This window comes from Anopheles arabiensis, chromosome 2, assembly GCF_016920715.1.
Source record: "Anopheles arabiensis isolate DONGOLA chromosome 2, AaraD3, whole genome shotgun sequence".
NCBI classification, from domain to species: domain Eukaryota; kingdom Metazoa; phylum Arthropoda; class Insecta; order Diptera; family Culicidae; genus Anopheles; species Anopheles arabiensis.
In genome coordinates, this window is record NC_053517.1 from 43,585,376 (window position 1) to 43,657,464 (window position 72,089).

Below are 72,089 nucleotides of genomic sequence, written 5' to 3' on the forward strand. Positions count from 1 at the left end.
AGTCATTGTATGCCATACTCACCAGTAGCACTGGCAGGACTTGACCGACAACGGTTGTTGAGCCAAAGGAATAAGAAGAAGAAAAAAGCAGCTATAGTTATTGATAAACTTTTCATAAATAAAAAAGGTTCCTAAAACACATGATTTGCAGTAATATTCCCAATCAATACTATTCCTCTATTTGAACCCACACCTCACATTTACCTCTTTGCCAAACCGTCACAGAAGCACCACTTCTAGACATCACAAAAACCTTTCGTTTGTGATGTCTAACTAAAAGAGATTTTTGTCACGGATGCCACCAGAGCCGTCCATACGCTTACAACGATACCGCAAACCTTCCCGCACCTATGTGCCAGTGACAAGCGCACAACAAATCAGACCTGTTCCTTCCCCGGTGTGCCACTGCCCGAACCACGATAGTGGGATAGCTGCAGCACCGTACCGACCGACGGCCCACGATGAACGGTGTAGCAAAATAAAGAAATTCAATTAGCATACGACAAGGCATGAACGGACGGCCAAGCACACACAGACGTCAATTCATCGCTGGAAATTAACACTTCAAAGAGGCGTCGATGAGCACCTTCAGTTGCTTCGTTTCCCTGTCCGTTATCCGGGCAGCTTTAGAAACTGTGGCAATGGGACCTAAACGTCCTCCAGTACATCTGCGCACCCGTTTACATCCATCAAGCGATGGCGATAGAATCGAGTGGCATCGTAACTGCCGTAACAAGACAAAAAAATACATGGGAAAGAAACTAGGAGAAGCTTAAGCAAGCGGTAACTGGTTGAATCAGAGACTATGATAAATCAAATGAAGAATGTAGAAACGATTGACGCGATACGACGCGATCCATGCTGGACAAATATGTAGCGGAAGCAAGTGATCAGTTCAACGGTCGGCGAAGATTTTCAAGCGTCATTTTGAACTAACTTAGCTTCAGTTATTATGCTCTGTCAAAAAATAGTACGGCAAGCAAAGCAAGCTATGAAAATGGCAAATGATTTGCCTTTAGTTTTTCAACACAATGTTTATCTAAGTCAAAGAGAGGTACAATTGATCTTTGTGTTTAATAGTTACTTAAAATGTATTAAATGTTTTGAAATAATCAAAAATAAAATCAAATTCGTTTGACAATTGATTTAACAACTGAAAGATAAGTAAGCTACAACGTGAAAAAAATGTTTTATTTTTCTAACGATCGCAAGATTGTAGTTATAGCAGGCAAGCAATATGCAACACGGGAAATAAATCTCAAATGGAAATCAACCAGGTACTTCTAGATTAACGATTGTTAAAGATTGATGCGGACATAACATTCAGATCAGAAGCATGACCACACTTTGTTGCATTTATTGTCCATACACGATATCGTTACGACAATTAATTAGCTTCATGTTTATCAAACTCGATAGCCGTTTAAACTGTTTCTAATTATTTCACACCCTCAAGCATGCTCGTGCCGCCACGGGTTTTGCTAAACACAATCTTCATCCCCGGTGCCAATTAGTATTGCGCTCATGTCGAGATTGGTACGCATCCGAGGGTTCTGTAAAAACTTCAACCACGCAAAGGAAAACGATATTGTTGATGAAATACGACCACTCTGGTGTGTCGCATCGGGGTGGAGTCGTAACCAGCTGATGGAATCGGCGTTGGTGAATGGAGTGCATCGTGTCTAGTAGTTTTATTTCATCCAGGTCCATAAAACAGTAGCTTAATCAGAGCTTCCTTCACCTTCACACAGCTTATCTAAAGCTAACTAGTCACCATCGCCTTTATAAACTATGTGTTTAGTGAAAAAATGTGTCCCATCTCTTAAATTCCCTGGAGGCGACTTTTTCCGCCATACTGCTACTATTTACTATTGGACCTATGGTGGTAGTGCTTTCTATAGAAACCGGGCTGGTGCAATGTTTGCAAACTCCTTGCTCACTTTGCCACGCAACGCCCGCTCCCTGGAGACTCGCTCGGCCAAACTGGAGCAAAACAACAAAACGGGGCAGTCCACCGATCGCTTTTAATTGAATATTTTATTGCAACGCTATAATTAGAGTTTTCAATTTACCTCTCTCTCCAGCGCTCCAAACGATTCCGGACTACCCGCTCATTGGTTGATGAATAAACAATCGTATTTTACTACCTGCCTGCCGCCGTTGCTGTTGCTTTTCGCCGATACCCAGCAGCATTTACGGTTTTGGGACAAGCTTGCGACGGCTCGCGCAGTGCAACCAGACGCGCACACTCCCAGGCCCCCCGAGGGAGCACAACTATATTTCGTGGTCTGTGGAGGCCGATGCGTGCCTGGACACCGGGACACTCCCAGGGGGCATTGCAAGATCCCGCCTAGTGCTGCCACGACTGTTCGAACTCCATGAGTAATTACGGAAGTTTCAACGGGTGGCCCCACAAATGGACACGATGTCTACCCTTTCCAACGGTACCAGCGATGCAGCCGGGCAGTTGGAGGAAAATTGTTTCAAAAGCGGGAGCTTTAATTGAATTTAAATCACCGCAAACCAGTGCAAAGTCTCAGCCGCTCGGATGAAAAAACGGACTCGATTCACCCGTCGGTATGTGCGTCACATACGATTGCGTTTTGAACGATTTAGTGCCAACTGCAGAATGCGACGGATTGGGTGACAAATATTGCAAATGCTTTGCAAAAGATAGCTAGAAAAAGCAAACAACAACAAAATTTACCACAAACATTTTAACCCAAATTGTTGGCAACTCAAATAAAATCCACATTCACTCGGTATTTGACGCCGACTATAAAACAGCTCCCCGAAAACAGTTTATGATGTCTGTAAAGACGAACACGTTTTCGGACTAATCTCACACGTTTGGCGACATTTACATAAACTTGGTGGCCGTGCAGCCGCCAGATGATCAGCGCAGCGAGTTCGTTTCTACTAATTAGCCATTTATGTGCCAACGGCTTGTGCTGACAGATAACATGACATTTGACTGAAGCCGTTAGTTGTCACGTTTCGGGAGGAAAGATATGCTTAGATGATACGTCTTGTTTTTCGGCTGGTCACCCGCTGCAACTATCAACTGTCGAAAGTGATACTTTGAAAGATTCGTCTTCGGTTCATTACAGCGTTTAATTTGATTGCTATCAGACAGCACGAGCAAACAGTGAAAGGCAACCGGCAATGTAGTGTGTATTTTAATGAGTAGGGCATTACTGCATCGGATGATGTTTTTAAGTTCCAGAAATTCGTATTGTTGCCACCCAAACCCCTACTTGAGGTGCTTTCGAAAATCGTTCATTGTTAAACTATCATTAAGCTTGGATTGTTTTATCATCAATTTAGGAACAAAATTGCCAAGCTTCTGTTTGCTCGGTGGCGTAGTAATAATTATATCAACAGTCGGGTAATTTATGTTCACAGGTATCATTGAATTGCTACCAACTTACACAACGAGTAAAGGGTGCAAATTGTGCAATCATATGGTGATTCGAAATCGAAATCGAAACACATAATAAAACCTCACTATCAGAACTAGGTAAACCACTACAGAAACACCACTGCAAGTCAGATGAATAATCGTTTCGATGCACAGCACGCTGGTGCATCTGCATTAAAGTACACCCTGCATGGATGCAAATGACATGTGTCAATTGGACCTTCGATTGTCTACACTGCCTTCACTTTTCTCCTGACGTCTAATTACGGATAGACTTTGCAGTTCGATATCGTGCACTTTCTACAAAAAAAAAAAGAAACGGACCACGTAACCACCCGGACACGGCTCATTGTTCAGATCGTACCGCTGCACCATTCGCGCCATCAATTTTGCAAAATTTGTTTGAACAGTGGCCGAAGCGTTGAGATGCAAATTACTGTCTTCAACGGTGCAATGGCTGGCGGCCACCGTGAGGCCAAGGAAGTTAGCAAGGAGAGCGCTTGAAGATGAGCTTTATTATACGCTTGCTTATTGCCTCGCGGGCAGGTCGCTAAATGGTTTCGAGGCAGGGAAGAAGGGATCTGAAGATTCGCCGTAGGAAGAATGCAATGTCGCTGCTGGGCATGACACGACTGCAGCAATGCACCCTCGTATGTTTTGCTTATCCCTCATACAAAGCACACGCCTTTAACCTCACATTATGACTGTCGAATGTCGAATGGAACTATTGTCCCACATAAAAATGAAAAAGGAAGATTATTTTCCTTTTTGCATACACATTATTGTTGATTCGGCTAACCGTGGGAATTAGCGATGGGTTGCAGCAGAGTGAGTGGCTGTCAAAGGATGTGATGAATGAAACAACTTACCATAGAAGAATAATCTATCTAAATGGACTGGCTGAACAACGTTTGATTGGTCTTTGGCAGCGGGAAGTTCAAAGTAGAAGAATGATAATAAATTAATCGTACCGTAACTGGTCAAATAGGTTTGCAGGGAGCTACGCAATGTTTCCAAATGCACCCTGGAAAAATGGCAGAAATAATGTAATTCTCTAAGCAGATGGGCGGTCCGGAGATCTATCTGACGGATGCGCGATTTGGTGAGATTTCCCTGCAGTGAGGATATCTCTAAAGCATGCATGATCGCATAGGTCGCTACGCCAAAGAAGAAATTGTGAGTGCATTGAAAACATACACGGAGTAAAAGTGGGATTTTATGGTTCGATAAATTAGTACAGTAAAATCGAATCGAACCAATGGTACCTAACATTGGTTAAGATAACACAACTCATCGATCATCTTTACCATCATGTTTTGGAAGGTTTTACATTTAAAATATTTTGGATATTTTAACAATATTTTGTTTTTATCCTCCACCTCAAAGCACAGTTTCAATATGTGTAAAATACACCTTAGAGAATGTTTATCTTTTACACCAGCAAGATTTAATTTCTTAATTACCTACAATATCGTTGACGGTGTAATCTTTAAACAGTTTTAATAGCCACTCTCAGGATGCGATCACTGCCAGTCAGTGCCGCTTCATGTCTTAATATTCAAAAGCAGCTCTATCCCGTCGACATCGTTCCATATCCTATAATGTATTATTTACTTCATTCCATATACGTCACCGAATGCGTGCCCTTTCGTGACAAGAGTCAACTCATGCGATCGTGATAGCCTGAACACAAAATCGCTTCTGACCCTTGCCGGGACTGCAATTTTGCAGTTGCAAGGTCGTCGATCGTATCCTTCTTCTTAGGCCCCTGCTTAATGCTTTAACCAATATTTGTTTTTTTAAGCGCTTTCCTACGGAGAAGATTCTGATAACGTGCTGGAAGAAATGGAACAGTACACTCCCCTTCGTAACTTAAGCAAATGATAGTGAACCATGCACCTGTTTTATAAATACCATTTTACACGAAGTACCACCAGCAAGTAGAAGTATGGCAAGGCAACAATGTTTTGATTTTTCATCTTCTTTCTCATGACACAAGCAGACAGAAACTTGAAATGAACATGCAGTAAAGGTGAGTGTCCATGATACATTACATATGGAGTTTATAGAAGCGATTTTTTTACAAGGCTTTAATTGTGCCTAAACATGAAACCACAATTAACAGTCATTAGGCTACCATTAAATGTTGCTTACCGGATTTCACGCTCCTTTTTTGCAACTTTTCCGTTTTCTGTCAATTCCACGATGAGTGACGTAAAACTTTCGTACATTGCTTCTAAATCTCTTCCTATTAGTTGTATGGGAATCACTTTCATTTGTTTTTGACTAACACTCACTTTTATTGCTGTTTTTTTTGGGTCAGTTCGACTAGCGGTTGCACAAATGGTGTTAATTTAATGACAATTTTATGACCTTGCAAAAACGCAAAAAAAAACTTTGCACCTAGTTCACTGTGACTAGCAAAAGTTCGATGAAAACTTACGAAAAAGGCGATAATTGCGAATAAATGGAGCTTTAGGATAAATTTTCCTTGAAATTGAGTATCGAATAGTTTTAACATTTAATATTTATAAGTCCACCCCGAAGTATTGTAAACAAACAAATTGAATGTGAACTTTGAAAAATCTCATTAATCTGTTTCTGAAACTTTTTTTCACTATCTTTTCATTCGATATCATATTAACAAAAAAGGGGAACAAAATGTTGCGATTGATCATCTATTTTAGCCGAAACTCTTGCTATAGTTACATACACACCCATGTAATTGCTTATACAAATGCAAAACTCAAAGAACTCCTCTACAAACTCTAATGTTTGGTGAATATACATAAAATGCCGACCGCACGGTACGACATCATTCATGATGAATAATGCTCGCGCACAATCAAATAGATTCACGAAGAAACACCCGAATCCCATCACGAAAGCCATGATGTATGATGGTTTGAATCATATTTCGCCGCTCAGAGGAACACGCGCTGTTTGCATGTGGTGTGCCTAATAATGGGTGGGAACCACTAGAATGGAGAAAATAAATCACTGCTTTTCTTTGCTCGAACAATGCACACATATTTTCTGGAATTCTCATAGATAATGAATGGCTTTTCGTTTGCATTGTAGAAATGTGGAAAACAAATCACTCCGTTAATTATTGAATAGTTTTGATTGAATGTTACTAACGATACATCAAATCAATACTTCCAACAAAATATTTTGAGTATAGAGTAACCACAACACATCAAAATAGTTTCGCTATACAAGAACAAAGTTTCATGAGGTTTTTAACATCATTTGTGTACCTTGAAGTTTCTGTTTTTTACTGTTGTTTATCTGCCATAATATCTGTTCCATCTACCATGGTCGACATTGGGATAAACCTGTTCAATCTCAAGAGTTCCTCAATGTAAAGCTGTTAATCGGCGTAGATTTCAGTTAGACCAAATAGATGCTTAACCATATGCATGAAAAATCAACCGCAACCCTTTGTGTTAATACATTGGGAATCGAGTGAAGCGCCACACTTTTGATCCGATTTGACCTTTATTTCCTCGTTCATCATCAATTACTCTTCACTAACAGCGAGGTCTATGATCAATAGATCGTGAACGATATCGCATAGTATAACTCAACCCGAAGACACTTAACGTAGCGAAGAAAAATACATTCCAAACGAAATTGAGCATTGCTAACCTAAAGTGATATGACCCTTTCAGCTGAGAAGGATCGCTGCTCAAGCTGGTGCCGTCAATTGTATTGGCAGAGCTCTCAGGTAAAGAGCAATTGAAACTAATTCACAGTCACGACTTCTATTGGGAAATTTTATAACAAGCATCTGTCCTAACTGAAAGGAAAGAAAGATATCATCGAGGTTCCACTTGCGTCGTTTAGTTAGCAAATTAAGCAAACATTGTTTCAGTACCGGACGTTTTACCTGTTCATTTAAACAAGAGAATTAGGTTTGAAGTAAAGTATTTGATTATTTATTACACAAAATGTTTTTTATACCTGTATTCTATATTGATGCCACCCTGCAACCTAATGTCAAAGAACATCAATTAGTGTTTGTTAATCTCTGTCAAAGACATACGTTTAAACATGATCAGTGTCACACTTGTCGTAAATTACCCTCGGGTTTCCACCCGTGGCGCACAATCTTCAGCTAATGTGAAAAGAGAATGAAAAACGTACCACTGCATTCGGTACACTACCGCATGCATGGTGATCATGTCTAGTAACACGATTGCTAGAAGCAATCACGATTAACAGAACTCATTTACATACACGCAGTACTAACGTTGTTTATGATTTGCTTGTTGTTATAACTTCTTTAGTGGTTGTATCAATAAAATACAAAGCTCTTGACGGTAAGTGGTAAGCGAAGGTTTCCGCAACAAGTTGGGTATGCGTGAGTAATTGAACAAAATATACACATACACACACACACACACACACACACACACACACACACACACACACAAAACAGAAGCCATACCTGTCTAAAAGATTATAACAAGTGTTTCGATCCGTTTGGTTTGTTCTTGCTTAATGTAACGTGTTTTGCAGATAATGAAATAATTGTTAGAATTTAAAATAATTTGCTACAAAATTAGATACCAATGCTAAAAAAGTGCATAAAAATCACTTTGAGTATGTTCAATTACCGAAATGAAATTTGCAAAGAAACGCTCAACGTGTTGTTGCAAACGAAGACTGCTTGACCATGCCACCACTTTTATTTATCTCATTATTGAACATTGAGTTTATTGCTGTTTCGTCGTACCTTGCTATGATGGGATGCAAACGACTCGACCACCCAATTTGTTAAATTAACAATAATTTTACAGATAATTACAACACTTTGGAGAGAAAATTACAAACTGCTTGATTACTTCTGTCCCATGTCTCGGTTACAGTGTTGCAGATTAAAACTCGACTTGAATTATACCCGTTCATCTAATTAAACTTATGTCTACACGGTCCCCTGAGTCTACTTTACTTTCAAAGCCCACGGCAGCGTCGGTGCAGTTGATAGCGTCTTCATTGCATTCCAACCAGCAGGACCGAAAAGTTCACTCTAAATTCATGGGCTTGGAGCACGCACGCTCTGCACCACCGCCCGTGGCCATTTGGCGATTCAAAAAGGCAGGAATGAAAACGGATATCGTATGACGCACACTCTCACATGAACAGATTTGGGCACATTTTAGGTCGCCTCCCACGAGAAGAAAGCTACACAAAGTGGTCGACATCTTCAAGCTGCCCTGTCGATGGGCACGCAATCGTAAAGCGCAAGATTATCTCAATGACTGAAACACGTTTGCTTTCGGAAGGCACAGGGCCACAATAACGTTCGGAGTGCAGTGTTCGAAGGTGAGTAGTATAAAAGGCACGCGTCTAACGGAAATTATAACAAGAATACGCCACCAAAACACCAATGACGAAGAAAAATATCCGATGGCATTCAATTGATCCGATCAATCGGCTGCTCGACCCGCTTAACGGTCCAGCGGGGTGAGTTGATTCCTTTCGGTAGATCATGGGCGGTCACGCCTCAATCTAAATCAAAACCATCGAGCATAATCGTTCGGAAGCTGGACACGGAACGGGTGAGCCGATGGTGATCGATGAATCATTTGCCACCAGGCAAAGTCTATGGCATACACCAAACGCGAGGGTTGTATTCGATTCGTTTGTCATAAACGGTCGCTGCTAAACTGCAATTACACACCAAAACGCTTCCACCAATTTCGGAGTCGTGTTTAAATAGTAAATTGATTTTAACCTTTTGCTTCTACTTTATTTCTTTTAACAGCGAACAATTTTTTCGAAATTCGTGCTCGTTTCATCTACAGTAGACAAAAAGGTTTATTGCTTGACGTCTTTGCTTCACAATGAAGTCTTTCATACCGGTAGGTCGTTCATACGTCGTCCGTGGCTTCGCTGGTGGCTCGTGTTTGCCACCCATAGCACACGTTGGTGGCTACAGGAAATTTGTCATTTATTTATGACCGAAGACACGCGCTGAACCACAAACGTGTCGCGGCTTACGCTCACAAGCCGGTGCCTGCTCGGTATTGATTAGAAAAGTATGAAACACGATTTAAGATGGGGAGTTCGCCGTTCTACTGCACTTTAAACTATTCCAACGGTTTTGATAAATGTTTTCTCACTCACGCATCTGCTCGCCGAAGCCCATAAGCAAATGTTAAATTGGAAAAGACCAGCTGGGAGGACTTAATTCAGGCATTCCGTGTGGTCCGAATGAATCTATTTCAGAATGATTTATTACTGTCTCTATGCTATGTTTTAGCTAAAACTTGGTTAAATATGTTTTGCATGTTAAGTATAATAGTACGACATCTGATTCATCTAGTTTTTGTTAATATATAAAAGATTTCTTAATTTGTTACAAATTTTAAAAAGTTGAATAAATTCTAACAATTTTGATATTTTTGATTATTTCATGATGAAATATTCCATTCGTTTTTCATTCTTTTTCATCCTTTGCGGCATTCGATGTATTTTTTTTATTCGTATGCGTGGTCATAAATTTTGTGCAGCATCAAATTTCTTTTTCATGTCTGGCGCACGCGACCCAAATGATGTCTTAAATATTAGCAATAAAATATGGTCTTATGAAACCTAATCGGACTTCCATCCGAAAAACTATCACAAGCCTTTTTTATGGCTTATTAAAATCCTATAATATTGAATTGTTTATGATTGACTATCCGTGATATTTAAGATGCCATTATATTTGTATTGTCGTATAGGTTGCAAATTTAAGATTAGGAGGAGAATGACCAAATATTTTAAATTAATATTTTTAACTGCTGAATTTTCAAAAAATTTTATTTTGCCTCTCTTTTTCTGTTTCAGATTGAGGATTATTTTATCCTGTTTCGTAACTGGAACATTGTTTTGCCTTCAGCCATCAATTAACTTTTTTTGTAGAAATATCTCATACTAAATAAAACCTCATAAAGATTACACACTAATCTCATTGCTCAAACAGTGCAGCGTCGAGTCATAGCCACTCAAAAATCATACACTATCTTCTGAAGCGGATCATACCTAAGATCCTTTCCATAACAGCGATCTGCTCGAAACATTCGATAACATAAGGAGTGAGGGGCAGAAGAAAAGTGAACGGGCTCGCGTGACAGGTGGATCAACGCCGGAAACTCGATTGGGACGCGTTCAAACCCACATTCCAGTCTCAGAAACGTACCCAGCCATTTGACGCCAGCGACTGACAGCGCGATGAATTATGGCTGCTCTTATTGGGCTTTGCACTGGGTGGCTGAGAAATGAGTCGCCAGAGTCTTCGCTCCAGTTTAATGATGATGATGATCGCTTTTACAGCCATGACGGCCGTGGTCAAAGCAGTGGTCAATACTGTTTGGCTTGTATGAGGACCGCGCGATACGATACCGGCAGTACTTTTCTGATTGGATTTCCGGTTTGGGCTTTGGTTCATGATTGAGTTGTGCGATCCCGATGCGAGGTGATCAAGAACTGGGTTTTATGGTTATGGTGGCGACAGGATCATAAAAATCCTTTTAAAAGATAAACTAATACCACCGGCTCCATTATCGCCCGCCGCTCTAGGATGCTCTAGCTAGGCCAAAGTGTTGAAATACTTGTCATTTGGCCAACAGCCGGTTGGCTTTTATTGCGGCATTGCAAAAAAACAGAACTGAAACTAAAATAGTTTTCTCCACGCAGCATAAAAGCTTATTATCATTCACAGACGCGTTTGGTAAGAAATCAATAGGAGGGAAATCAAAATATTGATCGATCCCTGGTTGATGTTATGCTACATACATGTGTTGATGAAAATCGATGGCTTAAACGAGATGTTTTGCAACACCGTTGTAGTATCTAAAAAAGGTTATGTCTAGGAAACCTCCACAACCTGTCCAACTGGATCTTGTTGTAGATCAAGCATTTATTTTCAAATGCTTGAATATTATCTTGAGCGACAATAAGGTTTAAAATAAATCTCAATTGGTGATGTTCAATTGATTATGTTTTCACCATAATCAGTTACTTGAATCAAGACATTGGTGCGTAGAGTACCACCATTAATGGACCGAGCGTTTTTTTCATCTACACTCAAACTAAAGTAAGCAATACACCCAGCAGTGCAACTAGCACAATCAATCAGTCAATCATAACAGGAAAAAATAACAATCACTTAGCAGCATACGTGACCGCTCTTTAATCAGTCCGAACCGTTTCAATCGCCGATTGGATCAGCGAGCGCCGGCGACTGGAGCATTCGTTTGGCCACAGGATCGGCCTCATCAATTACTCGCGTCAGCGAACGCAGCTGCCGTCCGTAATTATTAGGATAATCATACATTTCCGCCCACCCACGCGTGTCCCTGCTCGAGACCCCCAGGCCAACATGTGTCCCTGCCAAACACATACATACAGATAGACGAGGCCGGTGACTTCGACGGGCAACAAAGTCACAAAACCACTGCATCATCGCACCAGCGTTGGCGTGACGCTCCTACTCATTCTCATAACAAGCCAACAAGCTTAACCGGTGCGTGGTCTAGAGCTGCGTGTAGACTTAATCTAGCCGCAACTCAACGCAACTCAAGCTTCGAAAAAACGATCGATTGAGTAAAAAAAGCTGCGTAAAAGCTGCGGCAGTACCGTAGCAATTTGTATCGATTTCACTGCTGCTGGTTGTTGTTTCATTTCGATTTTCCTTTCCCTCCATATCTCTTTCACTCTCCTCGTCTTCAGCCGATAAGAATCGGTTTACTTAGTGGAAGGCGTTGGAATGCATATCGTCTATCGTAAGTGTTTGGGCGCCAGGCGCCTTGGTAAATGGTGTAGCGCCGATAAGGCGAGCGCATGTCCAACAACGAGTTTGCCGTGATGATTGCATTTGATTGGATCAAAACGAGACCAATGGTGGAAAAAATTAATCACGTGGTGAGTGCACAGTGTGTTCTTGTAGTTTTGAGCATAAACATGCAATTCATTATTGTTCGAATTACATTTTTTTAACTACAATATATGCTCTATGTAGCCACAAACAAGACAAAATGTTGTTGGCAAACTAATACATTTTATTTGTATCGCTTACTACTTTTAAGCGATACGATACCTATCAACCAATCGATTATATGACTATACACGTCTTTTATTGGTCGCTTCACTGAGCAACACCGATGCTTCTATGAAATAGCACGCAAGCACCCGTTTACTGCTCCCTGCAAAATAACGGCATGGCACACATGCAAATCGAGAGCTAGAACGATAATTATTTTAATTGATGTAAAGATCAAAAGCCAAAACGCTCTCATACTCCTGTCCTGCCCGGTAAGCCTTTATATGAGCTGACTCACCCGAACTCGAACGATCGCGAATGATTTGAATTTTAGCTTTGTCAGCACATTGATCCACAGCGTACCACAGTAAAACTCACAGCAATCTACACAGCCTTATGTTAATGGACATTACACCATCGGTCGGCGACTGTAGACGATGGAGTGGAAAAATGGAGGAATCATGTCGCCGGCGCTAAGAACGTCGCTACCACCGCTAAACGAGCCACCCCGCGTGACAGGTTACAGAATCTCGACAGCGCACTGTCAACCGAGAACTCGACGCAAAACTCGAAACACAACCGCGGTGGCGGTCTCTTATCAAACGACCCGACAAAAACCTGGTACAGTTCCACCGGAGCACCACGGTGAGTAATTTTTCAATTACCAGTATGCACTTAGCACATTGTAGTACCTCGTTGCTGCAGGTTGCAGGATTGTCAGTGAACATGATCTCTAATGCAACTGATCAAGCGATTGGAAATCACCATTCAATTCAAGCTCACATACACGCTGCTGTAAGAAGGAACGAGACACAATTGAGGAAGCGAAGCATGATACTATGGCTCGCAATTAGCGAAATAGGTACAAAAACTGTATTCTTGCCCCTTAGCTTGGATGACCTTTTGAGTGCGGCGGTAAAGATAAAAAGCGTTCAGACGACAGTGTACGGAACCCGGAATTTGACCTTTGGCTGCTAAAATGCAACACGATTAAGTATGGGCCGTGCAATATGATTCACTCTCGATTATGCGTTGCTTGATACTAGTTTTTGTATAAATGAAACCCACAATAAAACTCATGCCGTTTTTTCAACTTTGTCCTCAATATTTTGCTGATATTTTCTTTCTTGTGCTTAAAATACCTTCCAAAACCTTCCAAAGCAATCCAACTTACCCATGTCAATTGTTATTATTTGATTTCATTTGTTTTATTTTTCCAATATAGAAAGGTAAATTGTAAAAAAAATCAGAAATCACATTTAAAACTAAAACCACTAAATACACACTTTTCCAGCTACAGAATTGAAAATGACACACACAGCTGAATTACACACAGATTAAATTGCAGCTTATTACACAGCTGAAAATTACACACACGGCTCAAATTACACAGCTGAATGGAAAATAATGTGTGGAAACTAGAACCATTATAATAACCCCAAACCCACCTACTAAAATAAATTTCCCACGTTCATTAGTAGTGCAAAGCGTTGACATAGGTGCATCGATGCTGATGTCGATAAAATTGAACACAATTTCTCAGTGTTGGTGCCAAACTGCTACACCAAATGGGAGGGACATAAACGGACATTTTATTGATCGTATATATTCATTTTCATACAGACGCAAAACATGCGTTCCTGACACCCGCCAGAATCGTCAACCGACTCGTCCTGTCCCTGAACCTTAACAAAACACACAACACCGTCAGTATTTGAGGTTTGCTTTTACCACGTAGTACTAAAATCCAATTTGGACCGTGCTTGTAGCTCATGAATTAAAATGTGAAACATTTTAAATTAACGCTTTACTTCCATTACCGATAACCTTGTCGCTGATCGATTGCATGACCTGGCCGTTTGCTGTCATGTAAATTGGTTTTGTGTGTATTCGTACTTGATTGGCAAAGGGGAAGATTATATGCTGATACCTTCCACGGTTGTCTGTATTTCAGTTATTTGCACTTCATCGCCAACAAAGCTTTTATGTAAGTAATTTGTATGTAAATTCCCATCAAAAACATCGATCTACGTAATCTGCATTCGCTAGTGCAAAACAAAATAAACTTTTTTCCAGAAACCAGTGCCGTTTTGAACAATTGTGCGTTTCACAATAATTAATCATGTGTGCTCGTAGCTTAAAAAGGAAACATTCAAAATTGAATTACATCGAACGGAATCGTGTCCACCATCGTAAGGTTGATTAAAATATTTGCATGCAAAAACAGTCTGTCACATTTCCGCACCCCGAAAGCAGACACACACTCTCTCACACATAAAAGCGCGCGCGTGCACTCGGGACCTAGATCACATTCCGATGCCGAGGCGGCTGATTAGTGTGTGCCATTCCGATCATTGGCATCATGCTGGGCTAACAACGGTTCGGTTCTCACCTCACGCCAGCAGCCTCCTCCCGAAGAAAAGAAAATAAGATGCAAAGACAAAGCAAAAGCCAAAAAAGCGAAAAAAAAATCTAACAGTTAAACATCACGTTGCGTGTCGTGTTGAACAGCGTCTAAATACTTTTATATGCGCATAATTTATGATTTAATGCTTGCTCCAACCACTAGTTGGCTTGTTTTCGTATGGCTGAACATTTGGTCAGCATGCAGGCATGTTCCAGGTCAGGAGGCACGCTCGAGTCTCTCGCTCGCTGCGATATTTCCGCCAGCAAATGCAGTGAGCCCAGTCTGGCAGTTCAGAACGGGCAATGAGCAACCATTCACTGGCGAGAGCCGTGATCGTGATTTACCTATTACAATATCACTTATTTCCCTCTCATGCAGCTCGTCGCCAAAAACAACTTCTAACGCGCTACCCCGTGAACATTGCTCAAACACATCATTTGACCGCTGTTTTTCCATACCGTTTCTACCGGCTAACGATACAAAACAACCCGCATCCCTTCGGTAGTTTTCCTCCAACCTGCCTAGGTCCCATCCACCCGGGAGGCAGTCTCGAGTATAGTTCGTTTATCGGCGAGCGCCTCCGTTGTACACCACTCGAAAAGCGTCGACGCCTGTCGACGCACAGCGCTAAAGCTCGCCATCATGACAGACAAATGGCGCCATTACGTTCCACCGTACCACCCCCGGGCCGCTCACCCTGTGAAAGGACGAGCTGCAAAAGACCTCCGAGCGGGTTCGGGCTTTTGCAGCATTATTAAAGTTGAATTAAATTAAGTGCGCGTCTTGTGCGAATTGTGTTCACGGGGCGCTTGGTACTGGAACTCCGGCATTCATTATGCAGAAGGCCAGCGAGCAAAGAAGTCTTACGGTGAAGATGGCTTCACCTTAAGCGTCCTACGATCCGGGCCATAAAATGCCACACAGTTTGCAAATCAAAAGAGCGCAGATGCAGTAAACAATAAACAAAAACGAATAGAGTTATTACGGAGCGTGATTGAGATTTCGGTGGTCCGGGATTGGTGATGCAACGGTTTTGCCGATCGGGCGGGCCGGATCCCAAAATGTCCTCGGGTGACGCTGGTGAGCGATGTATGCAACCAATCTCTTGGACTCGACGGTCCGGTCGGGTCGTAATTAGTGTCTTTCAATTGCACGCAACCGCGAACGTAGCTTCCGGAGGAGGATGAATGTTTAATTACTGAGGCTTATACCCTTCGGGGGTAGTCGTATTTTTTGTGTCCAATATTTGAAACGGTTCCAGGTTGATCGAAACGCAACGAGGCAATCGCAAACAAGCAAAGCAGTGCGTTGTTGTTGAGTTTGTTGTTAAGTTGTTGAGTGGGCTGAAACGAATAATGAAGAGATACTGATTCAATTAAATACGGATCACGCTTCGAGGGATCATTCTGCGTGTTTATAGCAGTACTACTAAATCAAAGATCAATTAATGTCGAAGGAGAGTGTACTAACATATCAATGCAAATGGTTCGATAGAGCAAAGCAAATAAGTTCAATGTTTTATTTTTATCAATCAAGCATCTAGAAATGTGATTCTTCCGCCGATCAGATGATTGCAAAGTAAATTTGCACTCCAGTGCCATAATTAATGCATCCACTGCATTAATTATGTATCTGTTTAAGCTCACGTTCTTTCACTGGTTCGGATCACGACCTCTCTTTGAAAACCAAAAATTGCAACGACAAAAAAAAACAGTCGATCGTGGAATATTTCCCACAGAACTTACTGTCAGAACTTACTGAGCAGCCCTTTATGCTTCGACGTTCAGATCAGGCGCCCTACAGCATTATCGTTTTGGCGTCTTGCTAAAACCCCTTTGACCTGGCAAGACCTCTTAGCTGGTGGGCACGGTTCGTGCTTGCCCGCAGGATAGTAAATCTAACGGAACATTGCTTTAAAGCTTTGACACTCGTTACCACCGACAGTCTCACAAGGAAGGAAGTGGTTGGTGTAGCTGTACCATTTGCTTCCAGCAGACCCTTGCCTATTCGTTCTGTTAGGTTCGACAATGAATATACAATCGATCGGTTATCAACGACACGGGTACAAAGGTTCAGTAGCGTCTTTTTCGCTACCATCTTGTAAGTCGTATGAGATGGTAATCGTTATGATGATGATTTTATGTTTGCTTTGTGTGATTTTACGGATCTTGTGTATTAAAGCTCTCATGTAAATTAAAGCTTTTTTTAACTTGTTAATTCAGAGGTTACAAGTCATATAACATTTTATGTTTGAATACACAAAAATCATACTTTGTTGCTGTTTCTACCAAGGTAATTTGTACATTTGCTCCGTCTCATTTGCTTCAGAAGCCAAGGTGGCTAGATATAATACACGTGGGTTCTTAGCCCTAATTTTGGTAAGGATGATAGATGGTGATTTCTATAGAGATTGGCAGATAGGTAATTAGGGTTGCTAAGGACTTTGTATGAGTTTGCTAAGTAACTTTGGACTCCCTTTGGAATTGTCAAATAATGATTTGTCAAAGTACACTGGACGAACCGATCTGTAGTAATCGACCTTGATTAAAACCTTACTCCAAGTCTTCAACAATAGAACATAGAGTACCAGGCTTGGTTATGTTTCTATGTAGTATGCTGGCAGCAATCAAAAGCCTTGTTAGTATCCCGTCTTAGTTACGTCATCTTAGTTAAAAAAATAGTTGTAATAAACATAAAAACTTTTAATAATAATATTGAGTAAACATTATTCTACTATTTGAGTACAATTTAGTTACTTTGAAAGTTTATCATTATGTGTCATCAACTCTCACTCAGTAACACCTAATCAAGAGCACATATGAAATTTTGAATTGTATTGTCACTCAGCCGCGTAATTCTCAGTTGAATCAATGATATGTACTCTCCCAGATTCCTATCGAATGTAAATTCATGCCAGTATCCATACAAAAAAGCTCCCTAGGTCTTTTTTAGCACCGACATGTTAGCAGAAATAAAAACTTACCACCAGCATAACCAGTGCCACTTGAAAATCGATCAGGAAAAAGATAAATTTTACCGTCAAAGCACCTTCCCATTTGATACATCCGCCCCACCACCAGCACACAATTGCGTGGCCCATAATTATGCTCTCGTGACTATTTAAGAGCCTCACGTATCAACGAATGAGCAAACAACTGGGCAAATCGCGGTCGCTTGCAATTGTACGCCGTGTGCAGACAGAAGAGAAAAAGGAAAGGACTCATTTTTATGATAATGCCAAATTTGTGCCAGACAAACGTCGGAGCCGCAATTCAGCTATGCCGACAATATTTAGCACGACATAATGCGAGTGCCGATAACTGCTCTTCATTGGAGCGTTCCAACATTAAGCTGAAGCACATGCCTATAAGAGCACAATCATACACTCGGTGTTATATTGTATTGGGTGTGGAGCGATTTTCTTATTCTCAAGTATTAAATGGTACTTTTTTAAAAACGATGATTTTTTCACACCCAAAAACTTTAGAAGTAGATTTGTTCTTTGGTCGATTACAGGGAGCATGAAAAGATGTTGTGCCACAGAGCGTACAAGTGATACTGAAAGGAGATGGACGAAATGAAACTCTAGTCGCCGTTTAACGGATTGAAATGGAACTCATCTCTCACACACACTCATCAGTTCTCCTTCTTTCTCTCTCTCTCTCTTTCTCTCTCTCTCTCTCTCTTAGAGTGGTTTTAAAATCCATACAATCCATACGAAGAGTTCACTCTTTGAAAGTGAAATTAAGATAATAGTTTATTTTGATACGTATTTGATTCGTATTTTTTCGTAGTCATCTGACTGATTTCTTAAAGAACTTTTTAGGGCAAGTTATGATGTTTTATTGATCGATGCCGCCAAGTTTTGTTTTGCATCCGAACCGCTGCTGCCCTAATTTAGTTTCACTGTCAAACTGGTTGACTAATCACTTGTCTAGATCGGGTTGGCTCCATGTAACTGACTAAAAGGCAGTCTTTGGCGGCTGACTAAAGTGGCTTACAATGTGACCTGCTGAGTTTCGTTCGCTGATTTATTTCCGTTGAATTTCTGTTGATGCCTTTCCATCCTCCGATCCGTTATCTGAACAGAAGCTATCGTCGTGGGCAATAAAGGCAGGATATAGCATGCTGTTCTCGATATTAAAGTTTTAAAAGATTACGACGTTGCGCTACCGTATCTTGCCAAAGAAACGGTAATGAAATTGTTTTAAAAAGAAAAAAAGCCCACAAATCTCGCTAAAACGCATCAGCTTCCTTGGCTCTGAGAGATTTACAAGCCACAAGAGACTTATAATTTACCACAGCAGACTCATTTTGAATCGATTGTTTTTTGTTGCGTTCGTTTTATGCGACTTTGATCAACGGAGACGATCGCAAGGTTTCATTTATAATATTAAACAAAAACCGAAGCAGCCATTCATGTGGAGGCTTTTTTCAATCTTACCACCCAAGAGGCACAGCGTGTGATCCCGTCCACCGATCAAATCGATCTCGATCACATGGGCTCGATGCAATGCAACGTGTATGGCGTACGCACTGTCGTAGGATGTCCCTGGTTCGAAGCGCCACCCGGATCGGTCCCTAAAACGGTTGCGACTTAATTGATTTATTTGCTACAGTTTTTGAGCGAAAGGATGGCAAATTATACACTCTCCATGCGAGTAATTGACGATTGCACTAGTGCACTTAAGTTTTATGGCACTTGGCGAGTAATGTGTGTAAGAAGAACAGAGTAGAGAGAGAGATAGAAAGAAAGAGAGAAAGGAGAGATTACTACTCCATGCAGACTGCGTTTTTACCGTTCGCAAGAGCGCCAAATTACTGGCTATGAAGACATTAGGGTGTGCAGTTGATCATGCTCATGGGCTTGCACCATTCGCCAATATTCATCCCATTTTACCCTCATGCTTCCAGGATGGTTGGAGTCATTCCTAGTTCAGGAACCTTTCCCAACACCCGGAGCAATCTTTCGGGGACCTATTTAATTATTTAGTTTTGCATTTTCTCCACGAATGAAGCCCCCCGGAAAGGGCCACACAGTAAACGTTCGTGTTGGAGTAGATCAGAAATGGATAGGAAACATCATGCCTTATCGCTACAGTTAAATGCTCTTGAAAAGTCCATTAAAGCACTTAAGAAGCATGCGTATGTATAAAATATTTTACGACCCCCATAATGCATGCGCCCACCTTGCCCACCTTCAAGGTGCTCCCGTTAGGGTAAGGAAACCGTCCATCGCATCCCTCGCACTACTTCTTCCCGGCGCAAAGTTGGACATTTTTATGACAAATCAATTAGTTTATTGCATCGTGCAGCACACCCATAATGACGTGACCCTTTTTTGTTCGTAGTGGCAAACAAAACAGTCTCAAAAATGAAAGAAAATGAAATTATTCACGCAGACTTACTACAAGAAGATGTACAAGTCTTTTATGGGATAATCATAAATATAAATTAATTATAAATACACACTCTCTCTGGGCGAATGGATTGGAAAAGCAATGATTCGTTTGCTTAGTAACAAATGAAAGACTTTCCAGCAACAGGCGACGAACCTTACTAAAGAGTACTCATTAGCCGATTGAACTTTGAATTGAACAATCAACCGTTTCAAAATTAAACTTTTGGATGTAATATGTATTCTCTCCCACGTGAGTTCTCGTACATCCATCAATCCTGGCTTGTCAAGTGCTTCGGATAATACCTGCCTCCCGGAATACTATGCGATCTTCAAATGTATTGATCACATACGTTTTGCATCAGTTTATGCCATGGGCGTGTGCATACCTATCCCGTTCATTGAGACGCATCCTGCAACATTAAACGGACCCTGAAGAGGATTTCTTTCTCCTTGATACCTCAGTCTGTTGTACTTTTTGTGGTCCGTTCATTTAAACGCGTGTCGAATATCTGGTACGTTTACCATCACTCAACATTGCTAAAGAGCTACGAATCGACGCCAAACGGCCACTTCGCCGGTGGTCCATCCGTTCGCTTGGTGAACTTGCCTTGCCTTTGCAGTGCGGTGTGCCATTTGCTGCTCGTACTAAAGCTTGATGTGATGCGTGCGTTGGGTCTGTTGGGCCCGATGTGATCGAACAGTGCAGCTTTCTGGAAGGTGGTTGTTGATTTTCTCGTCGCTTTTTTCTTCTTCTTTGCGCTTTTTCCTCCTGGGAGCTGTCCGGAACGGATCGGTGTAGTTTGCGTTCATTTGCACCCCAACTTTGAACGGGCAAATATTGGCCTGCAAAAGCCTTTTTTTCTACAGCTCTTCATTTATTGTTATTGATATTAGTTCGCACGACTGTACAGCAGCGATCCGGCTTTTGGCCACGGGTCTTGGCAATTTGGGATTTCATGTCGCTCTGTTCGGCCATTCCATCAAAACGATTTGGCGAATCGTTTTCCGATGCAAGCAAGATGATTGCCGAACGGTCTTCAGCCCAGACAAATCACATGTCGAACTTGGACATTGTGCCAAGTCCATCGGGTGCGATGGTGCGCGACCGCCCGAAGGAAAAGTGAAGAAACAATTAAAGAACGCTGCCAACAAACCGAACAGACGGAGGAATTACGGTTAACCAACTGTTAATGCTCGTCCGGCAATCGAAACGTCCGTTTTATTGGACTATTTTGAACCACGGCATTACGCTAACGATGCTCAATTATTCGGTTTGATTATTTTTATGAGCCACTCGCACAGTTCGAGCTGCACATAATGCGAGCGATACTAGCATTCACGCTGGTTGATTGGATTTTTGATCTCATTTTGTAGAAAACCTGTTGGAAGCTAGAGCTAAAAACAAAACTGGATGAATCTTTGTCGCTTCACTAATAGTTAAAAATAAAATACATTTTTAAAATTGAAAAGAACATTAGCTTCTACGAAATGAAATAAGCAAAACTAGTTTCTAAATCTTGAAATCTATGTTTCCATATGTTTTCATAATATATATGTTATATGTTGATATATGTTTTCATATTTTCATAAAATCTATGTTCACTTATATAACTTTCACTCATCCTGTTGCGATTCAAAAAGTGAACAAAACCTCAGAATGAACAGATCAGTAAATTTCGTCCACAAGACTTGGATGTTCTTATAACAATCTTCATCTAAAAACAGCTATTATTCCAAAACATCCTAAGCACCTTCTCATCGAGCATGCGGTCACTACTTTGTCACCGCAATAACTTAATTAACTCGTGATCTCTTTACCATGTTTTTGTCGCTGTTCTTCAAGCACTTTTGATGCAAGGTAGAAACAACAAGTGACAGCTGAAACAACAACACAACCTCTACAATGGCAAAGTGGTAAAGAAATTTTGTCGTGGCAAAGTGGCGGCACCTCGGTGCACCGACATCATCATGTTCTGCGCGAATGTAAACACCGTTCGCAAATGTGTGTAACCGTTGAGACACCATTGGGGTAGCTTTTTGATACGTTCGGTTTATTGTATATGATCAGTTTCTGCTCAATTTTCATCATATATTTCAAGCTATAATGTAGCAAAGTAATATAAGTGCGAAATCATGAAAATTGCCTTTGTTGTCCTGTTACGTCTACAAGAAAATGAATATGTTGTTATAAATCACTCTACAACAGTAGTGATTTTCGTCTAATTAAAAGCCGTAATCAACACTGAAATGTACTGCCTCCTCAAGTTCACCGGCTGCTCAAAGACGCACATCGTTTCAGTATGCTGAAGCTGGCGGCTTTTCTGCTTTCATATGCAAATTGTTCAACTCTTGTATCACTTGCAAAAGACTACTGCTTTCGGCGTGCCTTTGAGCACGAGCTTCTACCAATGTTAGTGACACTTTGCCGGGTGTCCTCAAACGGTTTGCGAAGTTTTACTTTGTCGGTGGATGGTCCCCGCATGGATGGAAGGTAACAGGGTTGAGGATAATTGAATTAATTATGATTAAAAAGCAAATGTTACTCTCGTACAGGTCAGAGTGACCAAATCGGAACAAACATAAGGAATAGTCGGTAGTCACAACAGCTGCAGTAACTAAACCAAACGTACCAGCAAGCAAAGACCGCAAGCAAGGCATTACATCGACACTAGGTTTTCTTGACTAGTGGAAGGTTGTCAATGCGCAAATAACGCGATCAGCATCCTAATTAATGAAGCGAATGCTTGGCACGAGCTTTTCGCAGTTGTTGTCGATCCTTTTTTTGCCATTGGCCGTACACAAAGTTTGTAGGCTTCGATAAAAAATGAGAATAAAAACTATTCACAATCCTACTAAAGAAAAATAAAACACCTACCATTGGATGACTAGCTCGTCCTAACCAGTCGCCTATAACACCGCAGTCTACTAATCAAGTCGCAACACGCCACATCATGGGTTCGATTTATTGCTTGCGCGACAAGCTTCTGACCAAGCTTCTACCATGCTAGCTTGCCGTCTTAGGGCGTCTGAGACATGCCTTCGGGAGATGTGACGATTAATGATCACATTTCGCCGGCACAACCCGCACAGCAGTACGCAAACCGAGCCGAATCCCCAAGGAGTCTCAACGCAGACATCGTGGATGGTCAGCGCTGCGACACTTGTTTGACTATTTCGCATTCTGCACCGTTTATTGCATGTCGCTGTCTAATTAAAAAGAAACTTAATTAATTTATATAATTAATTATATTTTCAACACACTGGTTAGGAGTATCCGCACGACTCAAAGAATCACGGTTTCGGATTGAGATAAAAACTGACGTGACTTCGGCAAAATAGAAATACGCGACCATTTTTCTGTCGCCGATTCCAACGCCTTAAGATGTTTTCATTTGGAAATGTTGAAGTTTTTGTTTGTTTCTTCTTCGTTTTTTGTAACAAGTAGCATAATGCTCAAAGAGTTGCTAGCACCGGGTGAAGAGATGATGCATCTACCTCTTGCCTCATGTTGACTAGACATGGCGGTGAAATTTTTAAGGGAGTGATCTACATGATCAAGATTGATGAAATCATTTAAAACATTTTTTATGGTATGAAAGGTTAAAAAAAAGTTTAATAAATCTGTGGACATTTTGACGAAAACTCTCGCTTGTCTTTTCATATTTTTTCCTAACTACTCAAACTTCATTTTTATGAGTTCATAAAAGTTAATCTCTTCTCTAGCACTTGTTGTTACATTTAAAGCCTATTATATGTAACAAGCATTTTACCGGTGTTACCATTTATCTATGTTGTTACCATTTTGTCTTGTGTTTATATCTTTAGGATAAACATCAAACAAGACAATCCTGTAAGAGGAGCTGGATGTTCCGCAAATGTATCCATCTAGGAAACTATGTTCAATGTTTCAAGAAATATAAAAAATTATTTCACAGCCTAGCCACCTTTCAGTAGTTGTGCCCCTTACCCAACGGAGCGTGTTTGTACCATGGTGAACCAACTCCAATCTTCACAACAAGCCACGTGCCCCTATTTGAGCGTCACTTGCAAAGCACCAGCCTGCTGATTAGTTACATTTTGCTTGTAAAAACCAACGAATAAAAAACGGCCCCACGCTACGTGGCGTTGAGCGAAAAAGATTTATAGATTGTCTTCCGATCGCGATACAGCCGTCCGAAGTCTACATCACATCGGCTATGATATCGCCAGCATCCGTCCGACGCTGGGCCCAGCGTCGTGATTGTTTCATTTAGAGCTGTCCACCTTTCAGGCCAGAGGAAGAGATGAAACGCCGACTAGCGGCGCTCGTGCGTAAGTATGAGTCGGTTAAACAGCATAAACAGGCAGCATAATTTTCTATAAACACCTTACCTTTATCTGCTTAGCAGAATCATACGATCGTGCGTCTGCATATGCTTGTGGCGGAGCCCTTACTCTCTCATTCGGTCTCTCGGTGGCTAACGATGCGGCAACGGTGTATACTGTATGCGTTGCCACTAGATTGCGTTGTTCAATGTACCTTCAACACCACCGACACAAAATGATGATCTTCAGCGATGGTGAACCGGTTGGCGTGAGGCTTTAATCGTAAGCTGCAAATCTTAGCGCCGGTTGGAAGCCTCGGATGATCCGTACCGACAACGCCACTCGCCGCACGGGATGGAACGGATAATGTGCATTATTATGTGTACCGCCTTGTAAGTTAGTGACCAGCGCAACCTGTTAGATATACTTATAATCGAGGAGATAAAAAATGCACGCCCGATTCGTGCACAAACTGGTGCCTTCCGCGTGCTCATTGCGCTGATCATAATCACGGTGCTTAGAAACACTCCGTATGGGGTCTTTGCATGCTGTTTGTATCTGGATAAAAGAAACGCTAATTAACCTCTAGATGGACAATATTTATGACATAGACTAGAAGAGATTTTACTTTATCCAAGTAAATGATTAGCTGTTTTGAAGGATATTTTGTTACTTATAACATTAAATGAATGTCACCGATTAACATTCAATTAATAACCTCGAGCTTATTGCCATCTTTTTTTTTTTCAAAAACAATAACCATGCCAAATTGTTTCGCAAAAATCACGACCCTTTCCGACGACATCGTTTTCCAAAACATTGTAATCATTCAAATTATTTTCTTTTTTTATTGTTCTCGTCATCCAACCGACTCTTTAAATGTCCACTCGCCAATCGTTTCATAACGCCGCGTTGGGTGCGTGAGCCTCATTCGCATGATTTTCTACATCATGAATCTCATCATCCTCATCTTCATCATCATCAGCTTTATTACAGTCATCAACCGTTCTTGCTTCTTCCCCATGTGTTTATTCCAGCACCGCACACGCACACACCCGCGATCACTCTCGATTTCCAAAGCGGCGAACGCATATTTCTGCACGATTGAAAAACGATCCTCAATGTTCAGCAGGACAGCATAGCCTTGCCACGGTGTTGCTAAACATTCCCCCATCAAATGGCTCTTCATTCCTTCATTCACTTCATCACGAAAAAAAAACGGATCCAATCATACCCACCCTACCTACCGACATGACAGGCTGAACAAGAAGGTTAGCATATATTCGCCCGTTTTTTATGGACTTCCTTTTAAGGATACAGGTTTACCTACTTTAATTTTTATTCATAATCAGCTTATGATGGTGGCTAAGCAACGATGGGGGAACTGTGATGGAGCCTCCAACAAATGAATGAAGCACCGTTTCTACCCCTTGGTTGGCGCCCAATCTTACGCTACCGATCGTCTCCTCTGCCTCGATGCTTAAGGAGGTTGCCGGATGGTTTCATTCTGAATTCAATTTACATATACCGAGAAGGTTCTTATTAGGCTTTAGTTGTTTTTTCTTCTGTTCACTTCTACCGTTATTGCTTTCAGTTGAAATGTCTGTAGATCATTGACAGCCAGATAGCGAGAACCTTGAGCAACGGGATGGTGAGTAAATTGATTCGACGGCGTCCAGCAGCACGAGGTTTTACGTAAAATTACGCAACAGAGAACATGACTTATCTTAATCTCTTAAGAAAAATTACCGACGGTATGAGATCATTAAGCTGAGCTTTTTTTACTTGAAACAAAGATTTTTCTTTATTATTTGTGCCACTTTGAGGACACATAACACACGACTATATTTTTGTCTTCGAACAATCACGATCTACAGCTTCAAAACTTTATCTTGAGCGAATATCTCCAGTATCGCTGACGGACAGCACAAATTCAATGTTTATGTGACCACACCCGACGCTTTAGAATGATGACTTGCATAGAAAACACACACTGTTACACACATATACATACACATAAACGGGCATTCAATTTGACTCTTGAGAAGGTAGACCGATCACAATGGTAAACAGATTCATAGCAATAAGCCAAATCTTTACTTAATACGGCACGAGTGTGCTATTCCATTACCCAATGGATCGGGTTGGCTTTAAGAAAGCTAAGAGCAAGAAAATGAATAAAAAAGACGTACGTCTCCTAAAAGAGAGACGTGAAAGCATTGTCGCAGAAGACGGAACGCCACAACACTTGAGCGTATACATGCATATCCAACGACCAACGATCGTGTGTTATCATACTTCATCCGGTCACCTTTTGCCATCTCTATCCTCCCTAGACACGTGGGAGGACGCTGATTGCTCTCAAAATTATTCCACTGGACCACCTATCAGGATACTCTGCAATATGCCTCGCCAGACTTTACAGAGCTGGATGGTCAAGATGTAGGAACCTTTTCATGGTGGGCCTCGTGCTCATATCGTACGATGCAAGATAGTCGAATTCAATCGCTCAATTTAGCCAAAGAGGTAAAGATCTACACCGACGGGTCATGTAGGTTGTACGGCTTTTGACTGGAGGCGCGGCGAAACTAGTGCAGTGGGTTTATGGTGGACGGTTTGCTCGTGACTTGGATACAGAACATTAGTTCGAGTAGTTTGATTGATCGGTTGCAGATCGTTTGATAAATTATCGACCTTGAAGCATTAGACCCCCAGTACAAGAGTATATTTTTTCGCAGAAATTTAATAGTTTAAACAATATTCTCTGAGCATAGTTTTTGGCTTCGCATGATAAGTAGGTTCTATACACTTTGTCCGATGATAAATTTATATTTTTTGTTAAACAACTCAAATAAACAACTCATATACCTGCTTGCTCTCCTTGGCACAAAGTTTCGTTTGATAAAATAAATTACAATGATAAATTATTCAAGCGTTACACCAAAATTCATGGCTATCTTTATTCCAAGATCAGTAAACACCGTTTACCCTGGCTTTGATGATATTTTTTCTTTTAACTTGAACGGATATCAATTTACACAGATAATTTTATAATTAATGTAATTAGCTACCAATAAATCCTCAATTAAAACTAAATCAAAACGTACGTACGGGTAAATGAGATGGCTGTGCAACCAACCAATAGTATAAAATCTGCTAAAACAACACTCCAACTTGCTCCGTAAGATATGTCCAAGATATGAGTTAAATCATTCGTAACGATCTTTAATAATTTCAAATTACCGTCCTGCTTCTCTCATTGCCATGCAGTGCTTGTTTTGTACGATCATCAGGTTCCAAACGTAAACCGGCAGCGCTAGCAATCAAATCCATTGCCACTTTAATATGCGTTTTGATGGTGTTTTGAAGTTAATTTCAATATCAAACTCAGCAACGCAACCTTTCCTTTGATCCGAATGTATGGACGATCGCGTCTCAAACCATCATTAGGGGTTGCTAGTTTTGTGCAAAGGTTTGCCATCGGGTGCGATTTAATTATAAACTCATTTAACATCTCTAACGCACTCTTATCCTCCCCCATGTCGCCAAACGGCAACATCCACATGACAACGGCACAAAATATGTGTAACGATGCATATTTCGCGCAACGCCACGGCCACTAACGTGCAAGAAATTCGCACCAACCTATCCCGTGCGCGACGGGTCTGACACTAATGTGGCCCCTCCCGAACGACCCTGCGGGCTGCGGACGATCGATCGATTTAGTGTAGTACCTGTTGGAACGACCATCGCGGCCGGCGCAACCTGAATTAGTTCAACTTTTACCGGCATCCCTTCACTGGGCGCGTACCGGTTATCGCGAGCCGTGCCTACCATGCAACCATTTACGATGGACAGCCTCGACAGCAGTCCATTAGACAGGTCGGCAGCTCCACTACGGAACACTTTTGGACAAACTTTTCTCTTGACCTCGCGCGCATGGTCTTTCAGCGAGCCGAAGTTGTTCGTAGTGTGCTTATCAGATTCGTAAAATCGCATTTCACTTTAATTTCCGATATCTTTCGTGTTCCTAACGTCATCTACCGTGCACAATGTTTGAAATTGTTGAAATGGGCTCCTCTGTAGGCAGGATACAAACAAGTGCAAAAATTACGTCGCCAATGACGAAGTCTCCACTCCAAGATGTCTCCATTTGCTGTCTGCGTGTGTCTGGTGCAAACCGAAACGATCGAAGGGGCTATAAAATTTGATTCCGATTATGTTCAGGTATCCATGATTCCCGCTGCCACCCCTGGGAACGCTGGGTAACCGTTTTGCTGTCATAAAGATCCGTATCAGGTTTAGGCGCTCCCCGCCCGGGAGTTGCACCGACCATGGACACTTGCAGGTCACGATCGTGATTATGAGCGCACAATCACAAGCCGAGGGGGTGTGCAGCACTCAGATTCGATCACACGCTCGGGGCAGTATAGTTAAAATGCTTCGACAACGTTTGTATAAAACTATCACAAAGGAGGATACTTAAATGTGAGGGGAAATTCCCCTGCCTATCCCTGTCCAACACCGTTGAGTGTTGGTGGTATAAAATGCAAATATCCAAACGACTTAACGTTTACAGGGCCCAAGAGTACACATACCTCGTTGACCTCTCTGTTTTAGCGCAGTGTGCATGGGAATTTTGAGTACACTCCGTCTGTACACTGCACCCCGTCCGGCCGTGTAGTGATGCCATCTCGTCGATCGATGAAATAATTTATTTTTAATGTGTCCAATAAAATCTTCAGCAAATAGCCATTTAGCTGATCCGTTGCATGATCCATTCCAACAGTCCGGGTGGTCGGTTTTTGGAGTACGATCGAGAATAAGAATAGAGATCTCTGTTCGTCCATTTTCGTTCGATACCTAAACGTTGAGCTTGATGAACTTGATTAGCAGGTGTTTATTGATGATCTTTCCATGGTACAGATCACTTTATAAACTCAGTTAAGCGACTCATCTCGATCGCTCGATATGAGTCGACCAACTAAGAGGATTACAACATCCCGACTATCGTGCAGTTTCGTCCTCTTGTGCCGTGCTCAGACGATAGAGCTGCACCTATTTCTTGTATGCAAGAAAACACTATTTATGTGTCTACGAAGAATCGCTCTTTCAAGACAAGAAAAAAGCGAATATTTGTTTGTGTCCATTTTAACCAACAAATCCTAATGTGGGAGGGCCTACACGGCGATGATCAAGAATCGCTAATCACTAACACAAACTCATAATCACATGAATTATGCGAACGCCGATTGAGCTGTCCATTAGAGGTTGAACGTCTATATTGTGGTCAAATTTAAATCTGTTGATTTAATATGCTTAGCAAAGCGCGGTGAGGCCTACAGTTTATACAATCAATAAGCAGCGCTAGGACGCCGGTCAACCGATAATGACTGCGAAAGGCAGGAAATGTAGTTTTAGAAAATTAACACAAATTGTGTGATAGTTTAATCGATTTAATCGATTTGTTAAGTCAACCAGTTGACATATTTGAAGAGGAAGGAGCGGCTTAATATTTTATGTAAATCTGACAAGGAAATACATTTATTGGAGCTCGCATTTCACTCAAGAAAAAATCAATATAAATTTGTATAAAAATATCATGCAGAAAAATTCTAAGAATCTGCGGTAGTTCATTTATTCCTAATTTTGGGCTATTTCGGCGGGCTTCTTATACCGGAGCTCGATTCCTGTCCTGGTCTTTTTCCCGAATCTACGACTGATTGAGTATTTAGCACTGGTTGCAAAGTTTTTAATATTTCTATAACGCCAGTGAAGGATAGCGTGGATGAGCAAATCAAAGGAGAAGAATGTGACTGCTCTCCCAAATACAAAAACAAAATACCTCCAATGACTGAAGCGTATAAAAAATGGTTCAACTTCTATTTTAATTTTAAATGTTAAAACCCAAAAGGTCATGATGACTCGGTCACTAAACACGCAACCTCAATCGTAATTGATCCTCGTTCAGACAGGCGCACTCTCTTGCGCCTTCTCAATTTGCTTCACTTTCAATCAGCAAAAGACCACCGACAAATGACCTCCGGCGTAACATGAACCATGTGCCGTTGCAAGCACTGCCCACCGCTCGCAAAATCCATCCCACGATATAAATGTAGACAATTTACAGTAATTCATTTTCTAAATTACCCGATTGTCTATCAATGCTACCGACTGCTTGCGGCGGTGGCAAAAGCGAACCAAAGGAAATCTCCATTACGATTCATAGCCCCCCCTTTTGCGTATGTCTGAAGCTGACCCTTCTCTACTGTCCTGACGTTTCACTGTCGATTTAATAGTATGTGTTGTGAATGGCGGAGCGAAAGGAGAAACGGCTCATCGCGCTGGCAAGATACGTCCAATCAAAACTATTCACCATCTGTACAATTGTGGTCGTATTCTTGCACGTAAGTGACCCGCCACCCTTCTATAACCACAAATCGGGTCCGAAATCGCACACTCGGCTGCACGATCATTGTCGCTCCTCACTGCCGAACCGTGCGGCCCAGTTTCATTAACGGTAGCATTAGTGCGATGAAAATATTTAATACCCTAGCCGCGCCTGACCCAGCCCATTGTACGCGAACGCCAGAAGTTGATCAAATCGATCGTCTCCCAAAACTTCACCCGGCACACGATTTGGTGGCAGCATGATCCCGCATTGTTCGCTGCCCGGCATGACGCACGATGACGTCTCAGTATGCCGGCACTCAGTTTGCATGGGCAAACCATTTACGATCGTGCAGAGCCCTCGGGGTTCATCCAGGGAAGCGAACCGGAGTGTTGCGCGCATGAGGAGACAATCGGACAGTTTGGCGTTTGACAGGACCTGCCGGGTCCAAACAGCACACCCCCTCTTGGCTAGACAGTTTGCTTGAACAATTGCTCACCGTCAGCTACACTAAAAGCTCCAAAACTGCCAGTCTTGATGCGGGCCAGGAAGGGAGAACAGGAGCCTGTGGTGGCAGATTAAGATTAAATTTATTGTACATGAATTTCTTCAATGAAACTGATCCAACCTATTCAGCGGCTGCTCATCGCCGGCAGCTAGCTGGAAGCTTGTTTAAATGGCCTCTGGGACGCTAGTCTTGACCTGCAGGCAGGTGGCTGCTAAAATTTCTTCCGCAGCGAATGTCGGAGCATTATGAGCGGAAAGTTGAAAATCATTTCTTCGTTATTGGAGCACTTGCGTGACAGCCCTAACACCTCAACGCACCAGAAAGCGTGCACATGTCATGAGTATGAAAAGAAATTCCTACACGATTATGTCACCGGGAAGTAATGGCAGTGTGTTAAAATATTTTCAGAACTGATTTTATAACCTGATACTGGTAATGCTATCGGCAGCAAAGCATGGGAAAATCAAAAGAATGCTATTTTTATAACACACAAAGATTGGGAAAGAAACGTATCGCAACTCATGCAACGTAACGAGCTGACGTGTATTATTCTGGGGATTAAACATCAAGTCAAAAAGAAAGATGGAAAAGTGCAATCAGTTAAAATGCTTCGGCCAATGTACCAGTGGTGAATTCTCTTTTTAGGTATTAAATAGTAACAGCAAATCATTGTTGATCTCGTTCGTTATTCAAGCAGACATCATGTGTATGTTAATTATCAGACTATGAAACGCTCTGCACAATTTTGAGAAAATAAATCGTTAAAGATCCTCTTCTCCAGCATGGTGCTAAGCAAGCTATACCCAAAAATATTACGCAACAAAACAATTTTTTACTATTTGGACTACAAAAACTAAAATTAAAACCTACATCTAATGTGCCGAAATAATATACTACAGCGGAATGTATAATGCAATGAAATATAAACTATTAAAATGTTTAAATATAAACTATTCAATGCTCAAATCGTACAACTTTGAAAGGAGCCACCAACACCGAGTTCAGATCGATATGGAAATGGTCGATCCCTTGGCAGCTAAACTTCGCACACGGTGGGCCCAGTATTCCAAGTTTGACCGAAACGTGAAACTTCAATCAAGCATCAAGCCAGCCTTCGGTAGATCATCAGGTTGTCAACGAAGGCCGCAAAAGGAGAAAACCAACCCACCAAAAGGATCTCCGTGCGACCGTGCGATATCGCTTTTGTAACGGTTCGTTATCCTCCAGGGACACATTGGCGTCATGCCCATTAATTAGAATAGATAAGAGCTGTCAAAAATGCTCAACAAACAACGCTTTGAATGCGACGCGCGTCACTCATCGGTAAACATTACACTTTCGATTTCACCTTGGGTGACGTATTCCTTCGCATCACACATCTTCGCAACCGTCCAGGACACCGTCTTATTGGTCAAACGCTTTCGAGATATTCATCGCCCTCATTCAGCCGCGTGTCTCGTGTGGTCCTCTCGAGCTCGAACTACTGTGTTTGGGCATGGTGCAAAAATCGTGCCAATCGACCAGCTTAGGATGTTTTGTTGGCAAAACGCGACTCTCTTCACAACGGTACCTTTTGGGTGAGTTTCGGTGTGGCATTGCAGACAGGAGGATACCACCCTAGAGGTAGACGTGTCCGCGTCGCCGATACCCATAAGCACCACGACCATCCGTTTATGGAGCTAAACAAAGCGCCCTCACAAAACGAACACGTCCGCGGGCTTCGTGAGTTGGTGATCTGGCGCGAGGTGTCTTAAGAAATCATTCACAGAAAGCCTTATTTGTCCGCCGGTTTGCACGTGCTAAATGAACCGAAAGGGTTGGATGATGAAAGGCGCGAAAAGCGTGCAACGAAACTAGCGAAATCGAAGCTCAATGGCAAATTTGGTCAAAGTGAGATGTTTTAAACTATCGACAAATATTTAACCGCTGGATATTGGCCGGATGTTTGGTGAAGTGTAGTGGATGAGCGAACCACGCACTTCGAAGAGGTCACGCAATGGCCTAGCAAAGAATGTTACCTTTGGGCCCGGTTGGATATTTCGGCAGTGCAATGTAGGTCAACAAAATCGTCGGATTGGTGGCAGAGTATCGGGCGAGCAGTTTCCGTTAGCGAGTTGTTGTTTCTCACGATGCTCCAAATGGTGATGTTGGAGGAACCGGACTTGATTCGTCTCGCGTACACTTTGAAGTGATGATTTGTTGCTCAACCTAAACTGGGCGACCGCAATGAATAGATGATGAATTGCGCTTCATAAGCAGGGTGGTAGTTTGGTTGAATGTGGCATACTTTGTATAGAATTTTGACCAATATTTTTTATGGGGGAAAAAGTAGATTTTTTTGTAGAATCCTGTTTTGAAACGTTTCTTCAAAATTGTAACAAAAATGAATAAAATTATGACTAGCTAAACTAAAATATTTGATCAATCTCTACATGGTCTGGTAGTTTATCACATATAATGAAAAACGTCTTACGATCTATTGCCTTACAAAGAACCAATCGGCATGATCCTCTACACTCCCATTATCCACATTCCAACCACAATGTGCTATCATCGACCTTTATCGCACATCTGATTGGACTAGATATTTCGTGCAGGTACATTATCATCTCTAAACGATTGATAATATCTATTCAACCACCCGATTTGTTCAACTTTGTTACACAAATTGTTTTTCTTCAATCGGTTCGATTTGATTGCCCGATTTGAGTGCAATGCCTGTGCTTTACCTACTTCAAACGTACAGGATTCAACGAACCAGAGCGTAAAATATCACGGTTTTTTCTCCAATACCAACAATCCATAAGCATGTTTGCTAGCGAAGTTATCCTTCGTTCATAATCACAACCTATAGCGGTGAACCGTGTTGGCCGTGTTGCTTGGCGTGTACGATGCGCCGGCAGCTTCCAATCAACCATCGAAACACGATACTTACCGCTTATTATTACACCCAGCCTCAATTACTCATCCGCGCCGGGACATGGGCGTTCGTAAAGCATTGGAACTAGTTCTTTTCAGCTATAGTTGGGCACAGTTCCTACATTCTCACATAATCGGTCTCCTGTGCTGCTCTCAATGCAAGTGCTTCATTGACGCGGAATTCACTGTAACGGGCTTTCCATCCAGTTCCGATATCAAGATCCGCCTACGAACGCCCTCGGGATCCGGTAAATGGACGGCCGCCAGACCCCGCAAATTGGGATCTTTTGTGGGCGTTTTTAACGTCCTCCTGGGGCTTTCTGTAAAGATAGGATCCCGTTTACTCGGCCCTGGATTTCACCGTTTCATCAGTGATAGGTGCATGTTTGCATAATGCATCATAAATTATCAATCTTTTATAATTAATAGCAATTAAAAATCAATCCCAAGGACGGTCCTGATCAAGTCAAGTCGATCATCAGCAGCCATGTTGTAAAGGCGATGTTTATAACAAGACTGTGAGATGGGTTTGTGCAGTCACTCACAATATTGATTAATCCATGAAATTAATCACCAATCAGATGCTCTGAAGTGATTTCTCGTTTCGATGATATTTTAAATATACATTATTACACTTTTTCTCCGACTGTTATTAGAGATGCTTGAAGATAAACCAGATCACATTGTATCACAAACAAACCCGAATGGAAGCGCACACATGCTCATCGATGCAGACATGAGAGCATACACAAATCGAAGCAACCAGTCAAATCGTGAAACATTGCTGCTAACGATGCCAGCAGCGATAAGCGATAAACGATCAATCATTATCACGCTGTTATCGCTCATGCTAAACAGCGCCAATCAATTGGACAAATCGGCTCAATCGTTGCTCAGCATCCAACTCGAAACTAATGCTCGATCAAACGAAATCCGTTACACGCGACATAAGCCTAAACGAACGTCTAGGGTGCAATTGGGTGTGTTTATGGTGACTTGCTCAAAGCAGGTCTCCTTTCCCTGAGTGTGTAACCGGGAAACGATCGCTCCCAAGTGTCTTGGGTGATAAATTCGAAGATAGCATAATTATCAACAATTTAACATGCACAACCCCAACATGGTCACGCGAAAGTGAAACCCGGCCGGACGACTCCCCCCTATCTGGCAACGTTTGGACAAAAAAAATGGGTGGAAAGTGTTTTTTTAATGCTCACAACTTCTGCGGAGTCTTGGGGACCAGAAGTGTCCTACGACAGGGACGCCCGGCACCCGTAGATTGATCGATTGGAATACCAACAGTGGGCTGCGTAAATTTGTAGTTATCATCTTTGTAAATAGTCGCTCGTTGATGCATAGTTGCGTTGGGGCGGTACGGATGATGCCAGATAAGCTGCCAAAGCTCAGACGACACGCGCACACGCATGTCTACGGAATGACAGGTTAATTTGTTTGACAGCGGTCCAGCCCATTCTCCAACCCACCCGGTTTAGTGCAACGGTGGGCTCGGTTAACCTACTCATCAACAACACTCAGTAGAATGGCCTGGCTTAAACAGACTAGCCCATATAAAAAAATCGATGGTTCTTTTTAGTTTTATGTTAAACTGTCGCAAAAATGAACCTAATCTGTGAATCTGTAATATTTACATCAATTTTGTAAATATTCTTTTGTTTTTGTTTGAGCTCGAAAGGTGACTTTCTGATTTAATTCAATTAGTTGAATCAAGTTTGGTTGACAAAATTGCTACTTCGTAAGTTCTGGATTAGATCAAACAATACCTTAAGAATTAAAAATAATAGTTATAGTAGTAATGTAATTTCAATTAAAACTTTTAAGTGTACATCATTCCACTGTCTAAATCAGCGACTTTCAACCGGTGAGGAATTCCCCCCAAGAAGGGATTTGAATTTTTAAAGGGGGAATTTTGGATGGATTTTTTAATGGTAAAATACCATGGGCTGCCACTAAACGGGAGAAAAAGCTACAAAAAGGTTGAAAACTAGTAAATAATTAAAACAAAGTCCTAACACCACACCAAAGGTTATTCAAAACTCTTCCCACGGTTGAAGCATCGCGGGTAGCATCATCTTTCATCACCTGACAACGTATTATTGCTCCTGATCGTCTGAGAAGATAATGAGAAACGTCTCACAGTAACGCCGACATTCTCGACCGATACAGATACCCCGGGAGTGTACCCTTTGATCCCTCGAGGGTCAGTAGCTCAATCCAACGAAATGGAAAGTCCTTTCGGTACGCGGGGCAAACAAACGATACGTTTTAGATTGTCGACAGTCCGGTGAGTGTCAGACCTCCCGGGATTCACCTTTCGTAACACTGAAAACGCACTGAGTGTTGGGTGCCGCTGATTTACACAGACGCAACTCAGCAGGCAGCCATGGCTAGATACACTGTCGGATGTGTGGATGGACCGTTGCTCTGATTTCCCTTTTGTTTGTGGGACAACCATACTATTAAACAGTTGTGACCCGTTCATTTCAGTGTTCAGTCCTTTCTAGGTACATGTTTTGCATAATGAATTTTCCAGCCTTCCGAAACAGATCGGTTGAAAAGGCTGCCTCTTCGATACAAAATCTAAATTGAAATGCATTTTAAAACGCACCATCAAAATAATTCAACCCGTCCGAAGATATTGGACTCCAATGTGCATTATTGGGCGAAAAAAGCAAACCTAACGTACGCTGTCCACACAACCACAGCCTTTGCACAGTACGTGATCGTTCTTTTGTTGAATTTGCCACGGGACCGTCAGCACTGGTGTCTTGGGGTCTCTAGAGGGATAGTTTGCCCGTGTTGCTAACATGTTAACCGGACTAGAAAATTACACCTGGGGCCAACCTTACCGATCACTTGACGCGCTGAAAACCATAACGAATCACGACGGGTTCGCTCTCTGCTAGTGTTACTGTTTTTTTCAACACCCCTTTCAATTCTTATTACTATTTTATCATGGATTTGGTCCGCACCTCGTCGTCGGAGAGCCTCTTTGCGTTTTGCGGCGCCGCATTTGGTGTCGATCGTGACCGTGAAAGGAACGCTCCTGTCGCGTGGATGACGGTGGAAGCAAACGCCGTTTTATCACGAGCACTGCACATATATTCGAATGTAAACAATCAGGTCAGGGTGAAACTTTTGACCAGATAATGGATAGAAAAAGCTGCAGAGATGAAATGCTTCTCTTCTGCTTAGATCAGCTGGTAGGGCGTTGTTCACGGAGCGCACGAACTTCCGTGTTGAGTACAGCAGATAGCACTGAAAATCGTTCAAATCCACAAAGAAATGCTAGAAACATGTGTAAGGGATCGTGTTTATTCTAAATGCATCGAAAAATCGAACATATTTCGTCAGGCCTCTCACTAATTTCCTTCGATTGGAAGTTTTGCGAATTTCATTTGCTACTATAGCACTTTTCCTAATCTGTTTTACAAAAAGCACTGGGTAAGGTATGTGTCAGCCAAAAAGTACCGGTATCACTTCTCGCCACGGCCAACGAGTACTGGTTATGCACTGGTACGCGTAATTTGTTGCATTCCAATAAAGTTTTGTATGAGTTAATTATGTTTGCTTTGTTTGTTTTTTTGGTATCATTAAGTTCTCACCGCTGTATAATCCTCTAAGAAGCACGTACGACGCGATTGTTAAATGTAAATATATGCAAGGTATATGTGTTGAATGGGTTTTAATTGCAAACGTGTCCATCGGGAGCGGTACACTCCCGGAGTGGATGGAATGACAATGAACAGTCCAAGGCGACGGCCTGTTTGACGAACTGAAACTTCCTTTGGCAACAGCTTCCTTTGACAACCCCCGATATTTTACCGCGATTGCTACAGTGCGACAGACGGACGGACGGGTAAGATGCAATGACCAGCCTGCATTTCCCTTAGCATTGCTCCAGATGTGGTTGTCCAGCTCCTTTCTCGGGACGCCACTAGACCACATCTATGTAGTACAGCTGCTCCTGTTGTTCGCGACGCATCTTCCGACAGGCACCGGCGACCACGAGCGCTTCCAGGGTGAATATTACTACAACACGAGATGTGATTGTTTCGTATGAATGAAAGAGCTCGTAGGATATTGCTTTTAAACCATAGATGTAAGCATGTTTCCACTACTTACACGTAAACACGATGATAAGTTTAATCTCTATTATCGTTTTACCATCATTCCTCCCGTCATACTCGGTCGCGCTGAGCACTATCCGTCGCACGATAGCCGATGCTTTGAGGGTTATTGTGCAGGTTTGATAAATCTGTAGTAATTTTTCATTGCGCTAATAAGAGAAATAAAAAAGCACTGCTATTAGAAGTTCAATATTTATTCTACTACTCAACAAACGCACCTTTGTAACACCGATGATAAGTAACAGAGAAAGCAAATTGTACAACACCAGCAATACGATGATAGGCTCCACTGTAGGAATGAAACGCAAGCCGATGAGTCATAGAAAAGTGCCTCTTTCCCCTCAATTTCCCACTCCCTTACTTACCACCATCGCAAGCTAGCTTTTGCGAAAAGCTCGTCGACCGTGCACAGTGCAGGAAGGCACGGGCAATGTGGAAGGAGATGAAGATTTCTCCGAACGCGATAAAGTAACTCCACGAATAGTAATTACACACCGAGCAACGCATCGTCACTGTATTAATAATTGAATCACACTCCTTCACTTTTGCAAAAGAGAAGCTGAAGATACCGTACACCAACGGAATGTGCCCTCGCTTGTATCCTTCCCGAGTAAGCCGAGCAATACAGCTTTCAACAAAGTCCGTTCAACACAGCGCTGGTTAAGAGGCAGATTAATTGGCACACCGGTCACTGCAGAACACTACGTAACTACAACTATAATAAAGGTTTACAAGTTTTCAGTATCTATTGTTTTGACGGGACTTCTAGAAATATATGTCCTGGCTATGAACGACGCGTAACGCGGTGTGTTGGGGTGAGGACACCCGTTGCTGTGTGACGTTTTGCGCTCATGCGCAATGTATTTTTCTTATGCTGGCATTTCAGATGCATTTGAATTTGTTTGAAAACATACTGTTATGACTGTTGTGATATTGTATTATAGCTTAATTTAATCGTTTAATTTTGCAATAGTAAACCCAAACATTTCCTCACTATTGATAAACTCCGTTTTCTTGAATACAACAAAAAATCTACCTGTAGTACACTTACCGATACTAACAAGTGATATGTTCATTTCCCAGTTATGAAGTAATAAAATATGTACTATAAACATTCAACAGGACACGTTACTAATTTATAGCTTCGTTTAATTTCCCCACGCCATGAGCAAAGATCATGATCCTTTCGGTTTTTGTTGCGCCATCATCGCCATCATTTGCTATTCTCATTGCTTTGGTAACTTATCGCTCTCTTGCCAGATGAAAAAAAAACACCATAAGCACCATACAAGCCAACGTTCGACGCGTATTGCTGGTGGCCATTACTGTAGAAGATTGCCACTGATTGGAATTTATACCGGCCAGTATGTTAGCTGGCAACGGTGCCGACAACCATCTACCGGTGACATCTTTATTCGAACCTCATTCCCTGCGAGCTGATCGGTGAGCAATGATTATGCCAACATCCTTGCGTAGCGTGAGTAACGTTCCATAATGGGGCGATTTTCTCAGATGCCACCAAACCCAGTAAGAGAATGAAACGATGTGTAAGATTTGAAAAGATATCCAAAAAAGGACTAGTATGATATAAATGTGCTATTGATGCGCCACAGAAGGAAACTGCTTTGGAATGAAACGTAAAACAAATAATCAGTAACAAAGGTTTGTGTAAAAAGCATAACTGTTTACGCGAATTTTACAAAGGGTAAAGGTTATGGGAAACTAATTATGAATCAATCAAACCATGATCCTAAAATAAAATGTTTTTTAAGTAACATTATATTCGTCATCCTTTACATATGTCTTTACATTAAGTGCACGTCACAACTTATTAACACTATACTTTTTCTTTTGACTTCTTTTTCCCATTACATAAAGTGTCCTATAAAACCACAACAGTTTTGAGTATTTAGAAATCATCTTGTAACAATCCTCTTTGCTTTATATTATGAAGACTTCAATCATAATTTTGACACAACAAGCAAAACATTTACGCACCCTCATTACCCATCCAATGACTCGAAGACATAAGAATTTGCTAAAGAGATCATTTTGGCACACAATATACGAGCCACTCGATCATTGCAATGAGCCCAAGACAAATGTATCTAAAGCAAGTGAGAAATTTATGTTCCGTAGCAAATTACGACCGCACAACAGGGCGAAGCATATAGCCAAGTATGATCCTAAACCTTAACACCGCTTTATGACCAATTGAGTTCCTGTGGGTTTTTTTGCGTATCAATTGCATACCGTTTCGCCTTAAATTACCTGCCACACCTTACCATGTTCGAAATATCCAACCATTTATTGTTCCATTGTTTTAAACGGCACATTATACAAGCCATAACATCCACTGCCTCACCATCGTTTAAATAGTGAAGAACATTCACGGCAGAAAATAATAATCCAAATTCAAACACCCCAGCCGGACAGGATCGTGACTGATCGGCTGCAAATGGCCGTGTCAAAAGTATATCATAATTATTTTATGATCCCTAACACGCTTACCTCCCCCTGTATTGTGCCTGCACTGGTCAAGTATTTGAGACATTAATCGCCAAATCCCGTTCTCGCCCGGCGTTGATTGATTACTGCCGCACACGTTTAGATTAGAAACTCACGACTAGCAGTAAAGCAACATCGAAAAAGCAAAACTAGTGTTTATAGAGTTTGGCGCACACACACACACACACACACAGCTGACCCTGCATGGCCGACACACCAGCTGCAGCCCCAGCCATTGGTGAATAATCTGGTAAAAGTGGATAGTAATGGATCTTATCGTAATTAATCTACACAGTGGTGGAACTTACTTCGACTTGTCATTCTTGACCAAAGCTGGACAACCTGTAGTAAAAAGGGCACGGTTGGTATGGTCCGCGGTCCACAAACGGAGAGAGTGAGAGGCATTCGAATGAAGAAATAGGGAATAGCAAGGATTTGGAGGTCTAGTTTTTGCAAGCAACCAAAAATGATAGATCACCGACCGTTCAAAAGTGGACCGCTAAGTGCGACTGGACACTAAGCTACGGGTGACCGACATAATTGTGGCTTTGTACAATGTATCTATTCATGTAATACACATGAAAACGAATGCTTAAGCAGTTGTGTCTGGTTAGTTTTGAATTTAAAATAATAATAAAAAAAGTTAATCGAGTTCAGAATAGGATTTATTTACAATAATATCTAAATGTGTTTGATAACAGATGCCTCACAACGATCAAACCTATTAGAATCGCAGGACAGCAAATGCAAAAACAATTCACTAAATGACGCGCTGGAAAAAAACGCTCACAATTCAGCAATTGCTACACCTTCACCGCACGCCCAACAATCGTCGCAGGAGGTGTGCTCACGAAAATGGAATTGTATCACGATTTACTCTCAATATTGAAACAACGTTTAAATTACTATAATTTATCGCCTTGAAGCGTCACTGAACGGTATGGAAAGCAGCGGAGAAAAGAGTCCCAACTAGCGAGCAACATAAAAAAAAAACAAACGACGAATAAATACCGCCATGCCGGCACTGAACGCGACCATGGCGCTTCGGGACTGATCTCCCTCGATTGCAAGCGGTGTTTTATTTGATTTATTAATCTCAACGCTCGGTGGAAATTCTGCGGGGGGATGGGAGGTAAACGGCGGGCTGGATTGCGAATCGTACGGCGCGCTACTGTCAGCACCGAGTCACCGAGAGCGTCTGTCACCGAGCGCTGTGGGGTCAGGGTGCGCAAAGGGGAAAGCTCCAACCGGCAGCATAAACTAGTCCACCAGCCGGGGCGCCAATAATGGCCCCTTTTAAAGGTTATTTCTGCTGTTAATCATCGTTCGCCGAATGAAGTGGTTCACTGGTGTGTATGGCGCTGGTGATGCGACCTCCGCCGTGACCTCCGGGAAAATATTGGCTGCACATTTCTGCACGACGTTAATGCGCTCAAATTTAATGGTAAATGTCACACTGGCGGTGAAAAACTGGTTAACGCCAGTCAAATTAGCTCGATATTCGACACACTCAGTAGACAGACATAGGATTTATTGTATAGATTATTAATAAAATTTGTAAATCCCAAGCATAAAAATAGGTGTAACAAAAAAAAATCTTAAGGAATTAAATCGTCTCATCTTTCTATCCAATGAAAATATTGTTCGTCTGGACCACACACTACGCATACCAGTTCTACTTGTCCACTGCTTCCGATGTATTGATTGATCCATGGATCCTTTATATTTTCATACTCCGAGATGAATTAAATTGCAACTGCTTGCCAACTTCTAAAGCGACCTCATCGAAGCACATCATATCATTAAAGCGAAAGATTTATAAATTCGATTTCATTCAACTTGAACGGAGAGTTGTTACTAGCGAGCATTCGCTTGCGTCCATAGCTTCATTCAATGCCCAATATGCCTTTCTTTGCTTCTGCATCCGCGATCGACTGCATTCGTGGGGGAATGGGAACGAAACCGAAGAAGAAATAACCTCCACAACCACCACCACCACAGCAATCAAACCAAGACATTTTGAAGCCACACACGGTGCCATACGATTGAACGCATAAATCTGACACTAAATATCGATAAATTCGACTCACGGCGGGCAGCCAGCGCACGCCACATCGGTGTCGGTTTGCTCGCGCCAGCTCTAGATTTCTTTTCAATCCGAGGCCGTAGCTTTTTGTCTTTTTTTTATTCCCCCAGCACACATTTCTTCTTCATTCATTCAACAGACCGGAAGTGGGCATTCCGACCGTCCCTGTGACGATCTTTCGCCTACGGTCTAGTTGTGCGTGAGAATCGAATCACCGTAGCTCGACAGCTCGACCGTATTGGATGGGGTTGGGTTGATTAAATGATTCCCTTGCCGTGATTGATGGCGCAAGATCAAAAACGATCGAACACGGACTGTAACATAAAATTGTACATACATGAAATGAAATGTTTATTCTAAGGTTATGACAAAAATGTGTGTATTGTTGGTGTTACAAGAAAGTGTACGGCGCTTGGTGGTCACATTACGATACGTAGCGCACGATTGCATACCTCGCAGGCGCGTTATTCCAGATAGCGTTACGATGTAGCACACACACAGATTTACACAATTATTTGCTCGTACACATGCACCGGAAATGTCTTTCCATCGTTGCTGGTTCCTATCCCTAGTCGATCTGTTACCCATTCATCCTCATCCGCATACACATATGTCTTCGTATCATACACTGCTACAACGATTTGATTTACTACAGCTCGATACGCGCGCTGGCTTCTCTCTTACGGACGTGCTGATACTGCGACTTTAAGATCGCTCTCCCGAAATGCACGACGGTGAACCAATCTTCTTCAATTAAGGTTTAAGTCTATTGTGTCTACACTGGCCACAGTGTCGATGGATTCCGTAACGCGCCCTGGCCCGACTGTATGGGGCAGTGGTGTGGCATACGCTATGGATGTGCCTTATTTCTTAATCCCTTGCACATTCCTGCTCCACGATACAGTAGCTTATTCCGAGCACCGAACGACATCAGTACGTATTACGTCGTTTTGGATAGCGGTTACCGTTCTCGCGCGTCATGTTTCGGTACTGGTAAGTATTGGAAGAGCAGTGGCAATTCACAAAGATTCATCTGATTGTACGATTGGTGCTTCCGAATCCAACAGGCTACTAGCGATCGTATGGGGTGCGGTATCGATCGCATTTGCCGAGGATAATGATTTTGTGGACGTGTGTTTCGATCACGAGGGAGAAAAACCACCGCACTGTGAGTTTATCGACTTTGACGATGTCTTCCAATCGTCCAGCACCGACATCAAGTTCAACTGGAGCTTCATCACGAAGCTAACCATTAGCAACAAGAAGATAATCGGTGTGCCGACGAAGATGTTTGCCTCGCTGCCGAACCTTGAGAGCTTCATCGTTCTGAACAGTCTGTTCTACCGCGAGATTGATCCGAACAGCTTTGTCGACTGTAACAAGCTGAATCACATTGAAATTACGGGAACGAACATCACGCTACTAGATTCGCACATGTTTCCCAAAACCCCCAAGCTGCAGTATCTGCTGTTCCACCACAACCGTATCGCCGAGATCAAGCACGATGCGTTCGAGTTTTTGGGCGAGCTGGAAGAGCTTAACCTGTCGTACAACAACCTGACACGCCTGCCGAGTGGAGTGTTTCACAAGCTGCGCAAGCTAAAAACGCTCGATCTCAACCACAACCGACTGCTGCTGCTCAGCTTCGATAGTTGGTTCCCTCCGGATGGTGCCGTGGCGCTGACGTACCTTGATGCGTCCTACAACCAGCTGGTCGACATGTCCTGGACGGAGATTAGCGTGCGCAAGGTGAACCTTAAGTACAACAATCTGACCAGCGTACACGTGAACGGAAACTGCAGTGAGTTTCATGCCTCACACAACGCCATCGATACGGTAACCGTCGGGCGCAATTGCAGTCTGGAGAAGCTCTATCTGGCCCACAACCGTCTGCAGGGATTCGATTGGTTGCAGCGGTGTGCCGATACGCTTCGCTCCCTGGACATTTCGCACAATCTGCAGCAAAAGGGGACGGACTTCCTGAACCTGAAGCAAATTACCGCCCTCAACATCGAGTGCACGAACATCAGCCTAAACTATAAAACGTTGCACGATTTGCGGAAGCTGCGCTTCCTGGACATATCGTACAATAATCTGAAGAAGATCGATCTGGAAAATTTAACCTCGCAGCGCCTGCTGAAAGGCTGATGATCAGCGGCAACCCGATCGCTAACATCTCGATCGGTTCGATCAAGAGAAATTTCCCGAACCTGAAATCGCTCGGTATCTACGATCTGCCCTGGAACTCGACCTCGCTGTCAATTGCGATCGACGACTTGAAGAAGCATGACATCCAACCGTACATACGGAGCGACTACCTGTTCGACGAGTCGAAGTGTCCGTTGAAGGTGACGCCAGCGTTCGGTAACGAGACCGACCATGAGCTGGGCGATGATGATCGTGCCGGGGAAAGGCACGAACACGGTCGTGAAGGTGATAAGACGGCAGAGTATGTCGTCATTGCACTGCTATTGTGTATGGTGTGTGGACTGCTGGGTAAATTGTTTGTCGATAGTCGATACTTTCCGGTAGTGCTTAAGGAACGCATCCAGCGACGAACGTCCATCTCGCACGAAAGTTTGGTTTCTTGCGATTTGAACGGCTAGTGAGTCTCATGTTGACAACGTTTCCATTGTGCTAAAATGTTGCTAGTAGAGGCAAAGCTGTGCCGAGTTTATTGCTAGTATAACATACAGGAAGTGCAGCTGTTGAGGAGACGCCGGTACGGAATACCAAGATGTTATGAATAATTACGTAGAACATTAAGACAAACAACTTGACGTATTAAAGTGTTTGTTTGGAACGCACTGCGCTATCAGTTGAAGGTTTGAGGCATCGGTTCTTGTGTTCTATAGAACGCTGTGCTACGTAGGTCTTAGTCAATCGATGATTCATGGGAATTTTTTCAAACACTAGCAAATTGAGAGTGCCAAAGGGCACCGCAAACTCAGTCACGCATAGATGCGTAGATTTCAATTCCAATCCTCGCGTATTGGTCTGTTACATTCGGCTAAATTGTTTTCTCTATTCAAGGCGTGCATGCAAACCAATGATTTGATAAGGGAACAGGAAACGATTTGCAAAAAATAGTCCTGTAAATGCATGTAATAATTATATTTATCGAAGGCAAGTTTGCGAAACGGTTTCTTGATAAGCTTCAGATTCTTACAAGCAAATGTGCAATCTGGTCCGATTTGGCTGTATACACTTGATCAGTTTCGAATGGATGCAACTCGTGTAAAACAATAAAGAATGCCAAATGAACTATACTAAACCGAGGAACATTTATTACTCACAAGCACAACAATTTTCGATTGAAAGAAGTATCTTGCTATTCTCAGCAAAGTAGTGGGAACGAGTTTTTGATACCGAATCATTTGAGAAATGTTTGTCTGGAATGAATGCTTTGATCATCTTATACACGAGCATGCAACCGTACCCGCCAGGGGACGGAGCGCAACAAGCTGAACAACGAAGACGATTTCTTATCACAAAAACGCAAACCACTGGAACGAAGACAGAATTGACAATCGATGCTTCCATGTGTGTTGTTCGCACGAGAAACCGTTTACGTCCTGGTGGTGATAACGGCACTCGCACTCGCACCGAAATGCCCCTTTAGCTCGAGCGATCCAATCTCGATTCAAGTTTGCGATCATCGTTCAGTCAATCACCGACAGTAATCCAGTGAGGTTCATTAGTTAAGTTACTCAACACGATGAAGCTCAGCTACGTAGGGTAAGTCCGTCTATCCGTCGTCATTATGGAGAATTCGCAAAGCTGCAAACAACGGAACGCCTTCAATATTTCTGTGCTTGAATGTGATCTTGTGCGTCTTTCTTCGTTTCTTTTTCTTGATCTTGCATTAGCTTACTGGTGGGCATCACTTTGAGTGCCGTCGTTTCATTCGATTCGGCGGATGCAGCGCTATGCATGTGTCATCCAGCTAGTTGCGTTGTAATCAACGCAAACAGCACCGTACTAAACCACCCAGAGATGTTCTGCCCCGCTAACATCATGAACATCAATGATCTGTTGATTTTGCGCTACAACGATACGATTCTAACCGTGGACTCCTTCGCACCTTTTACCAATCTGACCTCGATAGAAATTTTTCAAGGATCGCTCAGTCGCATCGAACCGGGAGCATTCGAAAAGACGCCCGCTTTGTTCAAGATCATCATCCGAAGCAACGTTCTGAGCGCGCTCGAGGACTACACCTTCCGCGGGCTGGATGCGCTGCACATCCTCTATCTAATCTCGAACAACTTGACCAGCATTGCACCGAATGCATTCTACGGGCTAAAGAATCTCACCCAGCTGGTGCTTTCGGGAAATCAAATCACCCAACTGCCACCGACGCTATTCAGCTCCACCCCGATGTTGCGATCAGTCAGCTTAAGCAGCAACATGCTCACCGAATTGCCCGCTGGCATCTTCGACAGCATAGACTATCTGTTCAAGCTGGACCTATCGTACAATCAGCTGAAAACATTTGATTTTCCTGACCTCAAGGTAACACTGCTGTTCCTGCACAACAACTCGCTGACCAGCCTACATGTGGGTGATCATGTGAAGGTGGTACAAGCGAACCACAACCGCATCGCGAAACTATCGGGCAGTGGTTTTAACATCACCGATCTGCTGCTGAGTGATAACGCCATTACGGACGTGACATCGATTATGCTGATGAAAAACATTTCGAAGCTTAGCCTAAGCAATAATCCTCTACAGCCGGACAGTGTGTTTGGGTCGTTGGAACATTTGGAAGAGCTGTTTCTGAGCCATACCAGCATTATGATCAACGAGCAAACGTTTGCCAACTTAAGCTGGATGTCTTTGCTCGACCTGTCCTACAACAATATGACGGAGCTTGATTTCCGTATGTTTTCCTCCATGAACAAGCTCAAGTCCCTGATCGTTGCCTACAACCGCATTGAGACCATCAACTTTATCGAGCTGCGGGAATACCTGCCCGAACTGCGAGTGCTCGAGATCTGTGGCAATGGTTGGAACGCCACCTACATGGAGCGTATGCTAAGCAAGATGCGCAAACACAAGCTGCGGGCAGACATGCAAGGACTTTCGAACTCACTCATCTTCTCCTCCGTGTTTGTGGAGCTGTGCTCGGCGGGCGTAGAAACAACCACCAAGGCCGCGAACGACTATAGCGACTACTACGCGGAAGATTTTGGCGATGGCATCGAACAGGAAATTGCGGAATATGCTTCATCATCCCCCCGGCCGTGGTCGACAGTGTCCGAGCCGATGAAGGCTGGTCACATTGCGACGACGATGGCGCCAATGTTTGCGAAGGAACCAACGGCTTCCGTTCGCTTGAACACAATGGTCACCGCGGACGTGGTCGTTCCTCCGGCAGAGCAGCAGCCGGTGGTAGGATCATCACCACTCTACGTCACATTCCAGGTTCTAGTGTACACGTTCTCCGTGTTCGGTATCGTTTGTCTCGGGGTGCTCGCTTACCATATGCGCAAGCGTCGATTCGATGTGCGTCGGGCCACGTCGGTCGACAAAGGAGATTCCGTGCGCCTTGTCTAAAACGGTGCAGAGTGCTGTGCATAGTGGACTGACACGTACAGAATGTGAGCGTAAGTGGAGCAGTAAATTTGTTTTGTGGCCTTCGGCTTCTGATTTGTTATGATGTTTGCTTGCACCTCGGAGCGATAAGCTTCCGTACAAATTTGGAACCGGTAGCTGTACAGCCATATCAACTGCAGTAGATGTGTGAATAGCCGTACATTTAAAATTTGTGATGAAAGTAAGAAGCGGATGTGACGAAGTTAAAAGTGGAATTAATAAGAATTGTCGGGAGGTAGTTTCACAGCAAAGAGTCAATAATTGATAACCTGCGGAAGGCAACATAAATAGTATACTCCAAAAGTGTCAGTAGATGTAGACAACTAACGGTTGTCTGCCTACATTGGTAAAAAAACCACAATTTTGTATGACAAAATGTTAATAAAATGTATAATGAACGGTAAAAATCTATCGTGCCGTTATTGTTTTCGCCAAGGATGACAATGCATTTGTTTACAGTAGTCGTAAAGAAAGCGAAAAAAATACAAATAAATGTTACTGGAAAATTTTTGATTCATCTAGATCAGGGGTCTCCAAACTTTTCAGTTCGCAGGCCGCATTGCTTCACAATCAACCTTGTTGAGGGCCATTTTGACCTTTAGAATGAGTGGAGGTTCAAATTTCATTTTACTAAGAAAATACTATTGAAATATATCAATTTCTGCAGCTTTCTTTTATGGTATCTTGATTTTCATCTTTCAGAAGTAAAAAAAATCTGTTAGAAAAGAAAGCTATTTAATTAAACCTTAACCCAGCCCTCGCGGGCCGCATTAAAGGCGCTTGAGGGCGCCCGCGGACCGTACTTTGGAGACCCCTGATCTAGATCCTAGCTGGAAATGCGATCCAAAAAGGCAATTAACTTAATCGTGGCGACCGGTTTTATGCAGAGTGAAGTCTTGCTTATTGTTCTCATTTTGTATTTAAGATCCATTTCATGATCCGACCAAATATTGATCTCTAAAAGGGAGACTATTTAAGCGAAATTGTATGCAAAATTATTATAAGAGGTAACGATTAATCTGCTCCTTTTTCGGTATTTTTATGATTTAAATGTGTTATAGTTGACGATGAAATTTGGATACTAACGGAGAATCTCGATAATTTACGCTAAATGAAAATTGAATCATATGATGATTAAATTACCTCTTCGTTTAGTATCTAATGATCTACGCTGATAATCTAACATTTCGTGACACACATATCATAAAAAATTAACAAAAAATCACTTTCTCTTCCAATCGATCACTGAATGGACCATTACTGCGACTATCACTCTACTTTGTTCTATCAATTGAATAAGGTCATTAAAATGAACCATTTTGTATATCGAATAAACCATTCTGCTTCTTCTTATTTGACGCAACTACCAAAGTTCTGTTCAATACTCCCACGATACCCGAGACCCGATAGTCATGAACCGTATGGGCGGCTCGGTCTGAATTACCCGTTAAGAGTTATAAATCGTCATGAATCGGCATGTTTGCGTAGTGGATGATCCGGACCTGTCTGAATTATATTTTTTATTAACATATTTTGAATAATAAATTTGGTGGTATCGGAACAAGGCCGATAGGGACCTAAAATTAAGATACTGTAAAGTTCTTATATAAGTTTCTCTATTGCAACAAGACATGTATTTGAGATGACTACATAAATAAATACCAAAACACCGTACTTTATGTGCTCTAACAGGAATGGCCAAATGTATTTAAATTGTCTTCTCTCTCATTCCAATTCCAAACCGTAAACAAGGACAGTGGTCATCGCTCAACGGAAGTACTACTAGCGAAACTTCGCCTCGAATCGTTCGCAGTTATGAGCGGGGAAGCAGTAGCTGCTTTACTCGGCCGCATTAACCGTAATCGTTTTGCCCTTCGGATCGTCGAAGCGGTCCATTGTGCGGATATCCATCATCCAGGCAATGCCGTACGAGCCGATGATGATGAAGATAAGCACCAAGAACAGCCCGGACAGGATGCCACCGGTGGTAAATCCGACGCAGTACCACGCATCTCCGAACCGATTGTTTGGTGGTGCTACACCATCAGCGCCCGGCCAGAACGGTTGCAGCTGCACTTCCTCGAAGACGATCTTCTTCTGCAAATCGTAAGAATAGTATTCCCACTGATTGCAGCTGTACGAGAAGTGTTGATTAACGTGCACCCGATGGCGCAGATAGTACTCCTGATTGTCGAACCACACTCCCGTAATCTCCCACGAGCCTTGGGTCAGCAGGAAAAACAGATCAACCTGTGCTCCGGCGCCAGTCAGTCGAATCTGTACAACGTCCGTGGTGGCATTTTCGACCTTCGTGGCCTCCCCCAGCTGGGCAACGGTGAGCTCGGCAGCATCGGCCTGGCCGAACATGAACTTTTCGTACACCATCAGGAATCCATCGGTCTTCAGCTCCACCTTAGCTGGTTCCGGCTCTTGCCCGGCCTGACGGGTCTTGCGCACCAAGCTGGAATAGCTGAAGGAGGGCGTTTTGCCGGTGTAGATGGCCACAATGTTGGGATGCTCCTTGTGGAGGCGTGCATAAAGGGCATCGATGAGAGCATCATGTGACGCAAAGTCATCACCTGACAGATTCACCACCACGATTCCGCCCGCCTGTGGGACGATCCGTTCGCTGAGCGTTCCATCGGGCCGGAGCTGGACGCTTTGGGCGTTCGAACCTTCCAGCACGCTCAGTGGTTCCTCTACACTCGGGAGGTACGACTTACGCTCCAGCTTCTGCAAATTCTTGAAGCAAGTTTGCGTCTTCAGCTTGCACTGGCTGAGATCTTCCGCCGACAGTCGGTCTTCTGCAAACACGATGGTGAAAGTCTTTTCGTCAATCTGTGCCTCAACCAAGGCGCCAAACTCGGAGCTCGAATAAAGACTCAGTGCCGGAACGTACGTAACACTGGGAAGAGATGGGAATGTAAAATAAAGCTATAATATCGACTCCTGCTAAGCCCTTGAATACTTACGATGGTTTGCCCCAGACGAAAACTGGAACATTAGCAGCACGGGCACTGCCAAAAACGGCCAATGCCAGAAACAGGGTCACAGTTACCCCTAACTTGGCCATCTTTGGAGAGTGTACCGACGGCTGGAAGTTTTGGAAGACGAATATTTCGAGCGGAATGATGATGAAATGGAATTATCTGCGAGCACTTTTTTGTCACCTGACTGTTTACGAACCAGTTGATCTCGTGATCAAAATCAGAGTGACCAGATTATATTGGCGATTTTCGGGAGGCGCAGCAATATTTTATCGGTAGTTCTCGGTAGGTTAAAACTCGAAACTTAACTCGAGTTAAAAGAAGTGAAAGCGAAAGAAGTGTTAAGCGGGATGCGGGTGGGGGGCGGGGGGGTACTAATGCGCATAATGAAAGTTCCATTTCAAAAGAATATGCATCCTTTACCTAAGATATGGATTAGATTTGGTTCAGTGATTACACAAATGAAGGTTTTTCTGAAGTGTCGATCTGAAAATTGCACTATGAATTCTAAGCCAAAGAAGGACTAAGATGCACATTTTTTTCTCAGTGGTGGCAATTTCTTTTTCTCGGGGCTCCACGCGACCGCTTAGGGCCGCAGCAGTGCTTCATCGGATACGATTTGATCGTACGTGCTGTCATTTGATTTTCGCTGCATTATTTAGATTTATTTGATTGTTTGGCTGAGGTTTAAAGTTCAATGAATAAAGAAATTGAGATTTTTTCCTTCAAACCCTACATACATCGGTATACATTAGTATTTCTGGTCACTTTGCCCACAGGTCAAGGCGAGCTTTTTGGCGGCCACCGTCGCAAAACCGTCGCAAAACGTCAAAACCGACGTCGCATGTACTGCAAACCGACGCAACTCGCAACGATTTTGAGGCGCTGGCGACGGTCGTTTTTGACGTTTTGCGACGGTTATTGACCTTTCGAGCGAGCTTTTGCCCTGCGAGCCAGTGTGGCCAGATTATATTGGCAGATTTCGGCAGGAGCACTGTTGAGAACGCAACCATTTAACCTTTAAGTTGGCAACCGGATACCCGGGTTTTTTAACTTTAAAGTGAAATAACTTTTGATTCATTGCTTTTATATGCCTGAAATTTTCCGTAGCCTCCCGACTTTAAATTTCTAATTTTTTGGTGCATAAATTGTAATTTTAAACAGTCTGTAAGTATTTTATTTTGATTTTTTTTAACTTTACCACGTAAGTTGGCAACCAGCATACCCGGGTATTCCATACATTTTGTATGGAGAATGACGTTTCTCTTGTTCCTCTTTTCGTATTGTGCCATTATTGTGCTCGAGTCAAATTCAAGCGATTCCAAATTTCAATTTGACCGTTATTTTTATAATAAAATGAAAAAAAAACTTAATGATAAATGAAATAGGAGAGAATATATGGTCGGCATTACTTGCTTACAGCATTAAAATATAGAAAGCATTGTTTACCTATGAAAATCGTTAATTTTTTTGCATCAAAACGTGTGGAATACACGGGCATGCCGATTGCCAACTTCGTGTGTAAATCTGGTTGCCAACTCTACGGTTAACCGTTTTGTGTACGACCAAAAAACTTAACGTAATCGTACAATGGCCTATCCGGGTAGGTCATACATTTTCTATGGAACAATGATGTTTTTCGTGGTTAAAAGAGTATATCTTTTGAATTTCTAGTAAGATTTGAATGAAATCTGTCTTAAAGGTTCATAATCATGTTTTCGTTTAAAGGTTCAACATATCGTAGTAAAATTAGAACTTTAGAAATCCTATAAAGCTATTTTTCAGTCGAAAATATGTTCTAAATCCACCACCATCACTGGCCAGGCCGCATGTTTTCAGTGGATGATTAGTCTTTTTCTAAGTTTTACTTACGTTTCTTTCAAAAGTTATATACATTTTTCAATTGTTTTGCTTGTTGTATAAAAATATATGTTGACGATCTATAAAATATGCTCATCATGTTTTATTAAAAACTGGATCCGACCGGCTCCAGACAATTTCGGAACCTCCTCCACATAATTAGCCATAATTATTTCCATAATCCATAATTCCATGATCCATGATCCATAATTAGCTGAGTAAATAATGTTGAAAGGAATCTATAGGAAGCTATCTATAAAAAAAAACGATAAGTTTTGTTCAACAATCACACAATCACATCGGGTGTTAGCTTCTACACTTGCGAGAAGATAGATTCGTTTTTTACGCTATCATACAATGCCGTCTCTTTTGAAAAGTTAGTTCAGAGCCGTTGGCTCGGAGCCGTTGATTCACCGCCGGCTCCGGAGCCTTTGATTCGCCGCCGGGTCCGGGGCTGTTGGTGCGGAGCCAGCTCCGGAGCTATTCGTGCGGATCCGGCTCTGGAGCCGTGGGTGCAGAGCCGGCTTCAGAGCCATTGGTGCGCTCCAAAACACCCATCCCTATTCGGCAGTAACACTATAACAAAAGTATGAATGTGTGTGTTAACTTTCAGCCAATTCTATTTCGTTTGCTTGAAGTGGTTAATATAATTTTCAAAGAGGTGATTTCAGGGTTAATTTCAACATATTGTTACACAACAAGCATTAAAACACACAGCTGTACACAATTGTAATACAACATTTACAACAATACAACAAAAGACATAAGCATCCTCTCAAAACATGCGGCAAGGCCGGTTGGGGTATTGGAGTTGCAGCACATTTTTTATTGAAAAATATTGATAGAATTTTTAAAGTTTTAATTTATAAACGTAGCTAAATCTCACTTCACACTTTTCACACAGAAAAAAACGTTTGGCTTTTTCGGTTTTCAAGTGGCAATTGAACCGGTTTATTTCTACGATTTGACATAACAACTGTCATCGGGTTGCATCACTTCGCGTCACTCTCAACTGTCAGAGGTTGACGTTTGGGCACCTAATTTATAAATTTCTACAAATTTTACAACAATATGTTATAAAACATTATAATATTGTAATATTGCACAGTAATTAGGCAGCGTGTACCCGCTGATACGCTACAAGCGTTCGACAGGAAGGAAAGCAATGAAAACTTAAAGAAAAAAAATAAGACAATTTTCATTCAAATCTAACAAGTAATTCAAAAGATATACTCTTTTAACCACGAAAAACATAATTCTTCCATACAAAATATATGGCCTACCCGGGTAAGCGGTTGTACATGTGAAGGGTATATAAACTTAAATAATAAAAAAAAATATTTAAACATTTTTGATATTTTTAATTTTTGGCACATGGGTAGAAAACATTTTTTTGAGGCATTTTTTAAATTTAAAGTCGATACGATTTTTAAGTCCAAAAATATTTTGAAATAAAGATGCGAAGATTACCCGGGTAGGCGGTTGTACACATGACGGTTAAAAGACCTTGCTCTTAATGAAACCTGCTGGACTATTGACTGACAGCAAATCTGCCAAACATGTTGAACACGGCACATTTTGTTTGATAGTTTCGAAAATATGCAAGGAAATGATGTGAAACTTCGTATATGAATAACAAATGAGCATATCTCTATTTAAAAAATGTATGTTGAGAAAATTTTCTACGCGTTTTTGCGTAATTATACCTTTTTAGTTACACTGCCGAAAACAGGTACACTGCCGAATACTGGTACAGTTACCCTACTTCCAATAAATATGATTAATTTACCATCCAGAAATGCAAACCCCCATACAAAATGTATGACCTATCCGGGTAGGTGGTCATAAAGATGAGGGTGTATTTTTGGTCATAGAAACGAAGGTTAAATGGTTGCGTTCTCAACAGTGCTCCCGCTGAAATCTGCCAATATAATCTGGCCACACTGGCCCGCAGGGCAAAAGCTCGGTCGAAAGGTCAATAACCGTCGCAAAACGTCAAAAACGACCGTCGCCAGCGCCTCGAAATCGTTGCGAGTTTCGCTCGCTGGCGACGTCGGTTTGCAGTACATGCAACGTCGGTTTTGACGTTTTGCGACGGTTTTGCGACGGTGGCCGCCAAAAAGCTCGCCTGACCTGCGGACCAGTGTGGCCAGATTATATTGGTAGAATTTGGCAGGAGCGCTGTTGAGAACGCAACAATTTAAATTTAATCTATTATTTTAATGATTACCTAGCAAAGATGAATGAATGAAAAATGAAAAAGTGTGCGACTTTCAGGCGAGAGGCATGTAGAAGCAGGGGTTGGAAATACACGGAATTACGCAGAGGCGCGAGCGTGTTTTGGTTTCCACACAGACTCATGCATTCTAAAAATAGCAAAAAAGCTGGTGGCGCTCTCTGTTGGTGGGATACCCCAACCAGTGGAACTTCTTCGCTTGGAGGAGAGCTTTCTCATTTCCTCTGTACTGTTGTACGGTTTCGCATTGAAGTTATGCATCGTTAGAACTAGAACGGCGATACGATTGTTTAAATACTTAACTCCAACGGAAATCACCAGCACTGAAGCAAGTGAGATTTGAGTAATGGTCGTTGGTGTTGATACCCACGTATCTGACCACACAACCATTTATATAGATTTTTGCTCAGAAAGTTTGAAAGCTATATAGGTCACGATAAAATGAAACTTGTCGAAACACATTGCAAGAAAAGGATAACAATATAATTATGAGTTGTAATACGCCATCTATTGATCAAACCAATGAAGCTGTGGAGCTTTCATTTTTTTTCTATGGATATTCAATTTTCCAGTCGTTTAAGCTTAATCTGTGGCGCTTGGGATACACCACTTTTTCATTGTTTTACTGTTCTGATTCTCTTAATCACAAAACCTGCCGAACGATTGGCTGACATCAAAGCTGCCGAAAAAAAGCACAATTTATTTGATATTTTGGAAAATACGTAATGAAATGGTGTGAAACTTCGTATGTGAATATCAAATAAGTACACTTTCACTGCACAATTGTATTTTGTGAAATTTTTACCGCATTTGTGCAGAATTTCACGTTTTTAGCTACCCTGCCGCAAATAGGTACACTGCCGAAAACTGGTACAGTTACCCTATTTATATATTGAATTAATATGCTGATCTGTGTAAGTTTACCAATTTCGACATAGAACATAGATCATAGCAAAGTCGTGTATAGGTATCTTAACCATTGCTGCCAAATGTCTTTCATGAAAAGGAACATTAATTTTGAAATGAAATAATTCAACGAAAGATTTCGCAACGTGACGGTTGCAAATGATCAAAACAAGAAATATTTTAAAGAAATCGAAAGAAACAAGAACTAGTATCCTTGAAGACTACAAATTGGTTAATGATATTGAAGTACTAGTATACTGTATCTCAATAAGTGTTAGATATGGAAAAATGTATATGTGTTTCTTCATATATACAGTTGTGTCACATCCAATTAATAAATCCATCAATTACAATTTGTCTTATGTATTTTCAGGATTCAAGATTTGTGAAAAAAGTTTTATGAACTGGTATGTTAACTTTAACAAGAAAAATTCATTATAAAATTACAAATGAAACAAAAAGAATGAAGTAGTCAAGTATTTTAATTGTTCATTGTACAAATAAATTAAATGAAGTAAATGGCAATCAATAAAATATTAAACTGAAATGTTGAGGCACTTCTAGTTTACGCTATCATTTGATTTCATTTTCGAGTCGGCTTTACTTCATATAACTGGTAATATAACCACCATTTTTTTATTTACAAATTGAAAAGTTAAGCAAAAAAAAAAACAAGCGCAATGATTATTAAATAACAGACATAATAAATTTTGTTGTTATATTTTTGTTTTATTAAGCCTACAAAAATGTTGGATATGTAATGGCTATAATATATTAAGGAAATTGAAATGGATGTCAAAACACATTTAACCGTTCTTAGCTTGGTTGGAAAAATCTATTGATCTGGGCAAATGTAAATTCTGCTAAGAAGCAGAATTCCATTGCAAAGAGTAACACGGTGGGGTTTTAAATAAAACTCCCATGATCAAATCGGTCCCACGGTATAGTTTATTCTAGTATTCTACAAATTCCATGGCAGATAAATTCCGAAATTATTCCCGCAAAATTCAAATTAAATTTAATCATTTAAAGAATAAGCATCTAAAAGCATAATTATATGTAATACGAAGGTATTTGTCATTTGTCGAGTAGTACCTTTTCTTCAGCTTCTCCATCTCATTAATTCAATTACATTACGTTTCTGGGAATTCCATGCCCCTAGTAACTTGCTTCCAAAGTTTCAATAGCCATTAAATAGCTTATTGAATCTTCATCGTATGATTTAGGTTTACATTAGCATATCATAATCAATTTTATTAAAATATCCATGTTCACCAGCTGTTCTCCGAATCAATATGTAAAGGAAAAACCTCGATTCTTCCCAGTTTTTTTATTATTTTCAAATGAAATACATACTCATCATCACGGTTACTTGCCACATTACCTGGGAATGAAAGTGGTCAGAAGATCTGACAGAATTATTTTACTCGAAGAGATAACGATCCAAAAAAATCAATCACCTGTTGCCAGGATATCAATGTTTTTTAAGAGATTTTAGAAATGGCAAGGTGAATTATTTCTGCGGAGTCACTGTATTAGTTTAAAAAAACAAATGTGTGTTAGTTGCTTTAAATATCAATATTGTGTTTAGTTTATTTTTCATGTAAATTAGTGAATAGTACAACTGACGGCTTGAGCGACGCATCCTCCGGATCATCTTTGGCGATGTGTACGAGCATGGAGCGTGGAGGAGAATGATGAACCACGAGCTTGCTAAGCTGTACGGCGAACCGAGCATCCTGACGGTGGCAAAGGCGGACAGGATACGTAGGCTGGGGCATGTCATGAGGATGCCGGACTCATGCCCGACCAAGATGGTTTTCTACAGCGATCCCCAGTACGGCATCATGTTCGGCAGTTCATGATGTTCTCAATGGATTAGGTTCTTGTTTTTTTTTAAACAAAATTATAATAATGATGATTAAAGATAGCATTTCATTTTAAACAAAAGTAAACATTGAGTAAAAATTGTAACTTCATAGTATTGATACTAGCACGTGTCATATGTGGTTCTGAGTGCCTTGTACAAAGAAGACAGAGGAGATAAAGCATTCCCGGCTGTAGGTGTAGGCTCGGGATGTCTCTTGGCATGGCCTACTTGGACGAGGTGCTGTGTTGGTCATGTTGGAAAGGGCTGCAGATCACCTATACAGGTGCTACCTCTTACTTGTGACCTGGGCATGGTTGCATAGCCACATTCCTTTTATATTTAGAAATTGTTTGTAACATTTAATTAACCCATTAGCGCAAGATAATTCGTCTACCTCAACCCTGTGAAGGGGTATGAGGTGGGACATATCATCATCATCATCAACGACGACGTTGCACACTTTTTTTATTCATTGGAATAATTGTCATAGAGCAATGAAGGAATGCTGCAGAAGACTATTCTATAATCGAATTTGTCATAATAAAATAATTTAATTTACATTAAATTTCTGAAGAATTTATGGTACGACATTCATCTCATTAACAACTCATTTACAGATAGCCCAGCGACAACGTTTTATACTTGCGATCTAAACATTGAGATAGTTCTTTGTACCTAAAAAAACAGCTCAAAGAGATTTGTAAAGCATTTGTAGGAACATAGCAGTTTTTAAAAATATTGGTATGCTCATCATTTATCAATGCTGTTGAAAAATTATCCATACTTTATTTCACTAAACTTGAAGCAAGTTAAACAAATTGTCCAGAAAGAAAAAGCCATAAAGTGAATTAAAAGCAGAAGACAAAGAGACTACACATTATAAAAGCTGCAGACTCAAGCATGAAGGTGAAAAGATCCGACCATCAAACGGTTGCAAAGTGATGGTACTGGCAGGGGCAATTCTAATGAGGCTCTATTTATTTTGCTTGGTAACGAATGACAGATGATTCGTCACAAATAAAGTTCACAGATGGAGCATGGACACAAAAATGACTAAAATGTCCTTGTTTCTGAGAAATATATTTTTTTTCTAAATGTTTTATTTTAATTTAAAACATTAATTCACACAATATAAAGAAGAGTTTACCAATGCGAATTTTTCTGTATCGTTTTTATTAAGATCGTTAAAGATTTGATTTTCAGATATATAGTAAGCATGAATAGAAGAACCATCCGGGAGTGGTGATTGTGAGAGCAAAACTCTTAGTTTCGTGCAAGGAACCGTACCCCAATCCTTAAAGCAGCTTATTGCATACCATTCACGTGAAAATGGAAGTTTAAATAAGCCAATCGGATGCTGCTTCACTGATGCATGACACTTTTCGGTGTCCTTTCATTTGTTTCCAGAGTCAAGTTCTTGGGGACTTTGGAGTTCGACTTGGTGTCCTGGTTTTCTGTTTCCTCCCTCTGTTTGATTGGTTGTTATTTATGGTGCACGCTTTTCAATGCCACAAGCTGCCGATAACTTGGTTTGGGAGTTTCTTTCCATGACTTTTAAATTGAATTTTACATTTCATCCTTTGCCTGCACTGTATTGTCACAAAAGTTGTTTTGTTACTGCTAGCAGTTATGGCAGTAGAAGCAACTAAACGAAATGCTCCAAAGTTGAGGGAAGGGAATTAAAATAATAATAATATTTAGCACGAGAAGATTGATTCTAATGGTTAATAAGTTAGTTTTCATTACATGTGGCGTATAATCGCGTACAATTTTGCTTTTCCTATTAGTTTAGGATGCTTAAGATTTTAAGCAAAGAGAGATACTACCAAAAACGGAAAAGCAAGGAATACTTTGCAAGGATAAATCAGTAGAATGGGTTATCGATAGAAAGTTGTTTTTTATAGAGTTGTATGTGATCAAGCTCGATGCAATCTGTGTCATGCTCAAACGCGTCAACCGGTAACTGTATCAGCCCCGATGTGCGGTTGATGAGCTCAATAATAAATCTAATCTGGTGCTTGTTAGCTCTGACGGTTCAATTTAGTTATCTTATCAGCGTTCAATTATTGGCGATGATATGTCAGTGAGCATCGAACAACCACTGCAATTGCAGCCTTCTTCGTTCCTTTGGAACACTAACAGCCAAAACCCATACTTTAATGGTTGAATAGAAGCCTAAGGTGCGCTGAGGTACGATGTGGAGCGAAAAGGAAGCTTGGAGACATTCAGATATCTATCAGCTTTCGGTTGAATAGCTCATTTAATCGAATTACCGTGTCCTACTTCTGGCTAGTTGGATTTTCTCTTATCACGCTAATTCAATCACTAAGGCTGCGATAACGTATCGCATGTAGTTTTGAAAATAATAGACGAACATTTTGAAAACAAACTTATAGACAAAATGTATAAAATAAATTATAAAATAAGGCATACACCTGAACTTTTGGGAATTCCGACAAACTAAATAGGTTTAATAAATGGGTTCAAATTGTTTGCAGTCAGCAGTCAACCATACATTTGCGTTTAGCAATGTATAATAGCTTAAATCAATTTCCAGTAATATGCATTTTGCATGCTGTCTGTGCAAATAACAACTGATTCATGCTGTTGAGTATATTTGAGATATCTCACTCTTCGAACACTTTGCACTATCTTCCATAGCACGGTGGTCCTCGCTAAGAAGCTTATCGAGTGGTTTATTGAATTTATCTTACATTCGGTTTGCTATCGAGGATGATCTTTGCTTGGATTGTAGGGATGTACAATTGCTGAATAGTGTTGAAAACTTGAAACCGCAAACCATCTTCTCAACTTGTCCTCTTACGTAGCCCTGTATTTTGCTATTAAATAATTCATAAACCTGTTTGTGGTCTGCGAACTGGCTAGCTGTGCTACCGAACTGGTGAACAATAGCTTACGTTGTTGGTTAAATTCACATCCGGTTCGTCTCCCTATAGCATAGACTTAAATAATACAAATGCGTCTAGTAAACTTTTATGATCACAATATTGTATAGATCATTACGCATAAAACAGGAAAAAACAGGTTATAGAAGGTGTAAGGATTTTTGTTTCAAAATTGGTTAAAATTGGGAATAACATCAACGATGGTTTTTATTACTGTTCATTCTATTGCGATAGATCGATAAAATCCAGACTAAATAAGGATTGTGAGTAGCAGCATACAGTATATTTTAGTCGTGGTTTGTTTTTAAATAAATGGTAATTACTGTATTTTAGCGTGTATTACGAACCCGTTAGGTCGAAAATGACTAAAATCAGATTAGCGGGGTCGTTACGCACGGGTAGTAGTTTTTCGATTACACTTGAGGCATAAAATTAGATTAGGTACAAACATAGTCTAGTGCATGGTTATCCACAAAAATAATACGGGAAAATAAGTAGTGTTGCCAATGAAATGCACAAGGTAAAAGAAAAAAGGATTAGAATTTAAGGAAACAGTTGAACTCACTGGTTATTTAAATTGGTAGTTAAAATTCATAGTTCATTCGCATGCGGTCAAAAACTAAGCTCCAAAAGAATACAAAGGTAAACTGTGGGTCTTCCATTCATTTGTACTAGAAGCACGAAACAAATGTAATTTATTTACATTTACATATTGGTCTGATTAAAGCTGTTGTTATTGTTTTCAAATTTGGTAAAAAAAATATATTGTTTTTTTTTTTTAAATAATGAATAATTTATCATTAAACACGGACGATCGTTGTACACGCTGAAATACACTACCGTAATCATTAGTAATAAGGATGAAGTAGAATACATTGTATGATCAAAAATCCCTAATTTTCCCCAAAGAAATTTCTATGGTATTGTGTTGCATGAATGTGAATTTGTTTATTGCATTAAAAATACTTTGCCTTGAACCTTATGTACAAATTTTGGGTGTGAATTAACTAACGAATGCGCCAATAACGATAGCTTAATTACCAGCAGCAGCTGTGTATTAATGTTTCGCTGATGTTATCTTTACAATAAAGTAGTGCTATGATAACGATAGAAGGTTGAAATATGGTTGCTATCTTTTTGGTACACATTTGCGAACATCGTTGCTTCCTGTAGTATTTGCATTAAGGTTGGTTGCTGTATAAAGATACAATTAACATTTGAAAGATCCTTTAGATTAAGATTTTTTATTCTGTGTAATAAATAAAATTTCTAAAAGCATGCCTAAATATTAATATTTATCATTTGCATAATCTTTGAAGATATTTTCTTTAGACTAGTACATTTTTAAAAGGCTCCATGAAATTATTTTGATGTAGTTGTATGACGATTTTTATTGCATTGAATTGATATTCAAAAACCGCTATTTATCTAAATTTTTGAATTCATTCAAAATCATGTGTTTGTTGATTCATTCAAATGCAAAAGAAGTCGGTTTTATTAAGGTAAACGCTTTCTGGTCATTAAGCAAACAAAGCCATAACCGAATATAACCGTCCATAATACGTGAAAGCTGGTTGAAATGGTCTTTTGAGCATATTTGCATAACGAATGAAGCACATGGGACTCAAGCCAAACTAGCCGCCACTGAGAAAGTATAATAACCATCTTTTTGTGCATTTCGAAAATTTGCTCTTAGTACACGGCGGCGATGTGCAGTATGTTCTATGCTTCACAGTCGGCAAAATATTAGAACCGAATTCTGAAATTTTCCATTGCGATGGTATCTGTTTTCCACGCTATACTTTATACTAGCAACAGATTTTTAAGTAATTCAGGAAAAAATAAACTATTTATCTCATTAAAAATTATTCTGTATTATCAAACATATATGTGTATTTTGACCTTTTTCAAACGGTACCACAGTTTTTCTGTGCACTGTGTCTTAGAATACGTCATTCATATCCGTAGTGATGTGTCGGACATAGGATTCTAAGCACAGGTCTATTCCTGTCTTCCTAATAAAAAGAAAACAGGTTATAAAAAGGATCGCCATGAAATGGACGAAAAGCATTTGCACCGACTGTGAACGTGTTTTAGCAGAGCTTCCGGTGATTATTCAGCAAGAACGACTGCTAATCCGAAGAACGGGCATGTTTCCAGCTAGCGGCGGAAAAAAGCACAAACGATAGTAGTTTTCGGTTCTCATTGGCGTCCTTTGCTGCCTTACACTGACTGATGCATACGGATTGAGTTTCTGGCGCAAGAACAACTCTATTTACTTTTGGACACGATTATTTAATTTATACCGAGAGCCATCGCTGGTGAGAATAGCGTGGGAGCAGGTGGAAGAACTTTCTGTTTGACTTCTTTCGATTTAGTTGTGTTTATGGTTTCTCCAGATTCCATTTATGCATAATGCAATTGGCTTAGTGTTTTTTCTTGACAAAGCAATTTGGCAGCTTTTGTAGTCGAAAAGCACTTTTATTTGATATCTGTGTGCTTTTGTCGGTCTCCCGTTTTACTCTTCGTGTGGTGCTTGACTAGTGAGTTTTAATTAGTGACCTCATGTGCATTAAAACTTGGACTAATTCGGAGTGATACTTACGATTTTTTTCACTTTTGATTTTCCCTGTATCGGTAATTTTCATATGAAATATTACGAGGAAATTGTACGAACAAGAAAATCAATTAAATCCAATTTCCAAAGCAAATCCAATCCAAAAGTAGAAATTTTTGTGATTGTGTTAAATCGGTCAACTGAGAGATTGGCCTTGAACAGTGCGAAGGATTACTGCTCTTTCATCTGATATATCAATATAATATTTCATTTCATTTCATTTATTAATTTCAATATGTCTGCCTCTGGGGTTGAACATATAATTGCTTAAAACCTAGTATATGCCGCCCAAGTAGTAGAGTAAGTGTTTTTTTAATTTATTTTACTTTGCTTTGCATTTAAAGAACATTTGTTTTTCTCAATAAACTTTTAATTTTGTTATCCAGAAGGAACGGACTCGGTCGTATTGCTAATAAACTTAATCACATACAAAATCAAAGTTCATTAAGTTTAAGAAATAGAAGGTTGATCGAATGAAAACGTTGTGCATAATTTGTTGCATTAGTATTTATTGTCAGTCTTTTGGAATAGGGTTCAGGTGAGAATCGTACCAATTCTTACCATTATAGGATTTGTCACAGGTGGCATCGAACTACTAGATCATCGATAACTACGTGTAGTACTTAATTTTCTAGTTTTGCGTAAATTTCATGGAAAATTAATCTGCTTCTAGCTAGCATAAACAATTCAATTCATCACAATGCTGCCCTATTCTTGCAATTCCTTCACAGAAGCGCACGAAGCTAATTAATGTGATACAGAATAGCACATCTGAATAACGTACGTGTCTTGGAATTGACACATTAGCAAGCCTACATTCCAAACAGTCTCACTACCGTCGCCATTAGCTCGAGCATATTAATTTCACTCGTGAGTCAACCCGTCGGAAAGCGATTACTTTGCTAAGCTTCACACAACAAGAGCCCGCCCGTTCACGCCCCTTTTCGATCAGCCACTGCGCGCTGCACAAGTATGTAGAAAGGTACGAAAAGCCCGTCATATATTTCATATTTGATTAAAATGTTTGCATTCCAATCGGCTCTTGCCATCTATAATTCAACACGCTTGGTCACATGGTTCCTCCGCGATCCCATAGCCCTTTGTTTCCACTGCAAACACCCTTTGTCTCTCACGGTAAGCAATTCAGCAATTGCAGCACATTCGCGGCAGTACGACCGGCCACTGGACACACACGATAGAGGTGAACGCAAAATGGTTGGAAAAATCATAAAGGGTTAGCAAGGGCCTGGGCAGCTCATTACTCCATTTTCCTTATCGGAGGTAATGTAGCATGAGCCTTCCGGCGTTGGTGAATTATGGGTGAACTGATTTCTGCATCGCATTGTGTAATTAGCTCACCGTTACCGAATTCGTGTATCCGGTGGCAGGGGAGAAAATGGGTTTTGTGAGGATTTTGAACGCCGGATGTAAATTCTGCCCCGGATGGTGTAATTTTGATCACCCTGCCCCTCTCAGCTCGCTGGAGGATAACGCATTGGAAGCGTAAAGTCAGCACGGTGCATTGCATTTGCAATATATTTTTTTACATTGTATACCTCACCGATTTTTCCGTAAACTACGTAAACTCAGCTTTATTACGGCAATGGTTTGCATGAAAGTTAATTCAAAAGACATTTAAAGTCATCCTTCAGGCAAAGAACATTAACGACTTTCTAAAAATTAAATTTCTTTGTACTACTTTTTTCTACGAGGCTTAAGACAGATTCATTATCGTTATAGAATCTTGACATTAAACCATGAAATATATTTTTTCCTCAAACAGAAATATACATTTGTAGACAATGCACAAGAAATAAATGTTACCAAATACATAATACAAAAATTTGCCTGTGTTGCATCCTTTGATTTCAACTCTACTTTGACCCGAATCAAATAACAGTAGATTTTGTTTTTGCCTTTCCGAAGTACTACGAAGTATCAACTGCTATGAAATTTGGTTACATCGACGAGGCAATAGTTAGCGAACCATGTCAAGTATACCTACTTGAAAACCCGTATTCGGTTGACAAATTGAAATGCATTCTTTTCTGAAGCGCTCTCAGCATTGTTCCGAAAAGAGAATAAGAAGGAGTAGATAAGATGCATCTCGTTTCATGTTTTCTGAGGGGAATAATCGCTCTCATTTTTAACGATAAGCCTTTTTTCTGACGATATCTGACGTCTTTCTAAAATACAGTTCGACTTATGAACATATCAGTACCGGACTACAACTTACGCTGTCAGGCGAAGCATTAGGAGGAACTCAAAATACGTTATTTCTTAGCTGAAGTAGTTTTTAGACCAAAAGTTATTTTGAGAAATAACGACTTTGAGAACTTTCTATGTATTAAACAACGTAAAGGTGCATGCAACGTTCAGTCGCATAAGTGTTTGTCTACTTTTGCCAGTTTGTACTCATCTTGCTACATGTATATTGGTTAGTGCTATAAGAAGTTTAAATAAAAACTTTGAAAGGTTTAACTATTTCCTGCATATAGTTTCACGCCGCTTGTCCGTAATTTTAGCACCCTGCAAAAATATATTTTCCTGTTATTTTCGTGCTTCGCACTTGAGTTTAAAGTGTTTTACTAATGTATTAGCAGCAAAACAAAAACTCTAATAGTTTGGTGCTTTTTCGCGCTATTAGTGTTGCAATCGGTCTTACATGAAATATGCAAACAAGCGCCGTATTATTTTGACCCTGGTAATTTAAAGATTGTCATATCAACTCATTTTGTTTTGATCTTACTGTCGCTCTACTTCTGGCTAAGGTTCTCCCCTAGCTAAGGTGTAGTGTTTTGTACGTTTTTAGCATCATCTTTTAGTTAGTGCAAGAGCAATTAATGTTGATTCAGGCAAAAAATGCATAAAATTTAACCTGTTCTCAACGAAAAGGAACACAACCATTACACAGAATGCAGCATTGTCAATGTTGGGCCGTTCATTATTGTTGAATGCTCCAATTGCTCAGCTTAACACATTCACTGACTGTGGAAATCGTATGCCGGCGGCTGTCGTTTGCTTACTGGAAACATCATACTCACCTTTCCTTGCGTACTAATTATATTGCGACTTCTCAAGAGCTCTCAGGATGCTAAAATGATGTGCCAAACCATTTCACCCAGTCGCTACTAGGTGATTATGCTGAGTGTGGAACACGTGCCCAAAGGATTGTTCGCCTTGGGATGAGAGGAGGCCCCATTGCACCGTGAGCTTAATTAAGTCTTATTTAATATTTTGTATTGTGTTTTGAATTCTTTAAAAAAATGGCTCACCTTCATCTACCGGTTTTGTTCAGCACCATGGCATGAAAGCAAATATCGCGGCAAGTATGTTTATGAGACGCTACTGAGTATTGCTATGTTATGAGTATATCGTGAGAAGAATTGCATGGTGGAGATAGGTTGATTTTTTTCTTTTGCTTCTTTCTTCTTCTTCTTTGGCTCAACAACCGATGTCGATCAAGGCCTGCCTGTACCCACTTGTGGGCTTGGCTTTCAGTGACTAATTGATTCCCCCCCATAGCAGGATAGTCAGTCCTACGTATGGCGCGGCGCGATCTATTTGGGGATTGAACACATTACGGGCATGTTGTTAAGTCGTACGAGTTGACGACTGTACTACGAGACCGGCCAAAGGGCAAATCTTGAGAACCGGCAAAAGAGCCTTTTGCTTCTTTAACGTTAACTTATTTCGCTAGACACAAGCGACCAGCGGTTAAAGTGTAAATGAAGGCAGTTTGCCAGAAGTTAAATAAAAAAATCCGTTTGTATTGAATTATTTTTTCGTTTGATATATTGGCTAATTTTATTGTTGAATGTCTGGACTTTTACGTAAACTTTGTTAGTGTATCATAAGCTTATATTATCTACGCATCATGCTGTGAGTGTTAATGCGCTCTGGCAATATAGTAACTGGCCGTATTCTCATTAAAATATATCCTCTTATCTAGGACCGCAAACGTATCGTATCTACTTGCTTCATAATAGCTGCTTTTTAATCTCCTGGAGGCATTTCGTTCATTTCAGCTACGAGTTTTTGTTTGTTGTATCCTAACAGTCACCGCAGCCGCACCTTAAGTAGATTACATTCCACGTGCCGTTTTACACAAATAATTTGAATAAACCGCACACAACTATTACTCTCGACTACTCATAGCCACCGCCTAGTACCATGCTCTACGTCTATTCACTACAGAATACCCGTATAAATGTGAATGAGCCATAATCGCAATGCTAACCGGCATAAATTGTAACAATTCAGAGGCGCGCTAGCTCGCTATGAAAAGCACACAACTCCTAGACGGCGTGGTTCTACTTTATGGCAGCTACGTGTTTTAATTAATGGTTTTAGACGGCGAGTTTCTTGATTCGATGGATAGCTGAAGGATGTTTCCTGGCAGCACCACAACATTCTCTGGAATGGTTCCCCCTTGCTCGGAAGGAGAATAGAGCAGGGTGGCTGTAATTTGGTTTTGTAATGCTCAACAATCAGAGGTATACACCTGCAGCCGCTTCCTTTGATTTCAATGTGCAGAGTGGTTTTATTCTCTATGTGTTCCACTAAAGGTAGTATGGCAAAGCGCCATAGATGGTCAGTGGTTTGTGGATGGTGTAAAAATTTAATTTATCGTCTAGCGTTGGTGTACGTTTCACCTCTTTTTCTCATGTATTGAAATTGTGTGGTTGAATGCTTGTGGTTACTGGAAGGCGTATATTTTCAATAGTAAATGAAATTATTTTCTTTTGAAAATGCAGTTATTTTCAACAAAGAACTATACAATTATTAGAAAAAACAACCGCCTAGACGACATAATGTAAATTGCCATTACCTCATATGACGGTTCATAACAGTACAATTGTTTGAAAATGTTCATCAAAATTATTAGATCGTAATTTTTTTTCAGATATTAGCTTCTGACGATGTAAACAAATCATTGTTATGTGGGTCACATTGCGCTTCCGATCAAATGAAACAACAGTTTCATTGAACATGCATATTTTTAATATTTAGTAAAGAAGGATCAATTTGGTTGAAAAAATAAAGTCTCTTTATGTATGGAAAAGGAGACAGGCAGTTGACACTGACCTCAGCCTGGTATAGCAACATTCAATGGTTTTTGAAACAAATCGAAAAAAAACAGCTTAATTTCATGTCTAAACACGTTAATTTTATAAGTACAGAAGACCCTCTACATAAAATTTATTGGAACTACGATGGTTCGCATATACGATGAATTTGACAGTTTGTAGGTGTCATTTTGCTTAAATTGAAGAATTTTTGTCAATCCTCCAGCTACCTAATATTTATATAAACAAAACGATGTTTTATTTATTTATTGTTAAGGTTTCGCTGTTTAACAAACCTAAAATTCAATTTTAAGGAACCTGGCCCATGGTAATTGTAATTTTTTTTCGAAAACAAAGGAAATAATATTATATTTGAAATTCGTTGTGAGCTGTTAACCCAGCTGTACAAAACAATTTTTCAGACATAAAGTTTGTTAGAACGAGTTCTGTTGTTAAGGTCTTTTTTTCTTTAGAGTTTTTTTTTGACATCACGGATTTTGTGTCTTTGGCTCAACAACCGTTGTCGGTCAAGGCCTGCCTGTACCACTTGTGAGGATGGCTTCAGTGACTTATGGGTTATTCCCCCATGCTAGGATAGTCAGTCGTATGGCGGCCCGGTCCATTCGGGGCTTGAATCCATGATGTTAAGTCGAAGGGCATGATCATGTCATACCAGTTAAGGACTGTACTATGAGACACTAGGAAATATAGCTCTAAAAAATTCAGTGAATATGTAATAATAAATAACTTGCTGAAACCAGATATTTTTCATCACATTTTGCAAGAACTATATTTTGCTTTTCATTATTAATTTTAACTCATGCAACTCTCAGGAAATTACCGCATCAAAACCGTGGTGTATCTTAACATCCGGTTTATGCAGTAGAAGGAGTCATTCGGTATCCCACTCCGGAACTTAAACTATTTCGAGTGATATAAACTATTTCGAGTTTGACAGAAGCGAGACTGTTGTTGGAGGCTTTTAAGCAAAACTAAATCGTAGGAAAGGGTCGTATGACATATATGAAAGATGCTTAATAATGCACATGGTTGGTCAATTTTACTGTACCAAAAAGACAAATGCAGATTGGACAAATGTGATGTTTTTTATTCTTTTGTTTTTGTTTTATTTTTGTAGAAAATATAACAGACACGTTGATGCTCACTAAAAGTGTAGCAAAAAGTGGGAAAAACAAAGGCTATGAAAACCATCCAAGAAAAAATATAATAAATATCAAGTGTTGCTTAATGGGATTATGATTAGCAACCGAAGCTTGAACGGTCGGATAAAGTGTTTTGTTTTACGGTTTCCGGATGACAAATTTAGAGTTTTTAGTTTGGGATTCTAGCGAAATCCGGCGTGATCCTGCTTCATGGAAAGAATGACGAGGCAGCTTGTGAAATACAACCTGTTGGCTAATTCAGATGGTTTTTCAAGTAGGAATATTTGTTTAAAGTCAAGAAAAGGTTGCACTCTATTATGACTAGTTATGACTATACAACAAAACGAAATAAAATTCGAATGTAATAATTGTTTGTAAAAGATAAAAATTTAAATGTTTATGATTAGTGACAGGTCAGTCCCATTGTACAGTCGTCAAGTCACACGACATGCCCAAAATTGATTCAACCTCTGTATGGATCGAGCCTTTCATACTAGTGTTAAGGAATTTCGTTAAAATAAATAAACGGATTATTTTGTTAAATTCACAAGAGATCAAGGGTTTCAGTTCGCATATTTTGTTGATTTGGCTTGGTCAAAATTCGATAAGCTGCAGTTCCTTAGTGACATCGTCTTTACTAATCGTCGGGTTGTCTTTATTTTGCACCAATAACTGAACATGTTTCGAAGACAAGGGAACGTATCAAGCATGCCTTTACTACCCAGTATTATTTTAAACTTCATCTTTTTTGCTGCAATTAGCGTTGTCGGTCAAGGTGTGCCTGTCAGTGACTTATTGATTGCTCATAACAGGACAATCAGTCCTACGTTTGGGGACTCGGTCCATGCGGAACTTGTACCCATGACGGGTATGCTGTTGAGTCGTGCGAGTTGATGACTGTAACATGAAACCGACTAGCTATTTTAATTAAACTAATTATTTTAAACTCAGAATTATATTAACAGACATAGTTCGTAGATAAAGTCTGGCACTAAAAACAAAATAATTTTTTTTATACATACTTCATATTCATATTATATCATATTATAATCTCCTCCAATCCGTTTTGCAGTGTGAGTACGACTTTTAATGTTATAACTACAATTTATTAAATTAAAATTAGCTAAATTTATGAAACAAAATCCAACTTCATCATACAAACATTAAAAATTGAATTATGATACATAATAAATGCTACACAATTTCCTTTTCTTTTTCCGCTTACCGCGATTTGTATTGACGAAATGTGATAAATAGAACGAAAAACACGAACAATAGCACCTTGCTAACAACATTGATGTGGTAAAGAACTGAACGATTTTGTAAAAAGGATCGGAACGAAACGGCAAAAAAAATGAACGGAACTTTTGTACTAGGTTCAAAACGCAACGGCCAACATTACCACATACGTAGGTGGGATATGCACTGTTCCTCTGGAAAATAGAAAGTTATGTACATTTCACTTGAAGTTTATTTTAACATTGACTAACTAAACTAAAAGTTCAACAGCAAACTTTTTTTCCTTGGTCACTTCCATTAGATAAGCAAAAATGCAAGACAGCATTGAATTCTTTTGTCTTTCAGCTCTGTTCTGGAACTCAAAGTTGAACGATCACATCCTCGCCTTTTTCCCCTCGAGTGGTATGCTGCCTTCAATATTAATTCGCTTCATTCATTTGCGTTTGACTAATTGTTATCGAGCAGCAGAAATCTTATTCTGACAAATTGCGAGACATTGCATCTGATGAAGGA

At 40.8% G+C, this 72,089-nt stretch overlaps 3 protein-coding genes, 1 long non-coding RNA gene and 1 pseudogene across 4 annotated transcripts in view; 2 read left to right on the forward strand and 3 right to left on the reverse strand.

The window, feature by feature from the left end:
• Nucleotides 1-430, reverse strand: part of LOC120894332 — a 2,931-nt gene extending 2,501 nt beyond the window's left edge. The window contains exons 1-2 of the long non-coding RNA XR_005738186.1: nucleotides 205-430; nucleotides 1-39 (exon numbers count right to left, since the gene is read on the reverse strand). The exon at nucleotides 1-39 is cut by the window's left edge and continues 179 nt beyond it. This is a non-coding gene — a long non-coding RNA (uncharacterized LOC120894332). The remainder of the gene's footprint in view (nucleotides 40-204) is intronic.
• A 37,257-nt stretch (nucleotides 431-37,687) lies between these two features.
• LOC120893672 lies at nucleotides 37,688-39,353 on the reverse strand. Its single transcript, XM_040295692.1, has 4 exons — nucleotides 38,897-39,353; nucleotides 38,750-38,820; nucleotides 38,527-38,680; nucleotides 37,688-38,433 (listed from the first exon to the last, which is right to left on the reverse strand). Exons 1-4 carry the CDS (start codon nucleotides 39,036-39,038, stop codon nucleotides 38,339-38,341), a joined length of 462 nt encoding a protein of 153 aa, XP_040151626.1. The 5' UTR covers nucleotides 39,039-39,353; the 3' UTR covers nucleotides 37,688-38,338.
• A 4,655-nt stretch (nucleotides 39,354-44,008) lies between these two features.
• Nucleotides 44,009-46,399, forward strand: LOC120908638 (annotated as a pseudogene).
• Nucleotides 46,400-46,732: 333 nt separating this feature from the next.
• Nucleotides 46,733-49,132, forward strand: LOC120908637 (carboxypeptidase N subunit 2-like). The gene is made up of 2 exons (XM_040319853.1): nucleotides 46,733-46,863; nucleotides 46,995-49,132. The coding sequence occupies exons 1-2, from the start codon at nucleotides 46,844-46,846 to the stop codon at nucleotides 48,682-48,684; spliced, it is 1,710 nt and encodes a 569-aa protein (XP_040175787.1). The 5' UTR covers nucleotides 46,733-46,843; the 3' UTR covers nucleotides 48,685-49,132.
• Nucleotides 49,133-50,378: 1,246 nt separating this feature from the next.
• On the reverse strand, nucleotides 50,379-51,926 carry LOC120908639 (V-type proton ATPase subunit S1). The gene is made up of 2 exons (XM_040319854.1): nucleotides 51,696-51,926; nucleotides 50,379-51,628 (listed from the first exon to the last, which is right to left on the reverse strand). The coding sequence occupies exons 1-2, from the start codon at nucleotides 51,794-51,796 to the stop codon at nucleotides 50,563-50,565; spliced, it is 1,167 nt and encodes a 388-aa protein (XP_040175788.1). The 5' UTR covers nucleotides 51,797-51,926; the 3' UTR covers nucleotides 50,379-50,562.
• Between the last annotated feature and the right edge of the window lie 20,163 nt (nucleotides 51,927-72,089).

Coding starts and splice junctions, on each gene's coding strand:
- LOC120908637 (XM_040319853.1), top strand. CDS start 46,844: ATGAAGCTCAGCTACGTAGG. Junction 46,864..46,994: donor ATGAAGCTCAGCTACGTAGG/GTAAGTCCGTCT, acceptor ATCTTGCATTAG/CTTACTGGTGGGCATCACTT.
- LOC120908639 (XM_040319854.1), bottom strand. CDS start 51,796: ATGGCCAAGTTAGGGGTAACTGTGACCCTGTTTCTGGCATTGGCCGTT. Junction 51,629..51,695: donor TTCGTCTGGGGCAAACCATC/GTAAGTATTCAA, acceptor ATCTCTTCCCAG/TGTTACGTACGTTCCGGCAC.
- LOC120893672 (XM_040295692.1), bottom strand. CDS start 39,038: ATGCGTTGCTCGGTGTGTAATTACTATTCGTGGAGTTACTTTATCGCG. Junction 38,821..38,896: donor AAAGCTAGCTTGCGATGGTG/GTAAGTAAGGGA, acceptor TCATTCCTACAG/TGGAGCCTATCATCGTATTG. Junction 38,681..38,749: donor TTATCATCGGTGTTACAAAG/GTGCGTTTGTTG, acceptor TTCTCTTATTAG/CGCAATGAAAAATTACTACA.